Below are 72089 nucleotides of genomic sequence, written 5' to 3' on the forward strand. Positions count from 1 at the left end.
TCCGTCGCAGTGCCCCAGTACCAGATGCCCAGTCGGCACTACTCCTCAAAGAAAGGTGTGCCTGCGCTCCACCAGCATGTCGCACACAACATCACCGCTTCTTTGAGAAACTCTGTGTGTGACAGGGTGCATTTCACCACAGACACTTGGACGAGTAGGCATGGACAGGGGCGCTACATGTCCCTGACTGGGCACTGGGTAACTATGGTGACAGCAGGACAAGGGGCTGCTGTCCAAGTCTTGCCGTCCCCACGAGTTGTGCGTCAATCCTCTTTATGTCAAAGTTCCTCCACTGCTTCTGCCTCCTCAACCTCCTCTCGGTCTTCCACCTGCAACCAAAGCCTGTCTGGTCATGCCACAAGCTTTCTAACTGCGCAGAAGGGATCCTGCACACCTCCTTACTATGCTGGCAGTAGGGCTCAACGTCATCAGGCGGTTTTTACTTTGAAATGTCTGGGAAATGTGAATCACACAGCTGAGGAGTTGTGGTCAGCTCTGGAGAACCAATTTCATGAATGGCTGTCTCCACTGGACCTGAAACCAGGGAAGGCCGTGTGCGACAATGCTGCAAACCTGGGTGCGGCCCTTCGCCGGGGCAATGTCACACACGTGCCTTGTATGGCTCACGTGTTGAACCTGGTTGTCCAGCAATTTTTAGCCCACTATCCCAGACTAGATGGCCTTCTGCAGAGGGCACGGTCGCTGTGTGTTCACTTCCGCCGTTCGCATCCCGCAGCTCAGCGACTTACATCTCTACAGAAGTCGTTGGGCCTGCCACTTCACCGGCTAAAATGCGATGTGCCTACCCGGTGGAATTCAACTCTGCACATGTTGCAGCGACTGTGGCAGCACCGACAAGCCCTGGTGCAATACGTTCTGACATATAGCCTGGGCCAACGAGATCCAGAGGTGGGGCAAATCACGCTGGAGGAGTGGTCTCAGATCAGGGACCTATGCACCCTTCTGCACAGCTTTGAAATGGCGACGAAGATGTTTAGTGCTGATGATGCCATTATCAGCATGACTATTCCGGTGATTTAAATGCTGGAGCACATGTTAAACAGAATTCGGAGTCAGGTGGTGGCACAAGAGGAGGTAAAGGAAGTAGAGGAGGAGGAGTTGTATGCGGAAGGGCTAACATCTGCAAGGTCCAGACGGTCGGCAGCACCAAGGCGGCAGGCATGTGAGGGTGGGGGAGATGGTTTTACCAGGGCGCATGGTAGCAGCCAAACTAGTGAGGAAGGTGCAGGAGCCCAGGAAGAAGTGGAGGACGAACTGATGGAAGACTCATCAGATGAGGGAGACCTTGATCACATTTCTGTTGTGCGAGGTTGGGGGGAGAGGACAGAGGAAGGAAGCATGATTGTTACCTCGCCACCAACACAACAGGGACTTGGTGCTCCTGGATGCGCAACACACATGAGTGCCTTCTTGCTGCACTACCTGCAACATGACCCTCGAATTGTGAGAATTAGAAATAATCCTGACTACTGGGTTGCCACACTGTTAGATCCCCGGTACAAAAGTAAATTTGCCGAAATTATTCCTGCCATAGAAAGGGATGCACGCATGCAGGAGTATCAGCAGAGACTGTTGCAGAATCTTACATGTGCTTTTCCACAAAATACCAGTGGTGCACGTAGTGAATCTCACAGTTCCAACTTGCCAACCGTGGGACCGTCAAGTGTTCAGCACTCAAACCGTAACAGAACCACAGTATCTGCTGGTAACATCAATTTTGCGGAATCATTTCACCACTTTTTTAGCCCATCCTTTGCAAGGCCACAGGAGACAAGAAGTCTGACACATAGTCAACGCCTAGAGACGATGGTACAGGAGTATCTCCAAGTAAACATTGAAGCCACGACTGTGTCACTGGACCCTTGCTCTTTTTGGGCTTCCAATCTGGATAAATGGCCGGAGCTAGCCACTTACGCCTTGGAGATCTTGTCATGCCCCGCAGCCAGCGTTCTGTCTGAACGTGTGTTCAGCGCTGCTGGTGGTGTGCTGACAGATAAGCGCACGCGGCTCTCCACTGATAATGTAGACAGACTCACGTTCATAAAGATGAACAAATCATGGATCCGAAACGACTTTTCTACCCCTGTGTCATCCTGGGGAGAGTAAAAGCTTGATGATTGGTTAAAATCACCCTACCAACCGTTTTAAGCTTTCAAATTACTAATCATGTTTATCTGTATCTTGACTGGAAAATAATTTGGGCTTTGTAGCAGTGTGCAGCACTGATCCTATTAGGCCATCTATAATAAGCTCCAACAGATTTAAAATTAAAAATAATTTTTAGCTGCATCTAGCCCGGAATATAATTTTGGGGCTCCGAGATGCGCAAGACACATAAGTGCCTTCTTGCTGCACTACCTGCAGCATGACCCTCATATTGTCAGAATTCGAAGTAATCATGACTACTGGGTTGCCACACTCTTAGATCCCCCAAACTTTTCGATCAACCTTTTCATTTTAATAAAGACCAAAAAAATGGTCATTTTTGAAATTATAAGCATTAGCAGGTTGTTAGAAACTGAAATCAAACAGTTTTCAACTCAAAACTTTATTCTAGGTGATGTTACATTTTCACATAGGACCCCTTGTTCGAAAGGAGCTTCTGAACTCTCTCGTCCATTGAATTTGTCAGGTTTTGGATGGTTTCTGCTTCAATTGTTTTGCATGAGGACAGAATACCCTCCCAGAGCTGTTGCTTAGATGTGAACTGCCTCCCGCCATCATAGACACTCCTTTTAATGATGCTCCAAAGGTTCTGAATGGGGTAGAGGTCAGGGGAGCATGGGGGTCACACCATAAGTTTGTCCCCTTTTATGCCCATATCAGCCAGAGATGCAGATGTTTTATGTGCAGCATGAGATGGTGCATTATCATGCAGAAAAATGATCTTGCTGTGAAATACACGGTTCTTCTTCTTGAACCATGGCAGGAAGTGCTGTTTGAGAAAATCCACATACATTATGGAGTTCATCTTTAGCGCCTTCAGGGATCCTAAAGGGGCCGACAATCTCTCTCCCCATGATTCCAGCCCAAAACATTACTCCACCTCCTCCTTGTTGGCGCTGTAGCCGTGTTTGCGTGGGGTGTCCATCAACCAGCCATCCTCCACTCCATCCATCTGGACCATCGAGCGCTGCACGGCACTCATCCGTGAACAAAACAGTTTTGAAATCAGTCTTCATGTAATGTTTGGCCCACTGGAGCCGTTTCTGCTTGTGTGAAGTGGATAGAGGAGGTCGACAGGATGGCGTATGCACAGCTGCAAACCTCTGAAGGACCCTGCATCTTGTTGTTCGGGGGACGTTGGAGGCACAAGCAGCTTCAAAAACTTGTCTGCTGCTATGACAAGGCTTTTTTGCCGCTGCTCTTTCAACCTGACGTAATTGCCTGTAGGAAAGAGTCCTCAATTTGCCCTTATCAACACGCACACGTGTGTACTGTGAATCAGCTACATACTTCTTGATTGCCAAGACACTTCATCCTGATCATCGCACAATGTTGATTGTAGTCATGCCTTGACCTAAACACTCCACAATTTGTTGCTTCTCAGCAGCCGACACATCCTTTTTCTTTCCCATTTTGGCAGAAAATGTAGGCTGCTTAATAATGTGAGAGAGCCTTCTTAAGTAGTCTTGCCTTTCATTGGACACACCTGCCAAACTAATTAGCACAGGTGTCTGCAATTGCTTACAGTGATATAAAGAGCCCTGACACACATCACCATCAATGAGTTTAACTGACAAACAAACAAATTCTTCCCTTATCACTCCTAAACACTTTTTGCATAATAATTTGGATCGCAGTGTACATGTGCTTTTCCACAAAACACCAGTGGTTCACGTAGTGAATCTTACAGTTCTAACTTGCCAGCCGTGGTCTGTATGGAATTGTTCAATAAAGGGCCCAAAATTAAGATAACATAGATGGGAGAGGTCTCTATGAATAGGAATTCCTAAGTATTTGATACCCTGTGAGGGCCAGGCAAAGGGAAAGTTGGACTGGATGGAATCCTATATGGATTTGGGGAGGGAGACATCGAGGGCCTCAGACTTCGCTGCATTGATTTTAAAATTTTACCATGTAACAAAGTGATCTATTTCAGCCATAACAGCAGGGATGGATATATGTGATTGAGTGATATATACTAGGACATCATCAGCAAATAGAGAGCACTTGTACTCGGTGCCTCCCACCTCAATCCACCTAATATTCTGGTTATGGCGAATTGATGAGAGCAGGTGCTCCGTCACTAGGATGTATAAGAGAGGGGACAGAGGACATCCCTGCCTTGTCCCATTGGTGATTGTGAAAGGTGATGAAAATGTTCTGACGCACCCCCTGGGCCTTGGGACACCCGGAGCCGGACCCTTTTTGGTGGATGCTGGTGGTTGTAGTCTTCGTGGCGGCGACCCGGTTCCGTGGCTCAGGGCGGTCAAACCAGTGGCGGAACTATTTATGTGGTTTTGATGTTTAAATGTCCGACTACTCCACCCGTGGATTGCGGTCAGAGTGAACCGCCGCTACAGGGCAGACCGCTGAGGCTGGTGTTGTGGGTGCAGCAGAGCGTAGCATAACTCCCCACGAGAGGAGTATAGCCTCAGGGCAGTGTATGCGGAGGATGGGGGTGATGGTGCAGGGCAGCAGCAGTAACGACACGGAGTCAGTGATGCAGTCCAGGGCCTTTACTCACAGTTCTTATTATCCAGACCACGTCTGCAGGTAACAGCTGCTCACGTCGTACTGTGCTCACCAGGTGAGGGGCTCAGACAACTCCCAGATAACTTTGGAGCACTTCACAGGACCCCCTTTGTGTGTCCTTTGTCTGGCCTTTCTTACCAACACTTCTGTCCGGCTGCCTCGGGCCTCCTCTTGGTAAACTTGGCGCCAGTTTCCCTGACCCTATGTGGTGCCTTCCTAGCGGGTGTAGCGAGGGGCTGCGCCACATAAAATGTCAGAGCCTCCGGTTTCTAGCTGAGGGTCGTTTCCTGCCTCCTCTAGTTCGAGGACCGGTCTCCCCCTTTGGCCTGACCCCTCCACGCAGGTGGATTCGGGCGTGCGGTGGAGACTCGCCCGTCCGCACCCCTGGGATCCCTTCATTCCTCGTTCCTGGAGCCTTCTCCGCTCCTCTTCCTTCCTTCTCCCTCTTCCAGGCCTGGGCCTCTGTTACTAGGCCCGCCTCCGGAGCAGAGCTCATGCAGAGCCCCTGCTCCCTGCCACTTCTGCTCAGACTTCTCTGCACTGAACTAAGATGGTGCCCACCTTTTATACTCCCTTCTCAATGCACCCAGGAACTGCTTCCTCCCTGCTCCTGCACTACAGGGTTCCCCTTCCTCAGTGTTCCCTCCCCCCACTCCAGCCAGGGACAGGGACTGTCGTGCCCATCTCAGGGGCATATTGGTCGCCCTGCCCCACGGCAATGTGGTGTAATGCATGCAGGTGTCGGGTCCTGATCCACACTCCATCCTTACCTGAGAGTGCGATATCACACCTCTCGGTGAGGTGCATTACGTCTGTAGCAACCGAGCCCTCAGGGTGCTACAGTTCCATTTATCTTTAGCCTAGGTGACGTATTGCGATACAGGGCCGTGATTTTGGCTATAAAAGGGTCCCCTAGACCCCTACCCCAAGCTTTTTAAGAGAATCATATATGGCGTGCCAGGAGACTCTATGGAATGCTTTCTCAGCATCCAACGAGAGTATCTAATTACAAATTTTTAACTGCATCTAGCCCAGGAAATACTTTGTGCCTAGTAGCAGTGTCTGCTAGTCAGCGGATTATCCCGGCTGTTAAGCAAGCTACACCACCTGTAGTTTAGACACTTCATTTTTTCAAAGGAAATGCTTCGGGACCATGGGATACTTAGTGAAGAGCATCAGGAGGCACCCCAAGGCATAGGGGCTGGGACTGGCAGTAGGATGCCTTGCGGTGGACAGCCGAGCTCGATCCTTATAAAAGCTTTTTAACTGCAGCAGCTTTAGTGGACGCTACTGGAGCTGGAATTACCGCGGCTGCTGGCATGAGACTTGCCCTCCAATAGATCCTTGTAAATGGATTTAAAGTGTATTCATTCAAATTAGAGAGACAATTTAAATTAAAAAGCTTAGAGCTGCCTCCACCACAGGGGGGCTCGCTCGACCCACCAGCGGACAGGCACCAGTATTGGGAGAGGGGGGCTGGCCGTCAGGTTTCACCGCGGCTCTGGCACAAACCCGGCGACACGGAGGTGGCACGGGCAGGAGCGGACTGGCCATGTCGGCTTCTCACTTTTTGGATTTTAGAAGGGCATGACATGCCTATATCTGTGTCTCCCCCTCCTTTTACTCCTCCACCTCTTTTATTTTCGCATGACTATATGTACTTGTCACTTTTCCATGTGTTAGTTATGTCTTCTGAGCAGTTTGTCAGCTTTTGGACACCTTTGAAGGTGTTTTCTATGTGTTTCTATGTGTTTTTGTTTGCCTGCCATTGGTTTTAACGGTGTTCGAAGGTGTTCGACGAACAGTTCGACGAACAGTTCGGCGAACACACGGGTGTTCGACGAACTGAACCGAACTCGAACACTACGGGGGTGGCTCAACACTAGGTAGTAGTGGCCTCCCGATCCTGTGGCTCAGGGTGGTCAGACCAAATGCTGTGGCAGTCTATTTGTAGATTTAGGAATGTCCGACAAAGCCACCCGTGGATTGCGGTCAGGGATGACCGCCGCTGCAAGGCAGACCGCTGAGGCTGATGTTGATGTGCAGCACAGGGATAGGATAACTCCCCACGGGAAGAGTGTAGCCTCAGGGCAGTGTAATAGGATGCTGGGGGTGATGGTGAAGGCCGCAATAATAAGGGTTCAGAGTCTGCTTCAAACAGTCCAGGGTCTTTATTGTAGGTAGTACTAATGACCCAACTGGAGTACAGGGTAGGAATGGGCCTGGGTGTCTGAGAGCATTCGGGCGAGCCCCACTGGTCAGGGTGAGTGGGTAGGCCTACTATTCTCTCTCTGCCCTTGCTGACTATCCCCCTTTTCGTGGTGTGATAGCCCACGTCCCTGAGCTGGCCGTGTACTATGCCTGTATGGCTTGCGACTCGGCCCTTAGGTACTTGTTGCTTCTCCGTGCTGTACCGGTACCTCTGTGTGGCAGAGCCTCCAGGCTTCTTAGGCCAAGGGACCTGAAATCCCCCACGGGTTGGTTATCTGCTGCCGGGCTTGCAACCCTGACAGCCTCGGACCCCAGTGTCCGGTTGTGTAGTTCTCTCTCAGCCAGGACCGGCTCTCGTTGTCTCTGTCCCTGGCTTGCTCTTCCTCCTCTGCCTCCCGGACTCCTCAGCTGCTGCTGACCTGTCCCTTTCCTCTGGGAACCCTTCTGGATGCTTCAGAAGTGGGTCCTGGTCTCTCTAACCCTGCCCCAGTTCCAGCTTTTATAGGGGCTGCCTGCTCCCCCTACTGGCCTGGGACAGGAGGTGCTGCATGCTAATGGTCCCTGACCAGGGAACCTTCCTCCTGCTCTCAAACACAGCTTTTGATATTTGTGGCATCCAGGCCTGGGGTGACACACAGCCATCAAAGCAAAAGGTGGCTACTTTGAAGAACCTAGAATATAAGACATATTTTCAGTTGTTTCACACTTTTTTGTTAAGTATATAATTCCACATGTGTTAATTCATAGTTTTGATGCCTTCAGTGTGAATGTACAATTTTCATAGTCATGAAAATACAGAAAAATCTTTAAATGAGAAGGTGTGTCCAAACTTTTGGTCTGTACTGTATATTATGGCGTTATTAAGTTGGAGAGGTTGGAATGGCTTTATGGTAGTGTGAGTAAATGCGTTATGTTAATTTCTTTGCTATGACGCTGAAAATATATCTCGCATAAGTTTTGGATCGATGCAATCCCCAATATTCATCAATGACCACTGGTTTCAAAACGTCTCAGAGCCATGCTTTGATCAGAGGAAGTGTACGTCCCCATCTCTGTGTTAATGGATCCCAGTATTAGAGTCTGGCTCTCCGAACAAATCTATTATCATTTCCTGTTCACTGCAGGAGGCTCCTACTTCAATGGAAGTTGAAGTGTCAGCTCCCTCCTACTTCCCCAGTTATAATTAGTTTTTATCTTCCCCAGCTATAATTAATCTCATATGTTCAATATGAGGGTGATGCGTCCCCTATTCGGATATGTGTTATGGATTTAAATTTTTCTCTATAACAAAATTCAATTGCAAAAATGATTTTTAGCCCAAAATACATGCATCTAAGTAAAATTAAATGCTCCAAAAAGGTGGCCAACCTATTTTAAGTTATAACAATTTACGCATTTAACTTATGATTTTATATAATAGAACTAAAGACATTTAAAGTGCAAAAATATATTACAGCCAAAAATTATTGGCATAAAAGTGAGAATTCAGTGCACTCATGTAAAGCATTTTTTATTTTTTTCCAGGAATGAAAATGAGAAAAAAATTGTGGTTTGTTTTATCACTCGAATGCTGTATTAAATGGTATTCTCTTTCTCACCATAAAGTGTCACACATAATGTCTGTAAGTCCATATTTCAGAATTCAGAAGGTACATGCACATGGCATTTCTTTGTCATAAATTCATAATCTGTGATTTCAACACGTCATGATGCCACTTAAAACCAGTTCTGTAAATGAGGAGTTTGGTCACCATTCCTGCAATCTTTTGTTTATTAATTTCTATGTATACGGGTACACACAAATCACAGAAAGCATGAACAATAGTTTTCCTTTGTTTCAAGAATTTTGGATGGCAGAATTCATTCTTCAAGTTCATGGCATACCCTTGCAATACTGTGTACATAAATGGTACTTGATATTTACCTTGTAATTGACTGAAGTGTTTTTAATGTCAGGAGAATGTCACATGAAACATTTGTATAGAAAATTTTTGCAATGACCTGTCTTTTATTAAAAATGTTAAGAGTAAGAGTTTCTTGTCAATTGGATTTGTGGCAGGCTCGTGTTGTTTACTATCTCTATGATTTTAAATCAGAAAGTGGTGACCAATTTACTATGTTTTCAGACAAGAGAGAAGCAATGGGTGTTCTACTAGATTCATTATAGCTACCTGTTGTGTGCTCCTCACAGTGAGAATAAATCAGCACAATTCTTAGTGCCTGGATCAGGGAAATGTTGTCTTGCAGCAATGATGTTGTAATAACTATTTTAATGTTGAAAAATAATCTGAAGAATAAGAAGAATGCACTGGCAAAATGTTAATAATAAGCATACAATGGACACTTATAGTAATCAACCACATTTTTTTAACAGTTTTATTTTATTTCTAGTCACATTTCTTAGTACAATATTTTAGAAATATTTCAATATTTGCTCACATTCATTTATAATAAAATTTCTAGCAATATGGGAGTTTAAAAAAACAACATTTGCACAAATCCCACCAACATCTGCAAAGAGTTTGTATTTTCTCCCCATGTTTGAATGAGTTTCCTCTCTCCATACTGATAGGGAATTTAGATTGCTATGATGACAATGATGATAATGCCAGTAAAGCACTGAGGAATATGATGGTGTCATAAAAGTGAGTACAATAAATAAAATAAAATCGAAAAAGTATAATTGAATTGAAACGCTGAAAATAATAGAGTGTACTGGTTTTAACTTTCAGTTGTTTAAAATCTGTAAAAAATAGTATTGAGCTCTTCTCACAAGGAGATATTAGCCTTTATAATCTCCAAAGAGGTACAAAGCTTCATAGTTACTTTCACACTTAGTAGGCACAGTTTCTTGAGCATCAGAACAAATACAGCAACATATTACAGTCTTTGGTCAGACTTGGTGGTCAAACTGCACCACAAGATGGATGACGTCTAGAGATGAGAAAATCCTTTGAAATTTGATTGTGGAAGATTTGCATAATTCAAGGGGAACTTCTATTTGCATCGATTAACAGTTTATTAGTTGCTACTTTACGTGCCAGGGGATATAAGTTCTCAATAGGTACCATGACATAAGTAAATCAATATAGTATCAAATATTAACTATGACACTTAAAGACTGTAACATTTTCTAAATTGTGCACTGAATATATTAGAAAAGATTTGAGATTCAGCTCACTCATCATTAACTGGTCGCATGGCAACTTGATAGGCAAAACAATGAGACAAAAGCAGGAGGAGTCCAGTGCGCAGGATGAAGTTAAAATCTTTCAGTTTTATTTATTCAGATTAAAAATATATTAGTAATAATTCTTCATACAGGGAAACTGCAACATATCTCACGCATCTCAGGCACTTCTTGGCCTTATGTTATGCTATGACTAATGGTCAGATGTGCCGATTTGTGGAATTATAAATAATACGTTTTTAATGTGAAGCAGTAAAACTGATTTTTTTTTTATCTACAACTTGGATGCTGGCTTCATCCTACTTTTGCCTCAATCGTGAATTTTCACAGAGCATACCATTGTAACTTTTAAAACTGGTGTAAATGGGTGCTTGTATTTGCCCTCTCCTACACTTACAGATATGGAAGCCACAAATATGATAGCTGCCACACTACATTAATAGCACAGTGTATCATGGCACTCAATGGTATTTGCACAGAATGTTTAGTCTTATTTCACTTTGAATGAGTAGTGCTGTAAGTTATTAATGTAGCACCTCACAAATGTAATATTAACCACTAGCTACAATTGTATGCTGACATTTAAGAGGACGTCAATTACCCTAACTCAGTTACTAGTTTTTGCCATAAATGCTTAAGAATAATGCCCCATAAAGATCCACATAAAGCATTTCTGCCAATTTTCATGTTGTTCTATGCCTTTCTGCTTAACTTCCTGTGCTCTGCTATCACAGCCATCACTTCCGCTTTAGAATCTTCTGCTCTCTTTTGACAATATTTCCTATCACGGCAGCAGTGACCACACGCCCTGTAATTCAGCCTAAACTGTTCCCACTCTACCCCCAGCATAACACAAAGCATGGACATGATTTCCTGTACAGGACACTCTTGGGGTGTTTTCACATTGCGTTCTGTGTCCCCGTCGGGGCAGACGTCAGAAATTCCCTGCAAAACGGGGTGTGAATGTTGGCTACTGCATCTTAGTGTCTGCCTCCTGTAGGTGTACAGTCTCGAAAAAAGTGCATGTTCGGTCTGCCATCAACATTGCAGTCTATGGCCCTCATCAGCGCATACAGATCCCATTTTGCTGGGTATTTCAGATGTATGCCCGACGGGAACACAGAACGCAATGTGACAGTAGTCTTACAGAGAATATAAGTAGTGAACAAAGCACCAGAACAGAAACCCTGGCAATAAAGATTACCCCTTATTTTCCTTCATTGACTAATAGATAGATAGATAGGTAGGTAGATAGATATGTGGATGGGATGCATCATTTGGATGGAGAGAGATATATGAATGCATTCATATAATAGAGAGTATACAGCAGGGTGTATATGAATTACAAAGGGTATACAGCAGTGTGTGAACATGTACAGTACAGACCAAAAGTTTGGACACACCTTCTCATTTAAAGAATTTTCTGTATTTTCATGACTATGAAAATTGTACATTCACACTGAAGGCATCAAAACTATGAATTAACACATGTGGAACTATATACTTAACAAAAAAGTGTGAAACAACTGAAAATATGTCTTATATTCTAGGTTCTTCAAAGTAGCCACCTTTTGCTTTGATGACTGCTTTGCACACTCTTGGCATTCTCTTGATGAGCTTCAAGAGGTAGACACCGGAAATGGTCTTCCAACAATCTTGAAGGAGTTTCCAGAGATGCTTAGCACTTGTTGGCCATTTTGCCTTCACTCTGCGGTCCAGCTCACCCCAAACCATCTCGATTGGGTTCAGGTCAGGTGACTGTGGAGGCCAGGTCATCTGGCGTAGCACCTCATCACTTTCCTTCTTGGTCAAATAGCCCTTACACAGCCTGGAGGTGTGTTTGGGGTCATTGTCCTGATGAAAATTAAATGATGGTCCAACTAAACGCAAACCAGATGGAATAGCATGCCCCTGCAAGATGCTGTGGTAGCCATGCTGGTTCAGTATGCCTTCAATTTTGAATAAATCCCCAAGAGTGTCACCAGCAAAGCACCCCCACACCATCACACCTCCTCCTCCATGCTTCACGGTGGGAACCAGGCATGTAGAGTCCATCTGTTCACCTTTTCTGCGTCGCACAAAGACACGGTGGTTGGAACCAAAGATCTCAAATTTGAACTCATCAGACCAAAGCACAGATTTCCACTGGTCTAATGTCCATTCCTTGTGTTCTTTAGCCCAAACAAGTCTCTTCTGCTTGTTGCCTGTCCCTAGCAGTGGTTTCCTAGCAGCTATTTTACCATGAAGGCCTGCTGCACAAAGTCTCCTCTTAACAGTTGTTGTAGAGATGTGTCTGCTGCTAGAACTCTGTGTGGCATTGACCTGGTCTCTAATCTGAGCTGCTGTTAACCTGCGTTTTCTGAGGCTGGTGACTCGGATAAACTTATCCTCAGAAGCAGAGGTGACTCTTGGTCTTCCTTTCCTGGGGCAGTCCTCAGGTGAGCCAGTTTCTTTGTAGCACTTGATGGTTTTTGCAACTGCACTTGGGGACACTTTCAAAGTTTGCCCAATTTTTCGGACTGACTGACCCTCATTTCTTAAAGTAATGAAGGCCACTCATTTTTCTTTACTTAGCTGCTTTTTTCTTGCCATAATACAAATTCTAACAGTCTATTCAGTAGGACTATCAGCTGTGTATCCACCTGACTTCTGCACAACACAACTGATGGTCCTAACCCCATTTATAAGGCAAGAAATCCCACTTATTAAACCTGACAGTCCACACCTGTGAAGTGAAAGCAATTTCCGGTGACTACCTCTTGAAGCTCATCAAGAGAATGCCAAGAGTGTGCAAAGCAGTCATTAAAGCAAAAGGTGGCTACTTTGAAAAACCTGGAATATAAGACATATTTTCAGTTGTTTCACACTTTTTTGTTAAGTATATAATTCCACATGTGTTAATTCATAGTTTTGATGCCTTCAGTGTGAATGTACAATTTTCAAAGTCATGAAAATACAGAAAAATCTTTAAATGAGAAGGTGTCTCCAAACTTTTGGTCTGTACTGTATATACACCCTGCTATATACGAATATGGACAAAATTGTTGATACTTTTCTGGAAAACTCACAATGGTCACTGAAATAACTTAAAACTGACAAAAATTAGTTTTCAACTTAAATTTACTGAATAACAACTAATGAGAATCAGACTTTGCTTTTAAGTGTGGTTTAACAGAAAATTAAAAAAACTAAATAAATATTGAAAATGCCCTGGACAAAAATAATGGTACCCTTAACTGAATATTTTGAGGCAATCACTGCAAACAATATTTGTAACTCTCAATGAGAGATACTTCTGCCCCTCTCTATATTGCTCACCTGCAGTACACGGAGCCTGTATGGTGCCAATACACATGTAACATTACTGACTGCGGGAGAGATTCAGAATTCCCACTGCTAGTTGAAGTGGGAAACATGTTAGGAAAGAGAAACTGTTCGTGCAGTGATTTATCCATCTTCAAACTATATAAGAGTTTTAGTATGGTGAATTGGAAATAAGAGTGCTTTCACATTGCACTTTTCTCCATGGTCGTGGGTCCCGTCAGAGGATTAAAAACATCCCAATGGGCATCATTTTCAGAGGTATATGCCTACCGGAGGCAGATACGCAGAGAGACCTCAAGTGAGCTCTGATTGTCATTAAAAAAAGCCACTTAATCTGCTCTGTTTGATGCTTGTCTCTTATTCACTTGTTGCCAATGCTTCTGGCTCTGGCTAAGCCCTAACACCTCCCCATTTGACCAAATGAGGTGACACACAATATGATGTATCATACACAAGGAGGCGAAAGCTCCACAAAATATAGCATTGCACATCCACATATAGAAAAATGTAAATAATTTATTGACTTACAAATGAAAGAAACATCAAAAAAGACAAAGACTTCTTAAAAAAACAATAACAAATCTGTTATGGCTAAAATAATCTAACATAAATCCCATCAATAAGCAATGTCCTAATTCAATAGGTAAAATTATAAATATATACAATCCCCTATATAAATGATCAAAAATATGACATAGAGGCAGGCATTTAGGAGTCACCCTAGTAATCTCTGTATAAAAAAAGACAAGCAAACTATTGTGAAGCGTAAGCAACCAGATATGGTAATCTAAATGCAGAGAATGTAGCAAAAATAAGATAATCCCTTATTTGAGCAGCTAAAGAGAATTAAAAAATCCAGATGCAATATTCTGTATTTAATGTCACAAAAGGAAAAGTATGAAGATCAATATGCTCATTGGCTCGGATAATCATGCGTATTGCTGCCGCATGGCAGTTTCCTCAAAACTTGTTGGTGTTAGGTCAGACATATATACTGATATTTGAAATCAGTTCATATGTATAGTGTATGATTTCTTGATCAGGAAGTGAAAGTATATCATAGAGTACAAAGTGCAAAGATTAAAGGACCAAAGTGCATGCACCAGATGGTTAACCGAAAAATCACATATATGACTGACATATGGATGCTTGGTAAGGAAATGCAAATACAAGGTTAGAGATGAATGCACATGCGCAATAAATTATAACTGCATTGAAAAGTTCTATTTAGGGGTGAGCAAAGCCAAATGATAAAGTTCTGGGTCTGTACCAGACACCTAGTGTCCGATACCGAATCCTGAACACGGTCTTTACTGTATGCTCCGTTTCCTGTTTGGGTTCGCCAGTCTAACAAAGCTTGTTAAAAGGCTGCAGCACAGCCAATCAACAAGCTTTTAGACTGTGGGCAATTTAGGAGCCATCATAGCCATGCTAAGTATTGGTATGGGTCTGATTGGCCGGTGCACCATGTGACCCGGACTGTATAAAGGCCGGATCACGAGTGCTGCCGCCATTCTGCTCTTATTAGTGTAGGGATAGGACGCTGCTAAAGTGACAGACATATTCTGACTGCACACTCTGCAAAAAAGCTGTTGCAAGCTATATCTGTGGGAGTACTGTGCCAAAAGCCTGTCAAGGGAATACCGCAACAGAGAGGGGTCAGACGATTGCAGCATCTGGTTTCACAAACTCCTGCACTGGTTAGAAGTACTTCACCATCTTATTAACCCCTTTCTGACCCAGGGCGTATTAGTACGTATCTGTGCCCTGGGCCTTATGGGCCTGATAAGTATTAATACACCCTGGCGATTTCGCCCGCGCACAAGCAGTGTGGGCGAGATCACCGCCGGGTGTCAGCTGATTGTCACAGCTGACACCGTGTGATATGTGCAGGGAGCAGTCCTGCACCGCTCCCGGCACATTAACCCCCGAAATGCTTCGATCGAAATCGATCGCAGCATTCTGGTGGCAAGAGGGGTAAGCGCGATACTTACCTACTCTGCCGGCGTCCAGCGGCGTCTGCATCCGACTCCGGATGTTGCCATGGTGACCCGACATCATCATGACAACATCCGGGTCACCAGGAGGCAGGAAGTTGCTTTGGTCATGCGTAGTGCCCCACCAAAGTAACTTTCTCCCTGTGCAGCGTTGACAGGCTGCATGGCATAGGGAGCTGCTGCTCTCTATGCCATGCAGGCGATCAGGCTGCAAAAAGTGAAAGTCCCATAGTGGGACAATGTGAACAAGTAATAAAAATGTCAGAAAGTGAAAAAAAACATAAAATCTTTAAAAAAAAAATATAAAAAAAAATGAAAAAAAATAATAATAAATAAATATATATATTGTACCCATAAATAAACAATCTTATGAAAAAAAAAAATAAACCAATAAAAGTACACATATTTGGTATCGCCGCGTCCAGAACGACCTGACCTATAAAACTGTCCCACTAGTTAACCCCTTTAGTGAACACGGTAAAAAAAAAAAAAGACGAAACATAAAATGATGTTTTATCAAAATACCACCAAACAAAAAATGGAATAAAACGCGATAAAAAAGACAAATGTAAATAAAAATGGTACCGCTGAAAACATCATCTGGTCCCGCAAAAAACAAGCTCCAATAGAGTTCCAACAACAGAAAAATATAAAAGTTATAGCTCTCAGAATAAAGCGATGCAAAAACAATTCTTTTTTCTATAAAATAGTTTTTATTGTGTAAAAGCGCCAAAATATAACAAAAAAAAAAAAATATGTGTTACCACTGTAAACGTACTGACCCAAAGAATAAAGCAATCTTATCAATTTTACCACACGCAGAACGGCATAAAAGAAAAAAAAAAAAACAATTCCTGAATTGTTGGCTTTTGTTTATTCTGCCTCCCAAAAATTGGAATAGAAAGCGATAAAAAAATGTAATTTGCCCGAAAATGAAACCGATAAAAACGTCAACTTGTCCCGCAAAAAACAAGCCATCACATGACTCTGTCAGCCGAAATATGGAAAAATTATTTCTCTCAAAATATGGCGATGCAAAAGCTAGTTATTGCAAAAAAAATGCGTCTTTTAGTGTGTGACAGCTGTCTATCATAAAAATCCGATATGAATCTGGCATCACTGAAATTGCACCGACCCGAAGAATAACGTCGTCTAATCACTTATAATACATGAGGAACGGCGTAAAAAATAAACTTTAGGGTTAGGGTTGTGTAATGGTTAGGGTTGTGCTAGGGTTTGGGTTAACGTTGGGGTAGGGTTAGGGTTGGGCTAGGGTTGGGGTTGGGGTTAGGGTTGGGCTAGGGTTAGGCTAAGGTTAGGGTTAGGCTAGGGTTAGGGTTGGGCTAAGGTTCAGGTTGGGGTTGGGATTTTTTCAGAAGTAAAAAAAAAAAAATGATGACGATATGGCGACTAGTGAGCGCAAGTACTCGCTACTTGAGTTTGCATTGGGTGCTTGGGTATGCACCGAGTATGGTGGGTGCTCGAGTGACTTGCTCGAGTCTCCTCCCCAAATGTTTTGCAGCTAAAACCTTGCAGGGATTGCCTGCCATGCACGAGCGATCCCCGCATGTTTTTTTTGGGGTGTCTAATTAAAAAAACATGCGGGGCAGGGACTCGAGCATGTCACTTGAGCACCCGCGATACTTGGTGCATACCCTAGTACCTGATGCAAACACAAATAGCGAGCACTTGCACTCAAGACTAATGACAGCTTATTCAATATGGTGACCTAATGTTATCAAATTCTGTGTCGTACCTCTGGGTTCAAAATGTTCACTATACCCCTTGATAAAATCCTGGAGGGGTGTAGCTTTCAAAACAGAGTCACTGGGGGGAGGGTGGGGTGGTTTCCACTATTTAGGCACATCAGGGACTCCCCAAAGGCAACCTGTTACCCTTGTGAAAATGCAAAATTGGGGGCTGAAAAACATTTTTGTTGAAAAAATGTGAAAATGTTATTTTTACTGTTCAATGTTATAAACTTCTGTGAAGCAGCTGGGGGTTCAGGGTGCTCACCACATATCTAGATATGTTCCCTAAGGGGTCTAGTTTCCAAAATGGTGTCACTTGTGGGGGGTTTCCACTGTTTAGGCACATCAGGGGCACATCCGCTAATTATTCAAGCAAATTTTACTTTCAAAAAGTCAAATGGTGCTCCTACCCTTCCGAACTCTGCCATGCGTCCAAACAGTGGTTTTCCCCAACATATGGGGTATTGGCTTACTCAGAAGAAATAGCACAACAAACTGCATGGTGCAATTTCTCCTGTTACCATTATAAAAATGCCAAATTAGGGGCTGAAAAACATTTTTGTTGGAATAATGTGAAAATTTTATTTTTACGGCTCAATGTTATAAACTTCTGTGAAGCACCTGGGGGTTCAAGGTGCACACCACACATCTAGATAAGTTCCCTAAGGGGTCTAGTTTCCAAAATGGTGTCACTTGTGGGGGGTTTCCACTGTTTAGGCACATCAGGGGCTTCCCAAACGCAACATGGCGTCCGCTAATTATTTAAGCAAATTTTACATTCAAAAAGTCAAATGGCGCTCCTTCCCTTCCGAACCCTGCCATGCGCCCAAATAGTGGTTTTCCCCCACATATGGGGTATCGGCTTACTCAGGAGAAATTGCACAACAAACTGCATGGTGCAATTTCTCCTGTTACCCTTATGAAAATGCAAAATTGGGGGCTAAAAGACATTTTTGTTGGAAAAATGTGAAAATTGTACTTTTACGGCTCAATGTTATAAACTTCTGTGAAGCATCTGGGGGTTCAAGGTGCACACCACACATCTAGATAAGTTCCCTAAGGGGTCTAGTTTCCAAAATGGTGTCACTTATGGGGGGTTTCCACTGTTTAGGCACATCAGGGGCTCCCCAAATGCAACATGGCGTCCGCTAATTATTCAAGCAAACTTTACATTCAAAAAGACAATTGACGCTTCTTCCCTTCCGAACCCTGCCGTGCGCCCAAACAGTGGTTTTTCCTCACATATGGGGTATCTGCATGCTCAGGGGAAATTTCACAACAAATTATGGGGTCCATTTTTTCCTGTTAACCCTGCAAAAATAAAAAAAATTGGGTCTAAAGTAACATTTTTGTGAAAAAAGTTAAATGTTCATTTTTTTCTTCCACATTCCAAAAATTCCTGTGAAGCACCTGAAGGGTTAATAAACTTCTTGAATGTGGTTTTAAGCACCTTGAGGGGTGCAGTTTTTAGAATGGTGTCGCTTTTGGGTATTTCTGTCATAAAGGCCCCTCAAAGTCACATCAAATGTGATGTGGTCTCTAAAAAAAATGGTTTTGTAAAATTTGTTGTTAAAATGAGAAATCGCTGGTCAACTTTTAACCCTTATAGCTCCCTACTAAAAAAAATTTTGGTTCCAAAATTGTGCTGATGTAAAGTAGAAAGGTTATTTATTAACTATTTTGTGTGACATATCTCTTTGATTTAAGGGCATAAAAATTAAAATTTTGAAAATTGCAAAATTTTCAAAATTTTCGGCAAATTTTCAATTTTTTCTCAAATAAACGCAAGTGATATCGAAGAAATTTTACCACTATCATGAAGTACAATATGTCACGAAAAAACTTTCTCATAATCAGGGGGATCCGTTGAAGCATTCCAGAGTAATTACCTCATAAAGTGACAATGGTCAGAATTATAAAAATTGGCCTGGTCATTAACGTGCAAACCACCCTCGGGGGTAAAGGGGTTAAACCATGTAGGTTTTTTTCTTGCTAGCATTGCAATGGTTAATCTGGTCAGTTGAAGCTCCTGGAGCTTTCCTATTTGTAATGTCTCAGCTTTCAGTGTTGGCCACTCCCTTCTGCCATATATGCTCACCTCTGGCACTAGGAGTTGCTGTTATGATCTGCAACAAGAACTAAGCAAAGATAGGGGAAAGCTGTCCCTACAGTAAGACTAAGCTGAATCTCTACGATGTAGCGGGCTGCCTGTTCCTAGTGAACAGACCCGCCTTCGTCCTCGGCTAGTCTGAACGATGACATATAGAATTAAGGGAGGGGTCCCTAAAAGAACTAAGGACTGAGACAAAAATGGGACACCTCCTAAACAGAAATTGTTGTAGAACACAAAAGACAAACTGACAAAAAGTACTAGAGGTCCAAGAGGACCAAGAAAATTGACAGAGAAAGGCACCGAAGCACCAGGCTAGCAAAACAGTCAAACAACACTGAAGTCCAGCAAAGCCAGAAGGGCAGAGCTGGAATATATAGGCAGATGGTCACGTGACCGCAAAACACAAGATAGCAAAAACTAACAGGAGGGTTCTAACAGTTGCCAGTGTTAGTTCTTACTGATTGGTGTGGAATTGGAAGTGTTGTCTGTGGTTGAAGTTGGCATTTGGAGATTTGCTCAGGAGATTGTTGCTTGGAGTTTTGTCTGTGTGCACATCCTCATCCTCTCCTATTTGGTTTCTCCTTCCTTTATCTCCCCTGTGTTCCACTCTGTTTTTTGGTTCATGTATTTTGCATGATTGCTATTTTCATTTATCCCTGTGTGTCTCCCCCTTGTTTGTCTGGTTAGTGCATTCCTATTCATTTCAGCTTCCACCCTACCTGGGGGGGTAGATAAGGATTCATTTAAGAGCTTATTAAGGCATGTGAACCTGGCGTCTCCACCTTCAGGGGTAATCTGGAGAACAGGGATAGACTAGGGCACCCTAGGTTTTAGGGACCTGGATAGAGCGCACATTCCCCATATCTGTGGGAGTACTGTGCGAAAAGCCACTGTGTATACTCTGCAACCCATACTTGTGAGAGTACTTGTGCCTATGTACAGTAAAATCCTTTAACATTATAACTCCAAAATGAAAACATTCTTCTCTCAGTACAAATGCATAACATAAATAGTCCTTTCCTCAGGAAGAATGAATATAGTAAATGAAGGAGCCTCACCAATCAACAGTAGATATTCCAGGCAGTATCATTTCAAGCAGTTTTAAAATATGATCACCAAATAAACCGACCTTTGTTCAGTGTCAGAACAGCTCCACTCTGCTGAACTAACTCAGCTACCTGTTATTAGGTCTGTAAGTTCCGTGCTGGGTTATGGGAATGACCTTTCCCACCCAGGCTTTTTTGGTTGTGCCTAAACCCCGGATCCAAAATCCAGTTAAATTAAAACTCTCTCTGTAACCTAGTTTGACTGGTACAGACTTTACATTATTGTGCCCAACCACGTGGTTGACACATATCTGCCATTCAAGACCTTACATCCTGCTTTCTTACAATATATTGTAGGGATTCACTCCCTCTGGTAGTCGATAGCGTTCACACAGGCATTGCGGTCTGGTCCAAATATCTGAAGTTTTATTGCTTCATAAGACTCTAGTGGTTACAAAAACAAAACAGGCACAAAGGTTTAATAGTACAAGCAGACAAGTAATATCAGGACAGGCTCACCTTTTCAGATCACAGTCCTCTTGCTCTCAGCTCGTGGCTGAGGCTGCCAACACTAGAGGTCTTTTTCTTACTCCCACACACAGACAACAGTATCTCACCCATGTAGCAATCCAAGTACTTCCCCTGGCCCTGTTTGGTCAGAAACAAATGGTACTCTGCAGCTCCCAGCAGAATCCACATTCTGCTCTGTTCCCCAGCACACTGAAGACCAAGTGAACCAATTTCTTGGTTCTAGTAAAAAGCTAGGCAGGTGCCTCTAATCAAACCCTGCATGCACACATACACACCTCTATATACATACATATATTATGTTTTATATTTTGCTTTATTACGTATATAAGAATGTGTTTGTGTGTGTGTGTTTATAAACAGCTTTTATAACATTATTTGTTGTAACAATTGCCACCTTGCATCTAATAGGACACAGGTTATACTGAAAGTGCAATGTTTATATTATTCTACTGTTTTATAAATTTATTCTCATATGTTAATGCACCAGAGACCCATCCCGAAAATTGTTATTCCAGCTGTGAACAATGCACTATTTCTGCAGTTCTCTTAGTAACTTGCTGTGCTTATTTCACTCTAAATTACTCTTGATAGAAAATTTGCCATTTAGCATTATTCACATTAAGTAAAAATATGGGACTTTGTAAATAGATGAAGGAAATAAAAAATTGTTTAAAGGCCATCACTCACTGTTTTCTGAACACAATTGAAAACAGCGGACATTGTAATACATGAAAATACAAATGATGTTTTCTACTAACATGTTTAAAGTATTTATGCGGTAATAATACCCTATACTAATATAAGCATATTTTCATTAATCAGGGATCTGTGGGATAAGCTTAAGTTAATATTAATTTGTCAAGAAACAATTTTGGAGTTCAATGGCTAAGACATTCTTGAAGGTGATGGATGAGTAGTCGAGTAACAGTACAGAGGAAGGCTAAAGGCAAGAAGCACAATAATCATCAAGGAGAAAGTCGAAAGTACCAGGACTAAGCTTATATATAAAGTCCAAGTGCAGGGCCATTCAGGAAATAATGACTGAATGTAGAGAAGCAAGAACCTACACCAAAACTTCTCAAACAGTGAAAATGGTTCTGCTGGTAAGGTGCACTCTTGTTGTGAATGAGATGCTGCTAATGATGCAGTTTTCATATCTTTGTTTAGCAACATAAATGACAAGTTTTGTACTAATTTTAAAATAATATTGGTTTCAGGAGACAAAAAAGGAAACAGAAATACATATACAGTAATTGGCTTTCACTATATCTTGGTCTTTCTTGTGAGGCTACAGTAGAAAAAGTTTGAGAACCCATGACCTAGACTATGGCTCTGATATTGGAGCTGTTTGGACTCCCTATAAGCATAATGAAGAAGAACAGGACATGTAGGTTTGAATCCTGACATGAATGTATGACATTGCTAGGAATCCATCCTTGTACATCGAATTGGTCAGCATTGTGCAGATATATACACCAATTCTTAATTCTGCTGAGTCTTTTTCTGATTTTACGTACAGAAAAAAATTAGATACTTTCCCTTTTAACAAAAGGAGATTTCCTTTGTTTCATATGCGTCAGCCTTAGTATTGAAGGATCTATACTGACATCTCATTGGCTATGAAAGGCCTTCAGGCCTGTGTTTTAAGTAAATCTGTGAGCGCATATCTTGGGTTTTAATTTGGTGCAGGCAATATTGTTTTTATGGCAATTATATACCATTGGTGTTCCAACACATGACAGCTAAAAACAGTGATCAAAAGATTTTATTTTGGAATGAATAAGCGGAATAATAATACCGAGTTGTCCGTATTTCATACGTTTTAGAAGGCATGGAAAAATAACACAATGTATGGTTTTATGAAAAGATGGCCAAGGAATGTTACAGTATTCAGAATACAGGTATTTACCAACACAGATATGTCAGTATTGCTGACAGATCCTCTTCAATTTTTGTTCAGTCTCAGCAGAACACACAGTTTTGATTATAGTTTTTTACCTATATAAATCAGTACATTATTGTTTGAGAAAATTAAATGTACACCATCAATTAGGGAATACTGCACCAAGATCGGCCCCAACAGGTCTTCTCACAAGACTGCCCTTTGTTACTGGAGATTATAAGACTCTTTCATAAAGTTAACAAATTAACAAAAGTAAAAAAAATCTGAAAAGTTAACAAATTACATAGATATAACATTGCTAGAACTATAAAATCCTATAGTATAAATGCAACATATTTTTTTAGCATTCATTGAATGCCATCTCCTCAAAAATATTTTTTTTTCAAATGAAATGGTAAGTCATGTGTACTCTTCAATGGTCCTAAAAACACATTAAACAGCTATTTCAAGAAAAAAAAGTATAAAAAATGTTATTGCTTTATGACGGAGCCAATAGTGAAATAAATTGTTGCACTGTTGAGTATATGGTTTGACTGCGCTATGAAGGAGTTAAAAGAACATGGAAGTGAAACCAAATCAGAGTAAAAGAAAATAATATCTTTGTTTTATTTTTCTACTTGGATTTTGTAACAAACACAAAAGAGAATAGAGGTACAATGGATATGTCATAACAGCGCTTTCTTTACAGTTTATTAATAGTTAACATATAATGAGGGATATTAATATATGTAAGTAATTCAGAGATGTGTTTTAAAATCAAAACAGCAAAAACAAAGTACCAAACATGGAAGAAAACTAATAATTAATTTTGCAAGACTTTAGTTTTAACATTCATGCCCTACAAATAATAGCTTTATCATTTTCAGTAAGAGAAACAAAATAATAGTTGTTACACCAAAACACAATTTCAAATACCAAAGAGAGAGGTCTGGGAATACAAATGTATGGCAGTTTTTGACACATTTAACACAGAACTGAATTTCTCTTAAAGTTATATGTCTTGATACAATAACTAAGGAATCTGGCCCAGAGTGTTATGCCTGTGTAGTAACTTACTCGGGAAAATAGGTTATACGCTAAAAAGCTGAAATTGACCCTGCCAGCTCCTGTACAGGTTTGTACCAGACACCTAGTGCCAAACTCCGAACACAGACTTTGCCCCGGAATTCCACTTTTCTGTTCAGGTTTGGTGCTGAATAAAGTTTGCTGAAAGGCTGCAGCACAGCCAATTATCAAGCTTTTAGGCTGTGGTCACTTCCAGAGCCATCATAGCCATGCCAAGTATTGGCATGCCTGTGATTCGCTGGAGCAACACGTGACCTGGCCTGTATAAATTCCGGATCATGGGTTGCGCCACCATTTTACTCTGAGCCTGGTGTAGAGGGCCATAACAGCCTGGTGCAGCATGCTCTAACAGTCTGGTGCACAATGCCATAACAGCCTGGTGTAGAGTACCATAACAGTCTGGTGCCGCGTGCCCTAACAGCCTGGTGCAGTGTGCCCTAACAGCCTGGTGCAACGTGCCCTAACAGCCTGGTGCACAATGCCATAACAGCCTGGTGTAGAGTACCATAACAGTCTGGTGCAGCGTGCCCTAACAGCCTGGTGCAACGTGCCCTAACAGCCTGGTGCACAATGCCATAACAGCCTGGTGTAGAGTACCATAACAGTCTGGTGTAGCCTGCCCTAACATTATGGTGCAACGTGGCCTAACAGTCTGGGGCACAATGCCATAACAGCCTGGTGTAGAGTACCATAACAGTCTGGTGCAGCGTGCCCTAATAGCCTGGTGCACAATGCTATTACAGCCTGGTGTAGAGTACCATAACAGTCTGGTGCAGCGCGCCCTAACAGCCTGGTGCAACGTGCCCTAACAGCCTGGTGCACAATGTCATAACAGCCTTGTGTAGAGTACCAAAACACTCTGGTGCACAATGCCCTAACAGCCTGGTGCACATGACATAACAAAAAACAATTGAATCCGGCACTCTTTTTAGAGATTTTAATGAAAGAAATTTTAGTGTATATATTATATTTCATATGACAATTCGGTCTTTATGACCTTCATCAGATTTATACCCTGTAAAAGTAAAAAGAATAAAGGAATGTGTTCAAGTTTACACACTCTGACCAGTATAAATTAACAGTCAATATAGAAAATTAACATAGATACTTAACATTATGCAACAAATATTTTGACAAAGCCACAACGGGCAGCATAGGGATCAAAACATCTTGTAATGTCATAGGTACGAAGACCTAGATATATAAACATCAGCTAGACATAACAATTATCATAATTACCTATTGATATATATATATATATATATATATATATATATATATATATATATATATACACAGTTAGGTCCATATATATTTGGACAGAGACAACATTTTTCTAATTTCGGTTCTAGACATTACCACAATGAATTTTAAACAAAACAATTCAGATGCAGTTGAAGTGAAGACTTTTAGCTTTCATTTGAGGGTATCCACATTAAAATTGGATGAAGGGTTTAGGAGTTTCAGCTCCTTAACATGTGCCACCCTGTTTTTAAAGGGACCAAAAGTATTTGGACAATTGACTCCAAGGCTATTTCATGGATTGGTGTGGGCAATCCCTTCATTATGTCATTCTCAATTAAGCAGATAAAAGGCCTGGAGTTGATTTGAGGTGTGGTGCTTGCATTTGGAAGGTTTTGCTGTGAACTAAACATGCGGTCAAAGGAGCTCTCCATGCAGGTGAAACAAGCCATCCTTAAGCTGCAAAAACAGAAAAAACCCATCCGAGAAATTGCTACAATATTAGGAGTGGCAAAATCTACAGTTTGGTACATCCTGAGAATGAAAGAAAGCACTGTTGAACTCATCAATTCAAAAAGACCTGGGCGCCCACGGAAGACAACAGTGGTGGATGATCGCAGAATATTCTCCATGGTGAAGAGAAAGCCCTTCACAACAGCCAACCAAGTGAACAACATTCTCCAGGAGGTAGGCGTATCAATATTCAAATCTACCTTAAAGAGAAGACTGCATGAAAGTAAATACAGAGTGTTCACTGCACGGTGCAAGCCACTCATAAGCATGAAGAATAAAAAGGCTAGACTGGACTTTGCTAAAAAAGCCAGCACAGTTCTGGAAGAACATTCTTTGGACAGATGAAACCAAGATCAACCTCTACCAGAATGATGGAAAGAGAAAAGTATGGAGAAGGCGTGGTACAGCTCATGATCCAAAGCATACCACATCATCTGTAAAACACGGCGGAGGCAGTGTGATAGCTTGGGCATGCATGGCTGCCCGTGGCACTGGGTCACTAGTGTTTATTGATGATGTGACACAGGACAGAAGCAGCCGAATGAATTCTGATGTATTCAGAGCCATACTGAGTGCTCAAATCCAGCCAAATGCAGCCAAACTGATTGGTCGTCGTTTCATACTACAGATGGACAATGACCCAAAACATAAAGCCAAAGCAACCCAGGAGTTTATTAAAGCAAAGAAGTGGAATATTCTTGAATGGCCAAGTCAGTCACCTGATCTCAACCCAATTGAGCATGCATTTCACTTGTTAAAGACTATAAACTTCAGACAGGAAGGCCCACAAACAAACAGCAACTGAAAACCACCACAGTGAAGGCCTGGCAGAGCATCAAAAAGGAGGAAACCCAGCGTCTGGTGATGTCCATGAGTTCAAGACTTCAGGCAGTCATTGCTAACAAAGGGTTTTCAACCAAGTACTAGAAATGAACATTTTATTTACAATTATTTAATCTGTCCAATTAATTTTGGTCCCTTTAAAAACAGGTTGACACATGTTAAGGAGCTGAAACTCCTAAACCCTTCATCCAATTTTAATGTGGATACCCTCAAATGAAAGCTGAAAGTCTTCACTTCAACTGCATCTGAATTATTTTGTTTAAAATTCATTGTGGTAATGTCTAGAACCAAAATCAGAAAAATATTGTCTCTGTCCAAATATATATGGACCTAACTGTATACAGTACAGACCAAAAGTTTGGACACACCTCATTTAAAGATTTTTCTGCATTTTCATGACTTTGAAAATTGTACATTCACACTGAAGGCATCATAACTATGAATTAACACATGTGGAATTATATACTTAACAAAAAAGTGTGAAACAACTGAAAATATGCATTATATTCTGGTTCTTCAAAGTAGCCACCTCTTGCTTTGATGACTGCTTTGCACACTCTTGGCATTCTGTTGATGAGCTTCAAGAGGTAGTCATCGGAAATGGTCTTCCAACAATCTTGAAGGAGTTCCCAGAGATGCTTAGCACTTGTTGGCCCTTTTGCCTTCACTCTGCAGTCCAGCTCACCCCAAACCATCTCGATTGGGTTCAGGTCTGGTGACTGTGGAGGCCAGGTCATCTGGGGTAGCACCCCATCACTCTCCTTCTTGGTCATATAGCCCTTACACAGCCTGGAGGTGTGTTTGGGGTCATTGTCCTGTTGAAAAATAAATGATGGTCCAACTAAACGCAAACTGGATGGAATAGCATGCCGCTGCAAGATGCTGTGGTAGCCATGCTGGTTCAGTATGCCTTTAATTTTGAATAAATCACCAACAGTGTCACCAGCAAAGCACCCCCACACCATCATACCTCCTCCTCCATGCATCACGGTGGAAACCAGGCATGTAGAGTCCATCCGTTCACCTTTTCTGCGTCGCACAAAGACATGGTGATTGGAACCAAAGATCTCAAATTTGGACTCATCAGACCAAAGCACAGATTTCCACTGGTCTAATGTCCATTCCTTGTGTTATTTAGCCCAAACAAGTCTCTTCTGCTTGTTGCCTGTCCTTAGCAGTGGTTTCCTAGCAGCTATTTTACCATGAAGGCCTGCTGCACAAAGTCTCCTCTTAACAGTTGTTGTAGACATGTGTCTGCTGCTAGAACTCTGTGTGGCATTGACCTGGTCTCTAATCTGAGCTGCTGTTAACCTGCGATTTCTGAAGCTGGTGACTCGGATAAACTTATCCTCAGAAGCAGAGGTGACTCTTGGTCTTCCTTTCCTGAGGCGGTCCTCATGTGAGCCAGTTTCTTTGTAGCGCTTGATGGTTTTTGCAACTGCATTGGGGACACTTTCAAAGTTTGCCCAATTTTTTGGACTGACATAATGATGGCCACTCGTTTTTCTTTACTTAGCTGCTTTTTTCTTGCCATAATACAAATTCTAACAGTCTATTCAGTAGGACTATCAGCTGTGTATCCACATGACTTCTGCACAACACAACTGATGGTCCCAACCCCATTTATAAGGCAAGAAATCCCACTTATTATACCTGACAGGGCACACCTGTGTAGTGAAAACCATTTCCGGTGACTACCTCTTGAAGCTCATCAAGAGAATGCCAAGAGTGTGCAAAGCAGTCATCAAAGCAAAAGGTGGTTACTTTTAAGAACCAAGAATATAAGACATATTTTCAGTTGATTCACACTTTTTTGTTAAGTATATAATTCCACATGTGTTAATTCATAGTTTTGATGTCTTCAATGTGAATGTACAATTTTCGAAGTCATGAAAATATAGAAAAATCTTTAAATGAGAAGGTGTGTCCCAACTTTTGGTCTGTACTGTATATATATATCTGTAGACATTATGTGTAAAGGTAAATATCACTTAAGGGAGGTTTCCCAGGGGCAGACAAATTGCCGGTGCTGCTGCATCAAGGTGGAGGGGACCCTTGACACCAGCGAATATTTCAGCTAGATATGCATCTTCAGACGCACATTCAGCTGAAATATATTGCAGCGCAGGGGATCCGCCTGCTCCCTGCACTGTACTCCAATTTTCGGCCAGCAGCTGACTTTGGAGCAGTGACTTGGGGCAGTGTAGTCTATGGTGGGGACACCGAAGTCAGCTGGCGGCTCCAGCTCCTGGTCAGCTTGGTCGCCATGAAAGGAGGGGGCCCAAACACATTTCTTGCACAGGGGCCCAAAGCTGTCTATGTCCGCCGCTGAGGAGGGGGATCAGTTAATCCCACAAAATCTGTTCTTACCCATATATTCTTGAGCTCAGGGGTATCTATCAGGTAGGTCTGCACAGTAGCAAAAAATCCCGTGGACTGAGACTAATTCTGCTTGTAGGGGATCAGATAGGGGACCAAAGGTAAGTATAATTTAAGAACATATGGCACAATAGCAACCAAAATATCATTTTATTTTACATTTTTGCTTTTTGTTTTTTATTTTTTATTTTAATTGGTACATTTTATTTTTTATATTTTATTTTTCTTTAAAGGACACCTGTCATTTAGTTCATGCTGCCAAATCTATGAGCCAGAGTCTGGCTGCATAATTGCATACAGGTATATTTTTGTCTGAAATACTCTGCCATTTCACGGAAAATGGAGTTTGAAAAGTTGACTGGGGACTATAAATGAGATTAGTCCAGTGCCGCCCTGCTGACTTTTCCAAGCACCAATTTACTTAATTCACAGGTCTCTCCCATGTTTATACATAGGGGGAAACCTCTCAATCACCTGGTTTGGGCAACATGAATGGAGTGAGAGTTTACCAAGAAATTAGTTTAGATCTGAGACCAGATTCCTAAAATAATTCAAACTCATAAAGAGATTCCTAAATTAATCCAGAGTCCAAGACAATTTCCTAGAAAAATTATAAAAATGTATTTCAGAAATAGTGGGAATTAATTTTGCACTATCTGGTTCATCAGCCACGACAGTAATGTGTGGCTGCTAGAAGAGAGCTTTTAGAAACTACCCCTTTAATAATGTCCTTAGCATAGGTCATGAATATCAAGTGAATGGGTTTGCATTGTGACCCCAAGGGTACGGCAAAAGTAAAAAGCAAGTTACAAGTAGTCCAACCACGTCTGATTGTTTTCTCAATTACTTTGACCAATCACAGTACCATCGGGTCGTAATACAACCCCATTTACTTGTATTGTATGTAGCAATGTAACAACAACACTTGGCAAACTTTTGTTGCGCAAATGGTGTCACGGCCAAAGTTGGCTTGTAGCCACAGCCTTTATGTTATAATAACCAAATAAAAAAAATTTACTTATTCTTTCAGTTTCACTTAAAAACATATAGGAAAAAACATTTAACCATGTACATTTTATATATTGCAAGTTAAAAAAGTGTTGAAAAAGCCACTCCTTAAAGCATTGCATAAGAAAGGACCACCTTGAGAAAGCAACGTTATTCAATACACAAAACACTCGTTAGGGACTTCCTTTATTCTTCATGTGGAAACATTTGCAATATATCCTGGTAAGAATGTTTATTTTTACTTTTCCTATATTTGTTGAGAATTGGATATCAGTTGTTGGGGAATATGACCATTGTCTCTTTAGAAGATAATATTATATACCCACTTATGCATATATACTTATAGATGTATACACTGCTGGCGACTCTGTTACCTGTCTGTCTGTCTTTTTTTCTGTGAATTTTTCTAACGGTTCACGAATGTGTGTAATTAATAAATCTACTCTTTAGTCTTAAAAACATATGCTGCCTGCAACACAGAAACATTGTATTAAGCGTTGGAGCAGCTGACATGACTTCTGTAATGGCTGAAAAATCAGATACTAAGAAAGTCATAAATTTTGTCAAAATAGACTCTGGCAGAAAAATGGCTGGAGAACTGGTTAACTCAGAGGAAAATCAATCATTATATCATTCATATCATGAGAGCTCAATTATCAGAATTCAGCCACATGCAGAAAGAGATATCTACCAACCAGCTTTGGATAAATGGAGCACTCATCATTTAACATCTAAATTGGTCTCTGAGCTGGGCACTCACTAAGGTCTCATTCACATTCCAGTATTTTTCATATACACAAAATAATGATACAACCTCCATCACTGTTTTGAATTTGGTCATCAGTGTTCGGTCAGTGTGTCATGAGTATTTTTCACTTATGGATAAATAAATTACAAAGCTCTCCTATCCTTTGCAATTTTATATAAGGACTGATGCCATCCATGTACTATACGTGTTTTTCATGGACCTATAGACTTGTATTGACACTTTTCATCCATGTTACTGGGAAAAAAATGGCCATGTCTCCGTGAGTTTTGTTTGGACACATGGTTTATCTATTCTGTGAAAAAACACGAACATGTGAACAGCTCCATAGACTATAATGTGTATGTGTTGCATCCATGAAAATAAATGATAGAACACGTACGTGTAAAAAGAACATCTGGGCGAAGCCAAACTGACTCAGACCCAGAGAGCCAGTACTTAAATATTGCAGTCCACTCGTAGGTGAAGCCGGCTTGGTTCAGGCTTACAGAGTATTTTATCAGTGGGAGGAGAGAAATGCTGAAAATTATAGAGCAAGGTAACTCTGCCGTCCACACAGAACATACTGACACTGGCACCCAGTGTTATGCTTAAAGGGAATAGGTCAGCAAGTTTTTGCTAACTCATCTGAAAACAGCATAATGTAGGAATAGATTCCCTGAATCCAATGATGTATCACTTAGTTTACTGGGTGCAGCCATTCTAGCACAATCAAAGTTTTTAGATTTAGTAATGCAACAGAGCTGAGAAAGCTAACCCGCCCCCACCAGGCTCTTTGTGTACATAGCTTTAGACAGTGAGCTGCTTATCACAGAAGGGCGGAATAGGACTTGGAAGCGCCAGCTTGATAATCACAGCAATGTTAATCACCAGGTGATTAAAGCTTCTGTCTAAGTTAACACCACACAGCCGGACATGTGATACATTGTTAAATTCCTAAGCACTACCTCATGCTGTACTCAGATTACATAGCAAAAACTTGCTGACAGATTTCCTTTAATCCGATGTACAGTATACTGCTTCTAACTGCAAAAAATTAAAAGGGGCGGTTGTGACGGCGGCTGCTATACCATTGTGTAGTTCGGTCCAGATGTCCAGTCCATGCCTGATTGGTGAATATTAATATTTACACAGCCAGATTAACATTGATTATACATCTGATCAAATAGTATTGAAACAACTTCCATTTTCGTTTTCTAATCAACTCATGTATCTTTTAAATGCATAAGTAAACAATTTAATATCACTTCATGTTGAAAACTTGTATTGAAGTGCACCCATCCAAAAACCTGTATGACCTCAAACAAGAAATGGTCTCATTTTACCCTTCTAATAATGTGTAATAATAATAAGAAAAAAAATAGAACTCTCATTTGTTGCTATGAGCAACAAGACCTATTCTTTTACAACATATTTTTCACAATGTAACAAAATGATTTGGGATTTCAACTAGGTATTAATGTTTGCCTTCCTTTGGAGCAATGGAAGGCAGCGTCAGTGTCAAATTTAATTAGCTAGTGACAATGCTTGTCAGTTTCTGTTCAGGATTAGGAAGCCTGTTTCACATACTTCTGGATGGTTTTGATTGACTTTTTTTATGCCAAAGCCAAAATAGTGGAAGATAAGAAAAGGACGATCTTATACTTCTATTGGATTTGGGACTAATCTGATGATCTCATCAGCATCAATGCTGTAATGTGTGAACAAGACCTAGAGGGATAAATAGAGTATGTTTACTTTATATTCTAATGAGGATTTTATCAAATTCTCTATATTTATACATAAATTACAGTGAAAATTATTCTTTCTATTTAAGGAAAAACAAAAACTAAAGAAATCAATTTGGTTTTGAAAAATCTGTAATGTCCATTTAGAGCTTTATGTAGATCAGTAGAATCTATATAATTACAGTATATATAGTGTGCAGAATAAATGAATACATTTAAATTTGAATCCATCTCTCAACAAACACAAGGACAATTTCCACAATTTCATAGAACATTTTTTTTAACAAATAAAATGAAAGTAAGGTTAATAACTTTCATTACAAAAGTTTCAGTTTTTCTCAAATTAGTTGATGAAAAACTGAGTAAACCCCACTTAAAAAAACAACTATATCTAGTATTTTGCATGGCCTCTTTGATTTTCAAAGACAACACCAAGTCTTGCAGGCATAAAATGATCAAGTTGGCAACATATTGCAACATTTATCTTTTTCCATTCTTCAAGAACAACCTGTTTTAGAGCCTGGATGTTCGATGGACAGTAATGCTCAACTTGTCTCTTTAGAATTCCCCATAGGTGTTCGATTGGAATCAGATCAGGAGACATACTTGCCCACTTAATCACTTTCAGTGGCCTTAGATGTGTGTTTTAGATTATTGTCATGTTGGAGAAGTGCACGTTTACCAAAGATATGGAGTAACGGTAGTAGGTTTTCTTTCAATATTGAGCAGTACATCAGTGAATTCATGACACCATCAATGAAATGTAGCTCCCTGACACCAGCACCACACATGCAGTCCCACATAAGGACACTGGCCCTACCATTTTTCACTGTAGGTACCTTGCATTTTCTTTGTAATCCTCATCTTTGCAATGCCATACAATTTTGAAGCCATCAGTTCCAAAAACATTTATCTTGATCTAGTCACTTCACAATATAAACTTGCTTGGTGATTTTATTTAACCCTTCTTATCTGAAGATGCTTCTGTTTTGGTGTTAACCTCCATGGTTGATCTGGATGTGTCTCTGAGATTATTGCAGTTCTATCAGTGTTTCATTTTTGTATCACTTTTGATACAGTATTCTGACTGATGAGTAAAACTTTGCTGATTTTCTTGTAGCCTTCAACTTTCTTGAATAAAAAAAAAAAATTTTCTTTCTCTCTCTTTGTGACATTTCTCTTCCATGTGATGCCATTATTGACAGCTTGAGATGGGAAGGGGTTTTCTTTATTAAGTAACTCACTTTTATAGTCAACTGTCTTCTGGAAACCCGTTTACCCGTCTGGTGCTGAACTCCTAACATGGACTTCTTCTTCAAGTCCATTTTAGTGTTCAGAGTTCGAATGCTCAATAAAGCTTGTTGAAAGGCTCAAATGCAGCCAATCAACAAGCTTTTTGGCTGTGGGCACTTCTGCACTTCTGTGGGTGTACTCTTCAAAACAGCCTCTGTGAGTGTACTCTGCAAAACAGCCTGTGTGAGTGTACTCTGCAAAACAGCCTGTGTGAGTGTACTCTGCAAAACAGCCTGTGCGGGTGTACTCTTTAAAACAGCCTTGATGGGGGTTCTCGGAAAACAGCCTCTGTGGGTGTATTCTGCAAAACAGTCTCAGTGGGGGTACTCTGCAAAACAGAATAAACCTTTAGTCGAAATACCTAAAAGGGGACATTGTATATTCACCCTACCAAAGAACCATTTGAAAAACAACCTTTATTAGTAATCAATGAAAATAAGATAGCATATCTATCCCATACATAAAATGCAAAAAAAGGATCAAACAGTATCAACAGGTAAGACTGACCAAACAGGTAAAAATGAACAAATATAAGTTGGAGTATATTGACCCTTCCTGGCCACGGATGTTGGCACCATAATGTCAAGATGTGGCGTCCCCGCTCAACTTAGGCTGTCCCTTTAAGACCCTATGGCGACTTCCCTTGCAAAACCACCACCGTCACTCGAATAAATAAAGTGCTGAAGTGCTTGTAAGTATTAAAAAGTAAAGTTTTTGTCTGGCTACACGGCCCTGCTGTAATAAGCAAAATAAAATTTTATATGCACTCTAATACTTGTTAAGTCTCATTTAGTTAATCATTATAGGAATACATCTCATTCAGTTGACAACAGACATTAATAAAGACTAGTGTTGAGCGAATATGTTCTGTCCGAGTATGCTCGGGCCGAGCTCCGACTATTTATAGCTGCTCGGTGATATGGTTGAATCGCTCCCATGTGCATGATTTGCAACTGTTTGACAGCTTTATTACATGTGAGGAATGTGTAAGAAATAGACATTCCTCACATGTAATAAAACTGTCAAACAGTTGCAAATCATGCACACGGGAGCGATTCAACCATATCACCGAGCAGCTATAAATACTCGGAGCTCGGCCCGAGCATACTCGGCGAAAGGGTTAATAGAACATACTCGCTCAACACTAGTAAAGACTCAAATTTAAACCAAATAAGATGCTAAAATACATAAGAATGACATTTGTTCTTTGTCTGGTTATATAATAGTATAGAGTACAGTAATAGTGATATCTAGACAATAGATCCGTTCATATAAATAAGGCCGCCAGACAATAATAAACATTAATTTAGCCAAAGAAACATAATAGGATCCATATGTGGTCAGTATAATTCAGCAAACCAAATATAAATTCTGCAGATGAAAGTAGTAACTTATCTTGTAGATAACTTAAGCCCCATTCCGACGCATTTCCCAAAATGTAGAGTTGGGGGTTCATCAGGGGATCAATCGTAGTCCAGGGTGGAAAGAAGTGCTATGAGGAGTCTCCTGCTCTTCTGGCTGGAAAGCTGCATGGCAGCCTTACCTATTGATACTGTTTGATCCTTTTTTTCACTTTATATATGGGAGAGATGCAGATATCTTTATTTTAATTGATTACTAATAAATTATCTTTTTAAGGGGTTCTTTTGTAGGGCAAATACTCTGCAAAACAGCCTCTTTTTTTATTTGGAGAGGTCCCAAAACATTGAGAATGGCAAATAGAACTAACAAACTGCAGGGGAGTATAACAATGACTGGGTGTGGCTGATATACTTCTCTATTCAGTCAAAGGTATGGACAAGTCCTGTAGGATCCACACCTGGTTCATTTTAATGAATGTTAGCTTGCACACGTTGGCTGGGGACAGGCGGATGGGCCTGTCTGTGATCACACCCTCTGCTGTGCTAAACACACGGTCTGACAGCACACTTGTCGAAAGACAGGCCTGCACCTCCAAGACAGGCCTGCACCTTCAAGGTGTAAAGGGCCAGCTCAGGCCATGTGTACAATTTGGAGACCCAGAAGTTAAATGGGGCAGACCCATCACTCAATAAGTGGAGATGTGTGGACACATATTCTTCCACCATGCTGTTGAAACGCTGCCTCCTGCTAATACAGACAGTACCAGATAGTGGTGCTGGATGCTGTGGTGTGCGGAGTAGGCATGAGCGAACATTTCAATGTTCGGTTCAGAAAAGTTTGCCGAACAAATTGATATTCGCCGAATTTATTTACCGAATATTTGTCGAACATTTCCGAATCCCATAGGAGTCAATGGGGGGACCAAAAAAATGCATATACAACACCTAGAAATGGGACCAAAAGCTGCCAAAACACATCAAATTAGGTGTAGACACCAGGATAGTGCTATCAATTGACCCAGAGCACAAGTACTATAATCATTATTACTGTGACAGCGACATTTATTCTGTTGCGCTTTACATGTCAAAAGATGTCACCAACTGGTACAGCAGGAGAGAGGACCCTTCCTGCGAGGGCACACTGTCACGGACGTGGTTTGTGGAACCACTGTGTGACGGACCCTGGAGAGCCTGGAGGGGTGTGATTAAGCAAGCACTGGACTGCTCACTAGAGCCTCTGATGGTGAGTTTAGACTTGGCTCCCGATGAACGCCAGGTGCCACTCCAGGACAGACCAACGGACGTGCAGCAGCTGGACTCAGTAGGACAGACTAGATGGTGCAGCAGGCAGAGTCTGTATTAGAGTGCAGCAGGCAGAGTCTGTATCAGGAGTGCAGCAGGCAGAGTCTGTATCAGGAGTGCAGCAGGTAGAGTCTGTATTAGAGTGCAGCAGGCAGAGTCTGTATCAGAGTGCAGCAGATAGAGTCTATATCAGGAGTGCAGCAAGCAGAGCCTGTATTAGGAGTGCAGCAGGCAGAGTCTGTATCAGAGTGCAGCAGGCAGAGTCTGTATCAGAGTGCAGCAGGCAAAGTCTGTATCAGGAGTGGAGCAGGCAGAATCTGTATCAGGAGTGCAGCAGGCAGAGTTTGTATCAAAGTGCAGCAGGCAGAGTTTGTATAAGAGTGCAGCAAGCAGAGTATGTATCAGGAGTGCAGCAGGCAGAGTCTGTATCAGAGTGCAGCTGGCAGAGTCTGTATCAGAGTGCAGCAGGCAGAGTCTGGATCAGGAGTGCAGCAGGCAGAGTCTGTATTAGAAGTGCAGCAGGCAGAGTCTGTATCAGGAGTGCCGCAGGCAGAGTCTGTATCAGGAGTGCAGCAGGCAGAGTCTGTATGAGGAGTGCAGCAAGGACTGGTACGCAACCTTACACAACTTAGACTGCAGAACAGAAAGGTTCCACTACAGCCAACCCAATAGATGGAGACTCAATCAGGATTCCCCACATGTAAAAAAAATAGTGGCAGAAGCCAGCAAAGTGGCATCAATTTCACTAATGTGCAAATAGTGTAAATAAGACCCACACCTCTTCCAGTACAGCCAACCTAGGAGATGGAGACCTAATCAGGAGTGTTCACATTGCCCTTAATGAGGGCCTAACACCACCGAAGTGGTCATCAGACTACAAGTAGTTTAATGCACACCCATACCTGTCCCACTACAGTCAACCCAGGAGATGCAGACTCAATCAGAAGTGTTTACATTTAAAAAAATAGAGCCTAAGACCACCATTTCCGTGGCCAATAGATTGGAGATGGTGGAGTTCAACCTCTTAGCTTTGTCATGTGGAGGATGAAACAATCTTTGACGTGACCACAACAGCAGGATTGAGGGCTGGCTGCAGTGCTGAGAGAGGGCAGAGTATGGTGAAACGGACAAACCAATAGACCGTGAGTGAGGTGGAGGCGGAGATGTTACAGTGGATTGAGAAACATGTGGTGTGAGTGGAGAAATAAACACAGCAGGCATGTCTGCTTCACTTACAGCTGACGGGCTGTCACTCAGCCTAACTGCAGCGGGTATACAGCTGGTTCTGTCGGACACTTGTGTAGCACCCTGAGGATTCGGCTGCTACAGGGGTATTGCACCTCAATCCAGAGGTGTGATATTCCACTCCCGGGTAAGGATGGAGTGTGGACCTGAGCTCGGTAGGCTGCATGCACTACACACATCCCATTTCCGAGGAGCAGGCCGACGGTACTCCCACTTAGAAATGTGCAGGTACGACCGAGTCTGTTCCTGGCTGGAGTGGGAGGGGGGTGGAACATCCCAAGTAGTGTAGGGGCAGATAGGGGGAGCAGCCTGGGTAAAGATAGGAGCTCATTGGGTGCTGGTCACCTGAGCTCACACATAGAGGGAGTATATAAGGTGGGCACCATCTTAGATCAGGGTCGGTCAGTCAGTCTGTCAACCTTTGCAGAGGAGTCACAGGAAGAGGAGCAGAGCAGATCCAGAGAGAGAGAGGAGAAAGAAAGAGAGACCCAGAGGGGGAAGCAGAAGAGAGGACTCTAAGACCCCAAATTCAAGCTACGGGTGAAGAGTCGGCATCAGGGTACCGGAACCCAAGCTGGTGGGGGCAAAAACACACCCCAGCCAGAGACCGGAGGCCGTGGGCAGCGTCTGCCACGGCCACCCACCACATCCACCACGAAGGCATACCACGTGGAGGGTCAGGGAACCCAAGGCCAAGGGTCACCCAACAGAAGGCCCGAGGGAGCTGGACCTGGGTGGATCAATAGTGGGGACGGCCAGAGAAAGGACAGAAGGAGAGCTCAGGGTCACGCTCCGGACTCGCTTGGGGGTTGGCTGGATCCAGGACCTGGTGGACGCAGCACGGCTCGGGAGGTCACTTGAAGCTGGAGTGACCGGAACATCAGCAGTGAGTAAATACCCTAAACTGCACAACCCGACTCTGTCTTCCTTTAACACCTATGCTGCACCACCACAACCCCCATCCTCTGCACCTGACCCCCTGAGGCTATACCCCACCCGTTGGGGGTTATACCATCACAAGCTGCACCTACACCATCAGCCTCAGCGGACCCTGCTGCAGCGGCGGCCATAGTGACCGCAACACAACGGGTGGCGTAGTCGACAATAAAGAACTTATAACATCTGTAGGACTGCCACATACAACTGAGTTTGACACCCTGGGCACGGACCGGGTCACAGCCACTCGGAAGACTACAACCCCCATCTGATCCGGCTCCGGATATTCCCACTAACGAATATGGCCCAGGGGGCGCGTCAACTTTGGCGTAGTCGGCAGGATTACGTGCCCGCAACACCCGGGTACTGCGTGCCTGAAGAAAAGTGCGAGTTTACCTCAAAAAGAAGTCTCCTGCCGGTTCCGGAGGGTCCCCGCCATCGGACTCCGTCACAGATCGATTCCCGCCGGTTGTCCGCCATTAACAGCTTTTTCCCGCCATCTGCAGAGTTTCCCGCCACTGGGAAGCGATTCCCGCCATTTCCAAAGGTTTCCCGCCTTGGAAGAGCGGACGCCATTATGGGCATGCCAGAGGGTGGCGAGAGGCCACCTCCCATCGTGGGCCAGGACCGAAAATGGCGCCAAAAGTGGAAACCGCCCCCACCAACAGAGACTGTGATGCTAGAGGTGTCTGTCAGCGTGAAAGAACAGCCCCTGGAGCTGACAGTCACCAAGTGGCCCCGGGACCGCCCTCGAAGGGGGAGGAGACGAAAGGAGAGAACAAAGATGGGTGCCGCCTGGAGCAGTCTAGAGCGAGCGCACCCGGAGGCAAGAAGCCTGGAGAAGAATATCGGAGGAGCTTACCCGGAGATGGCGAGAAAGCAGAGCAGCACCGGCCCGTTGGCCAGGAGCCTGCTAGAAACAGGAGAGAGAGAGCAGAGCAGCACCGGCCCGCTGGCCAGGAGCCTGCTAGAGACAACTGAAGGAGAGCAGAGCAGCACCGACCCGTTGGTCAGGAGCCTGCTGGAAACAACGACCCCACTAGGCCTAGTGGAGGTCCTAGCACAGCTCCCCCGAGACCGGGAGTGTGCGCAGACCGCTCTGGAGGGCCTCGCAAGGAGGATGGCCCGGGTGCAGCGAGAGACGTTGGCGGAGTGGAGCCGAGAGATGGCCCAGCAGACCGAGACCTGTCAGCGGAGCACGCCACCCGAGATGAGGAAACAGACCGCCTCTGAGGATGGCGCGGGAGGATTGAAGGCCGGAGACGGCGCCGAGAAGGGAGCCGAACGAGTGGAGGCAGGTAAAGGGGACGTCTATACCCCAAACCGGGAAACCGCGAACCTGCCCCAGCTCCCCGTCGCAGAGCCCGAAGTCTATCCTGCCGTGCCCGTCGCTGCAACGTCACCGCCGCAGACTAGGCCTCAAACGGGAGCCGCGACCCCTGTGACGTCACACGCCTCGACCCCGGGCATGACCAAGCAGGAAGTACCACCAGCCTGGTCGCAAGGCCTAGTACCCCCGGGCGCCGCAATACCAACAGCGCCCCCTACCTCCGCGGAGCCCCCGGCCTGGTCGCAGGGCCAAGTAGCCCAGGGCGCCGCCGTCCTTACGGTGCCCTTCACCTTCCAGATACCCCAGGCCTGGCCGCAAGGCCCGGGCAACCCGGGCGCTAACACCACCGCGCCCATAAGACCTAAAGTGCCGCATCTGGGAGAGGACCTGTTCGCCCAGCATATGTGCCCGGACGGGTCTGAAACTAGAGCCAAAGGTAACAATAAAGAAAGAGCAGGAGGACGCCGTCGTTAAGTACAGCGAAGCAGGAGCTGTATATAGTTGCCCGTCGGGGCATCATAAACTGAAACTGAAACTGAAACTGTTACTGTTGCTAAATATAGTCCCCGTTGGGACCAGCATCTGTGAACTGTTTACCCGTTTATTCCTTTAATCCCACTGACCGAGGACTGAGAGCGGTCATCCCTATTCCCATTACCTGGCCGAGGACTGAGAGCGGCCACTATCCCTGTATATAGTTGCGCGTCCTAAAGCGCCCCCTACCGGTTTTATAGGAAAACCAGTTTTCCAGAGAGACTGTCGCACTTTACCCGGTCACACGTTGCACAGTGACCGGAGGAGGAGCCAGAGGCGACGAGAATGTTTTATATATATATATATAATGTTGTTTTATATGTTTTATGTTGTTTATGAAAAAAAAATTGTATGTTTTGTGGTGTTATGTCTTACAGCCCGAGGACGTGCTGTGATTTACTAGGGGGGAATGTAGCACCCTGAGGATTCGGCTGCTACAGGGGTATTGCACCTCAATCCAGAGGTGTGATATTCCACTCCCGGGTAAGGATGGAGTGTGGACCTGAGCTCGGTAGGCTGCATGCACTACACACATCCCATTTCCGAGGAGCAGGCCGACGGTACTCCCACTTAGAAATGTGCAGGTACGACCGAGTCTGTTCCTGGCTGGAGTGGGAGGGGGGTGGAACATCCCAAGTAGTGTAGGGGCAGATAGGGGGAGCAGCCTGGGTAAAGATAGGAGCTCATTGGGTGCTGGTCACCTGAGCTCACACATAGAGGGAGTATATAAGGTGGGCACCATCTTAGATCAGGGTCGGTCAGTCAGTCTGTCAACCTTTGCAGAGGAGTCACAGGAAGAGGAGCAGAGCAGATCCAGAGAGAGAGAGAAGAAAGAAAGAGAGACCCAGAGGGGGAAGCAGAAGAGAGGACTCTAAGACCCCAAATTCAAGCTACGGGTGAAGAGTCGGCATCAGGGTACCGGAACCCAAGCTGGTGGGGGCAAAAACACACCCCAGCCAGAGACCGGAGGCCGTGGGCAGCGTCTGCCACGGCCACCCACCACATCCACCACGAAGGCATACCACGTGGAGGGTCAGGGAACCCAAGGCCAAGGGTCACCCAACAGAAGGCCCGAGGGAGCTGGACCTGGGTGGATCAATAGTGGGGACGGCCAGAGAAAGGACAGAAGGAGAGCTCAGGGTCACGCTCCGGACTCGCTTGGGGGTTGGCTGGATCCAGGACCTGGTGGACGCAGCACGGCTCGGGAGGTCACTTGAAGCTGGAGTGACCGGAACATCAGCAGTGAGTAAATACCCTAAACTGCACAACCCGACTCTGTCTTCCTTTAACACCTATGCTGCACCACCACAACCCCCATCCTCTGCACCTGACCCCCTGAGGCTATACCCCACCCGTTGGGGGTTATACCATCACAAGCTGCACCTACACCATCAGCCTCAGCGGACCCTGCTGCAGCGGCGGCCATAGTGACCGCAACACAACGGGTGGCGTAGTCGACAATAAAGAACTTATAACATCTGTAGGACTGCCACATACAACTGAGTTTGACACCCTGGGCACGGACCGGGTCACAGCCACTCGGAAGACTACAACCCCCATCTGATCCGGCTCCGGATATTCCCACTAACGAATATGGCCCAGGGGGCGCGTCACTTGGGTGACACAACTTGGCATGGTAACAGAGGAGGAGGAAGAAGCAGCAGAGGTGTTTGATGGGGCGGCTGATGGTTGTTTATTGAAAATCAATTTAGAGTTTATCATGTTTGTGTACCCATGTTACGGGGCCGGGTGGTGGAACCTCTGTGCTTCGGTGCAAGGAGGGACCAGAGGGGCGTGACTAAGTGCCTACTCGGCCTGACCCAGGTCGCATGGCGGCTTAGTCGACTCCGTGAACCAGGGAGGGACCAGGCAGGTGAACCAGGCGCCACTCTGGGACCGACCTTGTGTGAGAGCAGGTGACTCCCACGGGTCAGATGACAGGAGCTGACCGGTACAGCGGATGAGCACGGCAGGCAGGCAGGCGGGTGGTCCGGGTAGATAAGCAGGCAGGTATGGCTGATAGCCAGACAGGCGCTTTGGGTAGGCAAGCAGGCTGGCACGACAGGTCACTTGGCAGGTGCTCTGGGTAGGCAAGCTGGTCGGCACGACAGGTAAGTGGCAGGTGCTCCAGGTAGGCAGGCTGGCGGGCATGGCAGGTAACTGGCAGGTGCTCCAGGTAGTCAGGCTGGCGGGCATGGCAGGTAACTGGCAGGTGCTCCAGGTAGACAGGCTGGCAGGCACGGCAGGTACCTGGCAGGCAGAACTATTAGACAGACTGGTGGGCTGGACTGAAGACAGACTGGCAGGCTGGACTGTTAGACAGACTGGCGGGCAGGACTGACAGGCAGCGGGACCTGAGGGCTGAAGCAAGTGTTAGCACACGGAACAACAACCTTGCACAGGCACCTCCATCCTTGCGCAGGGAAGGCCACCAGTAATGTCGGGCGACGAGCAAAAAGGTCTTCCTCTGGCCAGCATGACCGGCAAGTTTGGATGAATAATCCCAGAGTAGAACCTTCTTTCGATCCGGAACCGCTACAAAGGTCTTACCGGGTGGAAGAGGAGACAGGTCCAATGGAGCAACAGTCATCACTTTGAAGGGGTCAATGATATGTAGAGGCTCCTCCTCTTGGTTGAAAGACAGGAATGAGCGGGAGAGAGCGTCAGCTTTAATGTTCTTATCCACTGGGCAGTAGTGCAGAGTGAAACAGAATCAGACAAAGAATAGAGACCACCTGGCCTGACGCGGATTTAGTCTTTGGGTGTTCTGCAAATAAGCAAAGTTTTTGTGGTCATTGTAGATGACCACTGGGTGTAGAGCCCCCTCTAGCAAGTAGTGCCATTCTTCCAGCGCTAATTTGATGGCAAGCAGCTCACGATCACCTATGGAGTAGTTGTGCTCGGACGAGGAGAAGAGCTTGGAGAAGAAGCCACAGGTTAAAATTTTCCTGGATGAGGATTTCTGGGTAAGCACCGATACATCAACCTCCAGGAAGAACTGCTTGTTGCAATCCGGACGGTGCAGCACAGGAGTGGAAGAGAAGGCTTGTTTGACCCCTTTACAACCCAAGGTGGTTTGCACGTTAATGACCAGGCCAATTTTTACAATTCTGACCACTGTCACTTTATGAGGTAATTACTCTGGAACGCTTCAACGGATCCCCCTGATTCTGAGACTGTTTTTTCATGACATATTGTACTTTATGATAGTGGTAAAATTTATTCGATATCACTTGCGTTTATTTGTGAAAAAAATGGAAATTTGGCGAAAATTTAGCAATTTTCAAAATTTGAATTTTTATGCCCTTAAATCAGAGAGATATGTCACACAAAATAGTTAATAAATAACATTTCCCACATGTCTACTTTACATCAGCACAATTTTGGAACCAATTTTTTTTTATTGGGGAGCTATAAGGGTTAAAAGATGACCAGCGATTTCTCATTTTTCCAACAAAATTTACAAAACCATTTTTTTAGGGACCACATCATATTTAAAGTCACTTTGAGGGGTCTTTATGACAGAAAATACCGAAAAGTGACACCATTCTAATAACTGCACCCCTCAAGGTGCTCAAAACCACATTCAAGAAGTTTATTAACCCTTCAGGTGCTTCACAGGAATTTTTGGAATGTGGAAGAAAAAAATTAGCATTTAACTTTTTCACAAAAATGTTACTTTAGACCCAATTTTTTTTATTTTCGCAAGGGTAACAGGAAAAAATGGACCCCAAAATTTGTTGTGCACGGCAGGGTTTGGAAGGGAAGGAGCACCATTTGACTTTTTGAATGTAAAATTAGCTTGAATAATTAGCGGACGCCATGTTGCATTTGGGGAGCACCTGATGTGCCTAAACAGTGGAAACCCCCCACAAGTGACACCATTTTTGAAACTAGACCCCTCAGGGAACTTATCTAGATGTGTGGTGAGCACCTTGAACCCCCAGGTGCTTCACAGAAGTTTATAACATTGAGCCATAAAAATCAAATGTTCACATTTTTCCCACAAAAATGTTTTTCAGCCCCCACTTTTGCATTTTTATAAGGGCAACAGGAAAAATTTCACTATGCAGTTTGTTGTGCAATTTCTCCTGAGTTAGCAGATACCCCATATGTGGGGGAAAACCACTGTTTGGGCGCACGGCATGGTTCAGAAAGGAAGGAGCGCCATTTGACATTTTGATTGCAAAATTTGCTTGAATAATTAACGGATGTGCCCTTGATGTGCCTAAACAGTGGAAACCCCCCACAAGTGACACCATTTTGGAAAATAGACCCCTCAGGGAACTTATCTAGATGTGTGAACCCCCAGGTCCCTTACAGAAGTTTATAACATGGAGCCGTGAAAATAAAAAAATCAAACTTTTTCCACAAAAATGATGTTTTAGCCCCAATTTTTTTATTTTCACAAGGGTAAGAGGAGAAAATGGACCCCAAAAACTTCTGTGTAATTTCTCCTGAGTACGCCAATACCCCATATGTGGGGAAAATACAGTGTTTGGGCGCACGGCAAATTTCAGAAGGGAAGGAGCACTGTGTGACTTTTTGAACGCAAAATCGGCTGGAATCGAGAGCGGATGCCATGTCGCGTTTGGAAAGCCCCTGATGTGCCTAAATAGTAGAAACCCCCCACAAGTGACCCCATTTTGGAAACTACACTCCTCAAGGATTTTATCAAGGCGTATAGTGAACATTCTGAACCCAGAGGTACGACACAGAATTTGATGACATTAAGTCATCATATTGAATAAGTTGTCATTAGTCTTGAGCGCAAGTGCTCGCTTCTTGAGTTTGCATCGGGTACTCAGGTATGCACCATGTATCACGGGTGCTCAAGTTAAATGCTCGAGTCCTCCCCGCATGTTTCACGGTTATTAGACACCTACTTTTGAAAAAAAAAGCAACCCTAACCCCAACCCTAACATTAGCACAACCCTAACCCCAACCCTAACATTAGCACAACCCCAACCCCAACCCCAGCCCTAGCGTTTATTTTTTACGCTGTTCCTAGTGCAGTATAAGTGATTAGACAACCTTATTCTTCGGGTCGGTGCGACTACAGAGATACCAGAATGATATTGGGTTTTTATGATTGACAGCTGTCACACACTAAAAGACACATATTTTGTAAAATCTAGTTTTTGCATCGCCATATTTTGAGAGCTATAATTTTTCCACATTTTGGCCGACAGAGTCATGTGATGGCTTGTTTTTTGCGGGATGAGTTGACGTTTTTATTGGTGCCATTGTCAGGCATGTGACATTTTTTGATCGCTTTCTATTCCAGCTTTTGGGAGGCAGAATAAACAAAAACCAACAATTCAGGAATTGTTTTTTTTTTTTTTTTTATTCTACTCCGCGTGTGGTAAAATTGATAAGGTAGCTTTATTCCTCGGGTCAGTACGTTTACAGCGGTACCACATTTATATAGTTTTTCTATGTTTTGGCGCTTTTACACACTAAAAGCTATTTTATAGAAAAAATTTTTTTTTTGCATCGCTTTATTCTGAGAGCTATAACTTTTTGATTTTTCAGATGATGGAGCTGTGTGGTGGCTTGTTTTTTGCGGGACAAGATTACTTTTTCAGTGGTACCATTTTTATTTATATTCGTCTTTTTGGTCGCGTGTTATTCCATTTTTTGCTTGGCGGTATGATGATAAAGCATTGTTTTTTGCTTTTTTTTTTTTTTTTTTTACTGTGTTCACTAAAGGGGTTAACTAGTGGGACAGTTTTATAAGTCAGGTCGTTACAGACGCGGCGATACCAAATATGTGTACTTTTATTGTTTTTTTTTTTCCATAATAATATTTATTGATGGGTACATTATATTTTTATTTTTGGTGGATTATTTTTTTATTTTTTTTTTATATTTTTACAATTTTTTTTTAATTTTTTCTTTCACTTTCTGAAAGTTTTTTTACTTTTTTACTTTGTCCCACTCTGGGACTTTCACTTTTTTTATTCTGATCGCCTGCATAGCATAGGGATGGACACCATCCCTGTGCCATGCAGGCAGTCAGCGCTGCACAGTGAGAAGATTGTTTGGTCATGCACTGCGCATGACCAAACAATCTTCCTGCTGTCTGGTGACCTGGATGTTGTCATGACGACATCGGGTCATCATGGCAACACCCGGGAAGCCGCGGCAGACAGCCCTGGAGGCTGGAAGAGGAGGTGAGTATTGCGATCACCTTCCCTTAGTCACCGCAATGCTGCGATCGACTTCGATCGCAGCATTGTGGGGGTTAATGTGTCGGGAGCGGTGCAGGACCGCTCCCTGCACATAGTACCGGTTATCAGCTGTGACAATCAGCTGACACCCGGCGGCGATCGCTCCCGCACAGCCTGTGTGCGCGCGCGATCGCGATGACGTACTAATACGTGTCAGGCTCTTAAGTCCCAGGGCACAGACGCGTATCAGTGCGTCACGGGCTTTAAAGGGGTTAAGGGAGATGAAGGTCTTCTCCACTTCGGAAGTCCATTCCCTTGGATTTTCTCCTTTACGGGTGAGCGCGGAGATGAGGTCAGTCCGGGAGGAGAAATGAGGAATGAAGAGGCGGTAATAGTTTGCGATGCCTAGGAATCGCTGAATCGCCTTCAACCGCCCGGTCGGGCCCACTTTGAGACGGCCGACACCTTCTTGGGATCCATCCGCAGACCAGTCTCGGAGATAATATAGCCCAGGAACGGTAGGTAGGGAGGTCTGCTCAAAGAGGCATTTCTCGAATTTAGCGTATAGGCGATTCTTCCGGAGCCTTAGCAGAACCTGACGAACATCCCTCCGGTGTGAGGGCAGATCCGGAGAGAAAACCAAGATATTGTCTAGGTACACCACCACACAAGAGATCACAGAAGATCACGGAAGATTTCGTTAACCTGCTCCTGGAAGATGGGTGGAGCATTACAGAGACCAAAGGGCATCACGCGGTATTCGTAGTGACCATCCCGGGTGTTGAATGCCATCTTCCACTCGTCTCCCTGCCGGATCCGGACCAAATTGTATGCCCCACGAAGATCGGGCTTGGTGAAGATGTTCGCGCCTTTAAGGTGGTCAAACAGCTCTGACATGAGAGGCAGAGGGTACTTATTTTTGATGATAATCTGGTTAAGGCCCCTGTAATCAATACAGGGACGTAGGGAGCCATCTTTCTTCTTGACAAAGAAGAATCCTGCTCCAGCCGGAGAGGTGGATTTCTGGATAAATCCCCTAGCAAGATTCTCTTCTATGTACTCAGACATGGTCCGGGTCTCAGCCAGCGACAAGGGGTAGATTCGCCCACGGGGAGGAGAAGCACCAGGTACAAGGTCGATGGGGCAATCATATGGCCTGCGAGGTGGTAGTGTCTCAGACTCCTTTTTGTCAAAGACGTCAGCATAGGACCAGTAGGATGCCGTCAGACAAGGTAGATTAGCCGGAGTAGACTGGGGTCAAGCAGGACGAACCGGAACCAGACAGGACTCATGGCATTCCTGACCCCAATGAAGCACTTCACCAGATCTCAAATTCAGGACGGGCTCATGTCTTTGTAACCAGGGTAGACCAAGCAAGAGGGGGTGAGAGAGACCGGACAGCACATGAAAGAAGATCTTCTACGATTGCAGCATTCCCACCTGAAGGGTTACAGGCTCTGTGATGAGCAAGATGGTCTCCGGAAGAAGCCTACCATCCACGGAGGCAACCGCCAATGGTTCAGCCAGATGTACGGTGGGAATCAGATACCGCTCCACAACAGCCTGTTGAATGAGATTCACAGCGGCTCCGGAATCCAGATTGGCAGTCTCAAAGAAGCGGGTCTCACCACTGGAAATAGAAACAGACAGAGTCAAGGACGGAGAAGATTTACTCTTGCCTAGGACAACCTCTCAAGCAGTCCTAGACACTGGAGTTTCCCGGCCTCACCGGGCAGGAACAGATCGGATACTCTATACTGCCATAGTAGAAGCAACTCCCCTCGACTCAGCGCGTCTCCAGGCGAGGCTTGACCATCTTGGTTTGGTCAATTTGCATAGGCTCAGGCGAACACGCCCGGGAAATTGCTGGTTGCAAGGCTGGCCTTTGGAATGTTGGAGCGAGACGCGGAAATCTTCTCTCCCGGGTAGGCTCCTTAGCACATTCCAGAAAACAGATGTCAATCCTGGTAGCTAATGACACCATGTCATCCAGGTTGGAAGGGATGTCACGACTGGATAGCTCATCCTTGATCCGTCTGGAAAGACCCTCCCAAAAGGTGGACACCAGAGCCTCATTATTCCAGGCAAGTTCAGATGCGAGGGATCGGAAACGTATGGCATACTGGCACACAGTGAGACTCCCTTAGCGGAGACGGAGAAGTGAGGAGGTAGTTGAAGATTTTTGTCCGGGCTCATCAAAGACCTTCCGGAAGGCAGCGAGGAAAGCCAGAAGATCGGACACCAGGGGATCCCCTCTTTCCCACAGAAGGTTTAGCCATGCCAATGCCTCCCCGGTGAGGTGAGACATGATGAATGCCTCCTTTGCCCTCTCGGAGGTAAACTGGTTTGCCAGGAGTTCTAAGTGCAGCATTAACTGATTTATGAAGCCCCGACATAAGGCGGGATCACCATCAAAATGTAGAGGCGCTGAGAGCCGGGGTCCAAAGCCAGGTGCCACAGCGCCACTGGGTTGAGGTGCCGCCGGAGTGGGTGCCGCTCGGCTAGAAACGGACACAGACGGGGTAAACAGCGTGTTCAGGCGGGAGTTGACAGTCCGCAGATAGGACAGGGTAGTTTCCTGTTGGGTTCTCTGACGTGAGACCTCCTGGTACAGGTCAGAGAGCGAAGAAGCCTGGGGGCCACCGGGTTCCATGGCCTGTGCAAACTGTTACGGGTTCAGGTGGTGGAACCTCTGTGCTTCGGTGCAAGGAGGGACCAGAGGGGCATGACTAAGTGCCTTCTCAGCCTGACCCAGGTCACACGGCGGCTTAGTCGACTCCGTGAACCAGGGAGGGACCAGGAAGGTGAACCAGGTGCCACTCTGGGACCAACCTTGTATGAGAGCAGGCGACTCCCACGGGTCAGATGACAGGAGTTGACCGGTACAGCGGATGAGCACGGCAGGCAGACTGGCGGGTGGTCTGGGTAGATAAGAAGGCAGGTATCGCTGATAGCCAGACAGGCGCTCTGGGTAGGCAAGCAGGCGGGCACGACAGGTCACTTGGCAGGTTCTCCGGCTAGGCAAGCTGTCGGGCACAACAGGTAACTGGCAGGTGCTCCGGGTAGGCAGGCTGGCGGGCACGGCAGGTAACTGGCAGGTGCTCCAGGTAGACAGGCTGGCGGGCACGGCATGTAACTGGCAGGTGCTCCAGGTAGACAGGCTGGAGGGCACGGCTGGAAACTGGCAGGTAACTGGCGGGCAGAACTAATAGACAGAATGGCGGGCTGGACTGAAGACAGACTGGCGGGCTGGACTGTTAGACAGACTGGCGGGCAGGACTGGCAGGCAGCGGGACCTGAGGGCTGAAGCAAGTGTTAGCACATGGAACAACAACCTTGCACAGGCACCTCCATTTTGGAAGAGGTGCCTTATAAAGGGGAAGTCCTCCGGCCATTGGCCAGGGACTCTTTAGGACAGCGCGCACGGCCCCTTTAAGAGAGAGGGAGTGCGCGAGCGCCCTAAGCACAGTGTCTGGGAAGCGGCGCTCAGTGCACGCCGCAGCAGCAGCAGGACAGGAGCAGGAAGACGCCGGTCCAGGACCGCGGCGGTGAGGAAAACGGCGTCTCTGCCCGGCAGGAGGCAGAGATTCCGATACTACAACCCATTTGGGGAGAATAATATCTGCACCAAATGCTCAATTTCACTACAATGTAACTATAGAAATGCATGGAGACCAAAACCTCTTCCACTACAGTCAACCCAATGGATGGAGACCCATTCAGGATTCCCCACATTTCCAAAAATTAGCTGCAGATGCCAGCAAAGTGTAATCAATTTCACTACAGTGGAAATAGTGTAAATGAGACCCTCATCTCTTCCAGTACAGACAATCCAAGAGATGGAGACTTAACCAGGAGTGTTCACATTGCCCTAAATGAGGGCCTAACACCACCGAAGTGGCATCAATGTCTTCAGACTACAAATAGTTTAACGCAGACCCAAACCTGTCCCACTACAGCCAACCCAATGGATGGAGACACAATCAGAATTCTCCCCTTTTCCCAAAATTAGGGCCTAAAACCTGCAGCAACAGCAAGAGCACATATGGGTACAGAAGCCATATCACAGACTGCAATTTCAAGATATCAATGCAACACACTCAAAACAACAACATCGCCTACTCTGTACAGTCTACAATTGGGGTGCAAAAGTCCTTGGAGATCCATGACTTGTTCATCTTGATTAAAGTTAGGTAGTCTACACTTTCAGGGGACAGCCGGGTGCGCTTATCCGTCAAGACACTACCAGCAGCGCTGAAGACACGTTCACAGAGAACGCTGGCTGCCGGGCATGATAAAACCTCCAAGGCATGAGAGGCGAGCTTAGGTCATTCATCCATTTTTGAAGACGAAAATGTAAAAGGGTCCAAACCCTCCCTGATGGTATTGATATTGAACTGAAGATACTCCTGCACCATCCTCTCCAGTCATTCACCACTTGTCAGACTTGTACTCTGTTGTGCTGGTGCACGAGCAGATGCAAAAAATATGTGAAAGGACTCCCAGAAATTGCTTCTGCCACTTACTCTGCTGCTGATGCTAATGATTTGGCATTGACGAACTGAAGTGCCAGAGGTTGAAAGACTACAGCTGCGATGCACACTGTGTGCCTCACTGTTATCTTCGGGAAAACCTCTATTAAGGTTGCTTAAAATCTTGTCCCTTTGCAGGGCGGGAAGCATCAGGCAAAATTGACTCTTATAACGTGGATCTAACAGAGTGGCAACCCAGTAGTCAGCATTATTTTGCATCCTAACTATACGGGGATCATGTTGCAGATAGTGCATCAAGAAGCGACTCATATGTCGGGCTCTTCCAGGAGGTCCAAAGCCAGGCTGTATTGTGGGCTGCGTAACACTGATGATTGTTTCCTTCATCCCCTCCTGCCAACCACGTTCAAATGAGAGGGAATGATTATCCTCTTCATCCTCTGACAGCTGCTCAACACCTCTTCTTCCTCCATTAGTTCCTCGGCTCCTGCACCTTCACTAACAGTTTGCCTGGTATCACTAAACCCCCTCAATCGCTGTAATCTACTGGCACTTGGCATCCCGCCTGTGTGATGACAGTCTGGAAATTTGAGACATTGGTATCCCTTCCACATCCTCCTCTTTTTCTGGGGCTACCACCTCCTGCCGCAGGTTATTCAAAGTTTGCTCCAGCATGTATATGACCGGAATGGTGATGCTGATGATAACATCGTCAATGCTAACCAGTTTAGTAGCCATTTCAAAACCATGCAGAAGGGTGCAGAGGTCCTTAATCTGTTCCCAGTCTGCAAACATGATATGCCCCAAGTCTGTACAGCATTGCCCCAAGCTATATGTCATGACATACTGCGTCAGAGCTCGATACTGCTGGCACAGTCTCTGCAACATGTGCAGAGTGGAATTCCACCACGTCGGCATATCGCAGATCAACCTGTTAACTGGCACGGACAAAGACCTCTGTATCGAAGCAAGTCGATGACATGAAGGGTGTGAATGGCAGAAGTGACCACACAGCTTCTGTACTTTGTAAAGCAGCTCATCCAGGCCAGGATAGTGGCAGAGAAATCGCTGTACCACCAGGTTGAGGACGTGAGCCATGCAAGGCACGTGTGCGAGCTTAGGGCCACTAACAGGTTTGCAACGTTATCGCACATGGCCTTCCCTGGCTCTAGGTTCAGCGGAGACTGCCATTGCTCAAACTGAGCCTGGAGAGCTGCCCACAACTCTTCACCTGTATGACTGCGATCTCCAAGGCATATTAATTTGAAGACTGCCTGATTACGGTGAGCCCTGACTGCGCAGCACGGAGGTGGTGTGTATTCGCTCCGCACCCCTGGAACGCGTGTCTCGTTAAGGCAGAGGTTGAGTGCGCAGGTGGAGGCCCTAGAGGAGGTGGAGGACGCAAAAGCAGCGGAGGAAGTGGGAAATACAGAGGTTTCTTCTGCAAGCCTTGGGGATTCCAAGATTTGTGGAGTAGCCCCTTCCCCGCCTGCCCCCACAGCCACCAGAGTCACCCATTGCCCAGTCAGCGAGATGTAATACCCTTGGCCATGCTTACTCGTCCAGATGTCTGTGGTGAAATGCACACTGGCACACGTAGATTTAGACAAGAAATGGGTGATGATGTCTGCCAACAGATTGGAGATGGTGGAGTTCAACCTCTTAGCTTTGTCATGCGTATTATGAAACCATCTTTTACGTGACCACAACTGCGGGACCGAGGGTTGGCTAAGGTGCTGAGAGAAGGCGGAGTATGGTGAACTGGAAAAAATGATGGAGTGTGAGTGAGGTGCAAATGTTACGGTGGATTGAGAGACATGCGGTGTGCTCGGTGAAACAAACACAGAAGGTGTGTCCGTTTCCGTTGCAGCTGATGGGCTGTCACTCAGCCTGACTGGAGCAGGTAAAAAAACGGAGTTTCAGCAATGGGAGACCTGCATGACAATACATGGCACGGTAACAGAGGAGGAGGAATAAGCAGCGGATGTGTTTGATGGGGCAGCTGATGGTTGTTGAGGTGCGCTGGTCCGCATTTCAGCGTGGTAAGATTCCCAGTGTAAAGAATGTTGTTTGAGCATGTGAACATTCATGCATGTAGTAGTCAAATTAATGCAGTTTTTCCCTCTATTGAGTCTTTTATTGCAAAGTTTGCAGATAACGTGAGTTGGTTCATCTTTTGCAGTGACAAAAAAGGCCCATGCTAGGCAACCCTTGCTGCCCCTGCGAGCTGTAGACCCGTGACCGCTGCTGGTCACAGGCATGGTTGTGGCTAAGCATGCCGTGCTCCTCGTGCTTGCATCACTCTATGTCTGCGCAGTAGGGCGAAATGTAACCTCCTTGTCTTCCTCCTCCACCTCCTCAGATGAGCTACTAGGCTGCGTGATTCTGGGTTCACAGCAAGTAGGATCTTCACCTCGTCATCATCCAATGTGTTATCCCATTTCTCACCCTCAGAGTGACCCCTCTCGTCTTGTTGCCCTGACAGCATAGGGCAGTCTGCATGAGCCTCAGGTATCTGAGTCTAATCGGGATCACCTCCCTCCCCTGCTGTTAACGTCTGGTGACAAGGGTCAGGAACATGCTCGGACCCTACTTCATCCTGCCCAGAATCCAAGCTAAAAAAGTTTTGGGCATCGGTGCAGATGCTTTCATCCCCTTGACTCTGTCACTGTTTGGAGTACAATTCTGATGCCCATGGTGTAGAATGGGTGAAGAGTTCTACAGGCTTGCCCAGCTGTGGTTTGCTACAGTCAGTTGGGCAGTTGGCCAGTTGTGATATGGGGGGAAGCATGGGTAATTCGGGTGCCACCTCTGTGGACTGTACTGCGTGTGATGTTGAGGTAGAGGAAGAAGAGGAGAGGCCACTGGAAGCACAGCTTGCCAGCTTGCCATCCACTGGAGCACCTGCTCTTTCTGGGCCTTATCAACAAGGCGTATCGCTGTGCGGCTGCCAAAGTAAGGGAGTGCAGTAGGCTGTCCACTAACATACGTTATCAGTTGTCTTTGGATAGGACCTGTTTGTGTTGGTTCACTAGTGCTTTCACTAACATTACACAAACCCCACGTACACCTTGAACACCAAGCCTATTCCCCCTTCCACCATGCCCTCTCTTTTTCCCACTCATGTTGGTCAGATATAGTGGTAGGAGCACGCAATTAACTAAAGAAAAATAAGTTTTTTCCTGTGCAATAGCTCAGCACACACCTGAATTTCAGCGACACTAAATGACAAGGTAAGATATAGCCTGCCATATAATGTTACTAGTGTTGAGCGAGCACTAAACTGCTTGGGTGCTCGAAGCTAGGGCTGAGCTCGCCGTGATACTCGGGTGCTCGACCCGAGCAAGGAGCCCAATGTTAGTCTATGGGAGACTCGAGCATTTTTGCGGTGGCACCCCCGGCAGTCTTTTAAAAGCCTAACAAGTGCCCAAAACGATAGTGACAGTGCTCAAATGACATGGGGACAGCATGGGGATCGCCCCAGGAAGCATTTCTCACCCCCAGGTCACTGCTGTCAACAACGTGGTCAGAGGTATTAAGCCACTTTTACAGGCTCACAATAAAACGTTCAAAAACGAAAGTGAAACTTTTTTCCTGTGAAATATGTTAAGGAACATCCTTTCCAGGGTAAAGACTTGTGTATAAGTTAAAATAAATGACCAAAAATAAAAATACTCCTCCACACCTTCGGCTATGTTCACAAGTAGCATTTTTTATGCGTTTTTGCACTTTTGTATTGCTTTCAACTATGACAAATGCATTCACCGTGAAATGTAATTTTAACATTTTACAACCTTATCTGGCCATGTGCTGTGTGACACATGCATAAAGTGCTGAAAAGACTAGGGAACAGCATGGGGAAGACCCCTGGAAGCATCTCTGACTCCCAGGTCACTGTCTAAAAGTGTGCACATCATAAGTGATCCTTACCGCATCATAAGATGCAGACTTGCAACTATCCCCATGCAAGTTCTAGTCCCAGGGCAGTGTTCAATTGTACCTCCCCCATTCCTTGCAATACAAGCTCAAGTATGCAGCCTGCCACCCACCCACCCCCAGGCTGCAATACCATACTGCTTGCTTGCTTGAACTTGAAATTGGGTCTTTTAGGCATGTGGAGGCGGAATCTGGCCACCAAGTCATGGCTGTGTTGGCGGCCTGGAATCCATACTCAGTCCCCAGCCGCCCGGCTGCCAGGTGTCCATACTCGGTCACCAGCCGCCCTGCGGCCGGGTGTCCACACACGGTCCCCAGCCGCCTGGGGGCAGCCGGGTGTCCATAAACGGTCCCCAGCCGCCCCTATTTCTCCTTGGAACATCCCCCCACACACTTTTCTTAGCCCGGCCTGCTTTAGGCAGCATTGGACGAGCCCACCAGAGAACCAGACTCCTCCGGTGGGCCCTGACTTCTCCATCGGTGGAGTTGAGAGTACCAAGGTGAGGAGCATGATGATGATGACAGAAGTTAGCATCTGCTATGTTTTCTTTTAATGCAAGTGTAAGTGTGCAGCCTGCCACCCACCCACCCCCAGACTGCAATTCCATACTGCTAGCTTGCACTTGAAATGGGGCCTTTTAGTTTGGAGGAGGCCGAAGCTCGCCACTACCTCATGGCTGCTTCGGCAGCGAGGTATCCATACTCAGTCCCCAGCCGCCCATATTTGTCCTGGTGTGTCTTATACATAAGATTAAGCGCGTATACCAAAACATTACCTGTGCCCTCCCCAGTGCATTTAGTGGGAAGGAGAGCCTATTCCGCTGTAGTGTGTGCATGCCAAACCCCTGTTTATGGTACATGCGAAGATGCCTCCCACCTTGCACCTGTCGTTGCAGACTTGCAACTATCCCCATTCAAGTCCTTGTCCCAGGGCAGTGTTCAATTGTACCTCTCCCATTCCTTGCAATGCAAGCGCAAGTATGCAGCCTGCCACCCACCCACCCCCAGGCTGCAATACCATACTGCTTGCTTGCTTGCACTTTAAATTGGGCCTTTTAGGCATGTGGAGGCGGAATCTGGCCACCACGTCATGGCTGTGTCGGCGGCCTGGTATCCATACTCAGTCCCCAGCCGCCTGGTGGCCGGGTGTCCCCGCTTGCTCCCCAGCCTCCAGGGGGTGGCCGGGTGTCCATACTCGGTCCCCAGCCACCCCTATTTGTCCCGGTAATCTTTCCCACACTTTTCTTAGCCTGGCCTGCTTTAGGGCAGCATTGGCCGAGCCCACCGGACTATCAGACTCCTCCTTTGGGCCCTGGCTTCTCCATCAGGGGAGTTGAGAGTGCCAAGGTGAGGAGCATGATGAGGATGATAGAAGTTAGCATCTGCTTTGTTTTGTTGTAATGCAAGCGCATGTATGTAGTAGCGGCTAGGCCTGAGGTGGTCAGCGTTTTGGCGCATATCCTACCTCCTCCGAGGATTGCTGGATGTTTTCCTGCTACTATCCAAGTTCTATGACTCCCGTTAAAACAAAGCTTCAGGTAATAAATCATGGATGAGGTAGTGGCAAAGGAGAAAGAGCAGGAGGAACAGGGACCATTCACATCAATATCAGGCCAGTCAACCAGATATGTCTTGTAGGATATGTTTCTGTAACAAAAGGAGCGGTTTGGCTACACAGTTATAGGGCATACAGTGAGTGCAATGCCTACCAAAAATTTCGAGCCACTCCAATGCCCCTTGGAAATGACATGGAGGTCAGAGGGCGTTAACTAAACCTTTTTTTCCTTTTATAGCAACTGGGTCTCCCGTGCACTGTTGGTCTAAGCAGTGAATGGAAGGCTTTCCAAAAATTATGAGGAACTGAAATGCACCTTACAAGAGCCATGTGTGGCACCCCAGGGGTCTGGTCACCACAGTAATAGAGATATTACGTCGGAGAGCAAGTGGGAGGTTTCCTGGTCAGGATCCCTTAAACATGCAACATCCTCCTGCCCCAATCCTGGGAGGGGAGAATTCTGCCCTTATAAACTGGATCTGGGGCGGGGTTGAGTGAGTCAGAGAACAGTCAGAGTCAGAGTGAGAGCAAGGGAAAGTAACAGCAAGGAGCTCTGTAGGAGCTAGGAGCTAAAGACCAGGGGCTGGAAGCTGAGCAGAGCTCGCCCTGGCAGAAGACAATAGGAACCGGACACAAGAGTCCGAAGCTGTGAGGACTTATATATCCAGCAGCAGAAACCAGCCGGCAGGTCCTCTGGCCATAGAAGACCGGAGGCTCAGTCACAAGCAAGGGACCAGCACCGCCGTCGTGGAGCGGAGGCTAACAGAAGGCCCCAAGTCACCAGCCATACGGTTGAGCACTACACGATACACTCAGGGACGTGGGCTACTTCTGCCCGCTTACAGCAAGGTAGCCAGGAAGAGTGCAGACAGACGGGGAGGCCTACAACTCCACCTGGCCAGGGGAACTCCTGCTTGCTCACAGACTGACCAGGCCTCTTATGCTAGCCAGTACTCCCGGGAGGGTCTACCTTATAATCATCAGTAAAGACCCTGAACTGCACTGCAAAGACTCTGAGTCATTCCTGCTGCGCTCGTGCACCATCACCCCCATCATCCACACTCACTGCCCTGAGGCTATACTCCTCCCGAGGGGAGTTATCCCATTCTATGCTGTGCACACAACACCAGCCTCAGCGGTCTGCCTCGCAGCGGTGGTACTCCCTGACCGCAATCCACGGGTGGCGCAGTCGGACAATTAACCTCAAAACCTAAGAAAGACTGCCACTGGTTTGACCAGCGTGAGCCACGGGACCGGGTCACCGCCACGGAGACTACAGACCCCAGAGACGCAGCACCGGGTATCCCACACACGTGTACACACGGCCCAGGGGGCGCGTCACATGCAGTACAGCATATTACAAACATAAGTCCCATTATTGGGGAGTGGGTTTCCCATGGTATTTGCTTATGCTTTCCAAGCAAAAGCTGCCAAAAATTAGGAGAGAGCAACTTGCAATGCCTCTTACAAGAGCCATGCAGTACAGCATATTACAAACATAAGTCCCATTATTGGGGAGTGGGTGTCCCATAGTAATTGCTTATGCTTTCCCAGCAAAAGCTGCCAAAAATTAGGATGGAGCAACTTGCAATGCCCCTTACAAGAGCCATGCAGTACAGCATATTACAAACATAAGTCCCATTATTGGGGAGTGGGTGTCCCATAGTATTTGCTTATGCTTTCCCAGCAAAAGCTGCCAAAAATTAGGACGGAGCAACTTGCAATGCCGCTTACAAGAGCCATGCAGTACAGCATATTACAAACATAAGTCCCATTATTGGGGAGTGGGTGTCCCATAGTATTTGCTTATGCTTTCCCAGCAAAAGCTGCCCAAAATTAGGACGGAGCAACTTGCAATGCCCCTTACAAGAGCCATGCAGTACAGCATATTACACACATAAGTCCCATTATTGGGGAGTGGGTGTCCCATAGTATTTGCTTATGCTTTCCCAGCAAAAGCTGCCAAAAATTAGGACAGAGCAACTTGCAATGCCCCTTACAAGAGCCATGCAGTACAGCATATTACAAACATAAGTCCCATTATTGGGGAGTGGGTGTCCCTTGGTATTTGCTTATGCTTTCCCAGTAAAAGCTGCCAAAAATTAGGACAGAGCAACTTGCAATGCCCCTTACAAGAGCCATGCAGTACAGCATATTACAAACATAAGTCCCATTATTGGGGAGTGGGTGTCCCATAGTATTTGCTTATGCTTTCCCAGCAAAAGCTGCCCAAAATTAGGACGGAGCAACTTGCAATGCCCCTTACAAGAGCCATGCAGTACAGCATATTACACACATAAGTCCCATTATTGGGGAGTGGGTGTCCCATAGTATTTGCTTATGCTTTCCCAGCAAAAGCTGCCAAAAATTAGGACGGAGCAACTTGCAATGCCCCTTACAAGAGCCATGCAGTACAGCATATTACAAACATAAGTCCCATTATTGGGGAGTGGGTGTCCCATAGTATTTGCTTATGCTTTCCAAGAAAAAGCTGCCAAAAATTAGGACAGAGCAACTTGCAATGCCCCATACAAGCGCCATGCAGTACAGCATATTACAAACATAAGTCCCATTATTGGGGAGTGGGTGTCCCATAGTATTTGCTTATGCTTTCCCAGCAAAAGCTGCCAAAAATTAGGATGGAGCAACTTGCAATGCCCCTTACAAGAGCCATGCAGTACAGCATATTTCAAACATAAGTCCCATTATTGGGGAGTGGGTGTCCCATAGTATTTGCTTATGCTTTCCCAGCAAAAGCTGCCAAAAATTAGGACGGAGCAAGTTGCAATGCCCCTTACAAGAGCCATGCAGTACAGCATATTACAAACATAAGTCCCATTATTGGGGAGTGGGTGTCCCATGGTATTTGCTTATGCTTTCCCAGCAAAAGCTGCCAAAAATTAGGACGGAGCAACTTGCAATGCCCCTTACAAGAGCCATGCAGTACAGCATATTACAAACATAAGTCCCATTATTGGGGAGTGGGTGTCCCATAGTATTTGCTTATGCTTTCCCAGCAAAAGCTGCCAAAAATTAGGACGGAGCAACTTGCAATGCCCCTTACAAGAGCCATGCAGTACAGCATATTACAAACATAAGTCCCATTATTGGGGAGTGGGTGTCCCATAGTATTTGCTTATGCTTTCCCAGCAAAAGCTGCCAAAAATTAGGATGGAGCAACTTGCAATACCCCTTACAAGAGCCATGCAGTACAGCATATTACAAACATAAGTCCCATTATTGGGGAATGCGTGTCCCATAGTATTTGCTTATGCCTTGCAAGCAAAAGCTGAAATAAGGACGGAGGAACTTGCAATGCTGGCACCCTGGTGGTATAGTGGTGGTGGAGGCTGAGAATAAGGAGAAGATTAAACAGCCAAAACGAGGAAGCGTATACCCATGTGTGGGTGTGAAGCGGTGCATGTGAATACACCTCCCGAAATAACACAGTGGATTTGACTTTATGTTACTCTGCTGTCATTTGGTGGTGATGAGAAGTCTGGCCCAATCCAGCCCTTGTTCATTTTGATAAGGGTCAGCTTGTCAGCATTGTCAGTTGACAGGCGAGTGCGCTTATCAGTTATAATTCCCCCAGCGGCACTAAAAACACGCTCCGATAACACGCTAGCGGCAGGGCAGGCCAGGACCTCCAAGGCGTACATAGCGAGTTCATTCCAAGTGTCCAGCTTGGATACCCAATAATTAAAAGGCACAGAGGAATCACAGAGGACGCTGGTACGATCGGCAAGGTACTCCCTCACCATCTTTTGAAACTTTCCACTTCTTGTGAGAGTACCCCGCGCGTCAGGGCCTGTAAGCTGGACGGGTGTCAGAAAACTGTCCCAGAACGTTGACAATGTTCCCCTGCCTCTGCTGGATTGGAGTTGCATCTCTCTCGCCTGTACGCCTTGGTTGGGCAACGAACTGTGACCTCTGCCGCTAGCGTGTTCAGATGGAAATTTTTTTAAGAGTTCGGCAGCAAGGACCTTCCGGTATTGCCCCATTTTTGTAGACCTCTCCACCTCAGGAATAAGAGAGTGAAAGTTCTCCTTGTAGCGGGGGTCTACAAGTGTCACCAACCAGTAATGACTGTCACCCAACATTTTGACAACGCGAGGGTCACGGTTAAGGCAGCGTAACATAAAGTCAGCCATGTGTGCCAGACTGGTAACGGGCAAGATTTCCGTGTCCTCACCAAGATGATGACTGACCATGCTCTCCTCCTCCTCCTCATCCTCCTCCTCTTCCTCCTCCCCCCTGTCCTCAGGCCACCCACGCTGAACCGACGGTATGACACTTGTACAGGCACTACCGTCTACAACGCATGATAGCAGCTCCTGTTCTTCCTCCTCCTCCTCCTCCTCTCCCTCATTGTCCCCCAATGCACGTTGGGATGAGATGAGGCTGGGCTGTGTGTAATCGCCCGCTACGGCTTCTTGATCCATCTCATCATACTCTGGCTGCAATCCCTCCTCTTTAATTCTCTGCAGAGAGCGTTGCAAAAGACAGACAAGTGGGATGCTGACACTAATGATGGCGTCATCGCCACTCACCATCTTGGTGGCCTCCTCAAAGTTTGTCAGGATGGTACATATGTCAGACATCCAGGTCCACTCCTGAGGTCTTATGTGTGGAGTCTGACCTGAATATCGACGGCCGTATTGCAGCTGGTACTCCACAACTGCTCTCTTCTGCTCACAAATCCTTTGCAACATGAGGAGGGTTGAGTTCCAACGTGTGGGGACATCACACACCAGTCGGTGTGCCGGAAGCTGCAAACGCTGCTGCAACACAGCAAGGGCGGCAGAAGCTGTAGCCGACTTGTGAAAATGAGCTGACAGGCGGCGTACTTTCACGAGCAGATCTGGCAACTCGGGGTACGATTTAAGAAACCGCTGAACCACGAGGTTAAGCACATGAGCCAGGCATGGTACGTGTGTGATCTCACCTCGCCTCAGAGCCGCCACCAGGTTACGGCCATTGTTACACACGACCATGCCTGGATGTAGGTTCAGCGGTCTCAGCCACAGATCTGCCTGCTCTTTCACAGCTGTCCACAACTCACAAGCAGTGTGAGGTTTATCACCTAAGCTTATGAGTTTCAGCACAGCCTGTTGCCGCTTGGCGGAGGCAGTACTGCAATGCTTCCAGCTTGTAACTGATGTGGTGATATCTGAGATGGAGGCTGAACATGAGGAGGAGGAGGAGGAGGAGGATGCGCAGGAGCTGTACACTCTGGGGGCAACTCTGACTAACATAGGGCCCGAAATCCTCGGTGTGGGGAGGATGTGTTCCATCCCAAGGTCCGACTGGGTCCCGGCTTCCACTATGTTTACCCAGTGTGCCGTCAGAGAGATGTACCGTCCCTGGCCACAAGCACTTGTCCATGTGTCCGTTGACAGGTGGACTCTCCCAGTAACTGCGTTGTTGAGGGCACGGCAGATGCTTTGGGACACGTGCTTGTGTAGTGCGGGGATGGCACACCGGGCAAAATAGTGTCGGCTGGGGATCGAGTACCGAGGGACGGCCACTGCCATAAGATTGCGGAAGGATTCCGTCTCCACCAGCCTAAAAGGCAGTATTTCCAATGCAAGCAGTCGTGAAATGTGCGAATTTAGGACTGTGGCCTGTGGGGCTTTAGCTGCGAATTTCCGCTTTCATTCAATGGTCTGGGATATGGACAATTGAACGCTGCGGTGGGACGTGGACGTGGACGTTGATGCTGTTTCTTGAGAAACTGCCATAACAAGTGAAGACTGAGAGGAGGGGGCATCTTTACATTCAGTATGGACAGGGGATTGCCTTGCACATACAGCAGGGGGTTCTATTGCATGCACAACAGTGGAAGAAGCAGTGGTGACACCCGCTGACACTGGTCGTGGACTCTGGTTTTCGCCCCACAAAGTCGGGTGCTTTGCTGCCATGTGCCTGATCATGCTGGTGGTGGTCAGGCTGGTAGTTTTGTCACCCCTGCTGATGCTGGCATGGCAGGTGGAACATATGGCCTTTTTGGGGTTATCAGCAGAGTCTTTAAAAAAATTCCAGACTCTGGAAGACCTACCGCTTGTACTGGCAACTTCCCTCGTATTAGTATTACGGGGAACGGTTGCCTGCCTTCTGTCTGCGGCCACCACACTGCTTCTTCCTGCCTGTTGGTGTACTCTGCCTCCCTCCCCCTGTGTGCTGCTGGCCTCACTCTGCAAGTCCTCCTTCCACGTTGGGTCAGTTACTAGATCATCCACCACCTCCTCCTCTTCCACTTGCGCACCACGATCCTCCTCCTCACTTCCTGGCAATTGCGTCTCGTCATCGTCCACCTCTTGTGACAGATTGCCAACGTCGACTTCCTGTGGCCGTGGCTGTTCAAATATTTGGGCATCGCAACATGGGATCTCCTCTTCCACCACTTCAAGCATATCAGGCGAGGGGCCCAAATATGGAAATGGACCAGTGAACAGCTCTTCAGAGTGTCCAAGTGTGGGATCACTTGCTGTCTGACGACACTCGGCATGGTGGGAGGAAGGAGCATCAGGGTGAGGAGGAGTATGAAGTCGAGACTCACAGCTACTAAGAGTTGACTGTGTGGAAGACAGACCGGAGGTGGTGGTGCCCAGGTAACTGGAAGTATTATCTGCTATCCAATTAATAACCTGTTCACACTGATCAGTTCTTAATACTGGTGTTGTTCTGTGCTTCCCTAGTAATTCGGTCAAGTAGTGGGAGCGAGAAGATGTGGCTGTTGGTTGTGGCACATTTTCACCTTGGCCACGGCCCCGTCCTCTACACGAACCATCACCAGAACGTCCACTTCCACGTCCCTTGCCACGCGCCTTGCCCATTGTAAATGAAGTAAAATAGCTTAAACTTGCACTATCAATGGAAAAAGGGTAACAAAGAGTAGATTAGAACCGTGGAAGAGGAAAACCACAGTTATTGTTTACTGGGGTATACCACACTTTTTTAAATAGAGATATTTGCGGCTGAACAGTGAGCGACACACTCAAACTGCTTTTTTTTTAGATACCAAAGGCCCAAAACTGGATAGTACAGCGATTTGACCAGTGGAACTGCGAAACCACACTGGGATGTCGGGCCTACACAAGACTATTTTCAACAGATATATTTTTGTGTCACAACAGTCAGGAGACACTACTGTTTTTCTTTACGGAAAAAACTACCAAAAGCTGAATAATAGAGATTTTTTACCGTGGGATGGCAAAACCACAGTTATTGTTTACTGGGGTATACCACACTTTTTTAAATAGAGATATTTGCGGCTGAACAGTGAGCGACACACTCAAACTGCTTTTTTTTTAGATACCAAAGGCCCAAAACTGGATAGTACAGCGATTTGACCCGTGGAACTGCGAAACCACACTGGGATGTCGAGCCTACACAAGACTATTTTCAACAGATATATTTTTGTGTCACAACAGTCAGGAGACACTACTGTTTTTCTTTACGGAAAAAACTACCAAAAGCTGAATAATAGAGATTTTTTACCGTGGGGTGGCAAAACCACAGTTATTGTTTACTGGGGTATACCACACTTTTTTAAATAGAGATATTTGCGGCTGAACAGTGAGCGACACACTCAAACTGCTTTTTTTTTAGATACCAAAGGCCCAAAACTGGATAGTACAGTGATTTGACCCGTGGAACTGCGAAACCACACTGGGATGTCGGGCCTACACAAGACTATTTTCAACAGATATATTTTTGTGTCACAACAGTCAGGAGACACTACTGTTTTCTTTCCGGAAAAAACTACCAAAACCAGAATAAAGATTTTTTACTGTGGGATGGCAAAACCACAGTTATTGTTTACTGGGGTATACCACACTTTTTTAAATAGAGATATTTGCGGCTGAACAGTGAGCGACACACTCAAACTGCTTTTTTTTTAGATACCAAAGGCCCAAAACTGGATAGTACAGCGATTTGACCCGTGGAACTGTGAAACCACACTGGGATGTCGGGCCTACACAAGACAATTTTCAACAGATATATTTTTGTTTCACAACAGTCAGGAGACACTACTGTTTTTGTTTACGGAAAAAACTACCAAAACCTGAATAATAGTGTTGAGCCACCCCCGTAGTGTTCGGGTTCGGTTCGGTTCGTCGAACACCGGGATGTTCGAGGAACTGTTCGTCGAACTGTTCGTCGAACACCTTAGAACACCGTCGAACACCGTTAAAACCAATGGCAGGCAAACAAAAACACATAGAAACACATAGAAAACACCTTCAAAGGTGTCCAAAAGCTGACAAACTGCTCAGAAGACACTCTCTTTAAAAAAGCCGGCCGGCAAATTCAGCAGCGGCATACACCGGTACCCGACAATTTAGACAAGAAGGAATAGAGCATCACACATAGATTAGATAGATAGAAACATGTCAGTCACATATATATGAAGTACTGTGACAGTGTTGCTTACTGTACTTGTCATTTAGTGTAAAGGATTTATTAAAAAAAATATTAGTGTTTTCATGCACCGTCTCTTTAAAAAAGCCGGCCGGCAATTCAGCATCTGTACCCGACAATTTAGAACAGAAAGAATAGAGCTTCACACATAGATTAGATAGATAGAAACATGTCAGTCACATATATAATAAGTACAGTGATAGTGTTGCTTACTGTACTTGTCATTTAGTGTAAAGGATTTATTTAAAAAAATAATAGTGTTTTCATGCACTGTCTCTTTAAAAAAGCCGGCCGGCAATTCAGCAGCGGTACCCGACAATTTAGAACAGAAAGATAGAGCATCACACATAGATTAGATAGATAGAAACATGTCAGTCACATATATATGAAGTACAGTGATAGTGTTGGTTACTGTACTTGTCATTTAGTATTAAAATAAAGGATTTATTATTAAAAAAAATTGGCGTGGGGTTCCCCTTAATTTTAGGCTCTAGCGGAGGTTAAGCAGACGGCTGGGGCAGATGTTTGAAGCCTGGGAAGGGGGTAATACCCACGGAGCTTCCCAGGCTACTAATATCAGCCCCCAGCTGAATACATAGCCTTTACTAGCTATTAAAATGGGGGACCCCCCCAAAAAATGACGTGGGGTCCCCCCTAATTTAATAGCTAGCAAAGGCTAGGCAGACAGCTGGGGGCTGATATTAATAGCCCAGGAAGGGAGCCATGAATATTGGCCTCCTCCCAGGCTAGAAACACCAGCCGTCAGCCGCCCCAGAAATGGCGCATCCATAGGATGCGCCAATTCTGGCACTTAGCCTCGCTCTTCCACACTGCCCTGGTGCGGTGGCAGGGGGTTATAGGGTTGGGGTTGATGTCAGCTTATAATGCCAGCTGACATCAAGCCCAGGTTAGTAATGGAGAGGCGTCTATAAGACATCCCCATTACTAACCCCATAGTCAAAGTTAAAAAAAACACAAACACCCAGAATAAAGTCCTTTAATTGAAATAAAGACACAATCCTTTATTGTTCTAAATTAAACCATACTTACCATCACGCCCATTCCAGCTGAAGCCAACGATCTCCTGCAATAAAAGAAAAATAATAAAGCAACCTCATCCTTACCTTTCCATGGTTCCCACGACAGCTTCAGCTCTGCTACATCGAGATGACAGGCTGGACCGCAGCAGAACGCCGCCATCCAGCCTGTCATCCCGCAGACACTGAGAAGCGCAGGCTTGCTTGCGCTGCTCAGCGTCTTTCTGTGACGACATCCAGATGAGCCGAGTTCATGTCCAATGAACTCGGCTCACCTCATGCACGTCACTGACAGCATGGGAAAATTCTCACGCTGAAGCGCTGATTGCAGGAGAATTTTCCCACGCTGTCAGTGACGTGCAGGAGGTGAGCTGAGTTCATTGGACATGAGCTCACCTCATGCACATCACTGACAGCGTGGGAGAATTCTCCTGCACTCAGCACTTCAGCGTGAGAATTTTCCCACGCTGTCAGTGACGTGCATGAGGTGAGCCGAGTTCATTGGACATGACCTTGGCTCATCTGGATGCCGTCACAGCGAGACAGTGAGGAGCGCAAGCATGCCTGCGCTTCTCAGTGTCTGCGGGATGACAGACTGGATGGCAGCGTTCTGCTGCGGTCCAGCCAGTCATCTCGATGTAGCAGAGCTGAAGCTGTCGTGGGAACCATGGAAAGGTAAGGATGAGGTTGGTTTATTATTTTTCTTTTATTGCAGGAGATCGTTGGCTTCAGCTGGAATGGGTGTGATGGTAAGTATGGTTTAATTTAGAACAATAAAGAATTGTGTCTTTATTTCAATTAAAGGACTTTATTCTGGGTGTTGTGTTTTTTTTAAATACTTTACTAGAAATTCATGGCGGTCATGTCTAATACTGGCGTGACCCCATGAATTTCGGGCTTAGGGCCAGCTGATAATACCAAGCTGGCCCTAACCCCTTTATTACCCAGTGAGCCACCGTACCAGGGCCCTGGATGAGTTGGGTACAGCGCCAGAAGATGGCGCTTCTATGAACGCGCCATTTTCCGGGGTGGCTGCGGACTGCAATTTGTAGCGGGGGGGGCCCAGAAAGCTTGGGCCTCCCTGCGCTGCAGATTCCAGCCCCCAGCTGCCTAGTTGTACCTGGCTGGACACAAAAATAGGGCGAAGCCCCACTTCAATTTTTTTTAATTATTTCATGAAATTCATGAAATAATTAAGAAAAAAAGGGCTTCCCTATATTGTTGTGTCCGGCCAGGTACAAATAGGCAGCTGGTGGTTGGGGGCAGCCCGTTCCTGACTGCTGTACCTGGCTGGACACAAATATAGTGCGAAGCCCCACTTCAATTTTTTTTAATTATTTCATGAAATTCATGAAATAATTAAGAAAAAAAGGCCTTCCCTATATTGTTGTGTCCGGCCAGGTACAAATAGTCAGCTGGTGGTTGGGGGCAGCCCGTTCCTGCCTGTTGTACCTGGCTTGACACAAATATAGTGCGAAGCCCCACTTCAATTTTTTTTAATTATTTCATGAAATTCATGAAATAATTAAGAAAAAAAGGGCTTCCCTATATTTTTGTGTCCGGCCAGGTACAAATAGGCAGCTGGTGGATGGGGCCAGCCCGTTCCTGCCTGCTGTACCTGGCTGGACACAAATATAGTGCGAAGCCCCACTTCAATTTTTTTAAATTATTTCAGGAAATTCATGAAATAATTTAAAAAAAATTGACGTGGGGCTTCGCACTATATTTGTGTCCAGCCAGGTACAGAAGGCAGGAACGGGCTGCCCCCAACCACCAGCTGCCTATTTGTACCTGGCCGGACACAACAATATAGGGAAGCCCTTTTTTTCTTAATTATTTCATGAAATAATTTAAAGAAAATTGACGTGGGACTTCGCCCTGTTTTTGTGTCCAGCCAGGTACAACTAGGCAGCTGGGGGCTGGAATCCGCAGCGCAGGGAGGCCCAAGCTTTCTGGGCCACCCCCGCTGCAAATTGCAGTCCGCAGCCACCCCGGAAAATGGCGCATTCATAGAAGCGCCATCTTCTGGCGCTGTACCCAACTCATCCAGGGCCCTGGTGCGGTGGCTCACTGGGTAATAAAGGGGTTAGGGCCAGCTTGGCATCAGCTGGCCCTAAGCCCGAAATTCATGGGGTCACGCCAATATTAGACATGACCACCATGAATTTCTAGTAAAGTATTTAAAAAAAACACAACACCCAGAATAAAGTCCTTTAATTGAAATAAACACACAATTCTTTATTGTTCTAAATTAAACCATACTTACCATCACGCCCATTCCAGCTGAAGCCAACGATCTCCTGAAATAAAAGAAAAATAATAAAGCAACATCATCCTTACCTTTCCATGGTTCCCATGACAGCTTCAGCTCTGCTACATCGAGATGACAGGCTGGACCGCAGCAGAACGCTGCCATCCAGCCTGTCATCCCGCAGACACTGAGAAGCGCAGGCTTGCTTGCGCTCCACAGTGTCTCTCTGTGAGGGCATCCAGATGAGCCGAGTTAATGTCCAATGAACTCGGCTCACCTCATGCACGTCACTGACAGCGTGGGAAAATTCTCCTGCACTCAGCGCTTCAGCGTGGGAGAATTCTCACACTGAAGCGCTGAGTGCAGGAGAATTCTCCCACGCTGTCAGTGACGTGCAGGAGGTGAGCTGAGTTCATTGGACATGAGCTCACCTTATGCACGTCACTGACAGCGTGGGAAAATTCTCCTGCACTCAGCGCTTCAGCTGGGAGAATTCTCACGCTGAAGCGCTGAGTGCAGGAGAATTCTCCCACGCTGTCAGTGACGTGCAGGAGGTGAGCTGAGTTCATTGGACATGAGCTCACCTTATGCACGTCACTGACGCGTGGGAGAATTCTCCTGCACTCACCGCTTCAGCGTGAGAATTTTCCCACGCTGTCAGTGACGTGCATGAGGTGAGCCGAGTTCATTGGACATGAACTCGGCTCATCTGGATGTCGTCACAGAGAGACGCTGAGCAGCGCAAGCAAGCCTGCGCTTCTCAGTGTCTGCGGGATGACAGGCTGGATGGCAGCGTTCTGCTGCGGTCCAGCCTGTCATCTCGATGTAGCAGAGCTGAAGCTGTCGTGGGAACCATGGAAAGGTAAGGATGAGGTTGCTTTATTATTTTTCTTTTATTGCAGGAGATCGTTGGCTTCAGCTGGAATGGGCGTGACGGTAAGTATGGTTTAATTTAGAACAATAAAGGATTGTGTCTTTATTTCAATTAAAGGACTTTATTCTGGGTGTTTGTGTTTTTTTTTAACTTTGACTATGGGGTTAGTAATGGGGGTGTCTTATAGACGCCTCTCCATTACTAACCTGGGCTTGATGTCAGCTGGCATTATAAGCTGACATCAACCCCAGCCCTATTACCCCCTGCCACCGCACCAGGGCAGCGTGGAAGAGCGAGGCTAAGTGCCAGAATTGGCGCATCCTATGAATGCGCCATTTCTGGGGCGGCTGACGGCTGGTGTTTCTAGCCTGGGAGGAGGCCAATATTCATGGCTCCCTTCCTGGGCTATTAATATCAGCCCCCAGCTGTCTGCCTAGCCTTTGCTAGCTATTAAATTAGGGGGGACCCCACGTCATTTTTTTTGGGGGGTCCCCCATTTTAATAGCTAGTAAAGGCTATGTATTCAGCTGGGGGCTGATATTAGTAGCCTGGGAAGCTCCGTGGGTATTACCCCCTTCCCAGGCTTCAAACATCTGCCCCAGCCATCTGCTTAACCTCCGCTAGAGCCTAAAATTAAGGGGAACCTCACGCCAATTTTTTTAATAATAAATCCTTTATTTTAATACTAAATGACAAGTACAGTAACCAACACTATCACTGTACTTCATATATATGTGACTGACATGTTTCTATCTATCTAATCTATGTGTGAAGCTCTATTCTGTCTGTTATAAATTGTCGGGTACCGCTGCTGAATTGCCGGCCGGCTTTTTTAAAGAGACGGTGCATGAAAACACTATTATTTTTTTTGATAAATCCTTTACGCTAAATGACAAGTACAGTAAGCAACACTGTCACTGTACTTCGTATATATGTGGCTGACATGTTTCTATCTATCTAATCTATGTGTGATGCTCTATTCTGTCTGTTATAAATTGTCGGGTACCGCTGCTGAATTGCCGGCCGGCTTTTTTAAAGAGACGGTGCATGAAAACACTATTATTTTTTTTGATAAATCCTTTACGCTAAATGACAAGTACAGTAAGCAGCACTTTCACTGTACTTCGTATATATGTGGCTGACATGTTTATATCTATCTAATCTATGTGTGAAGCTCTATTCTTTCGGTTCTAAATTGTCGGGTACCGGTGTATGCCGCTGCTGAATTGCCGGCTTTTCATGTTTCACTGTTGGCACTGTTCCCATCGAATTGGGCAATCACTGTAATGCCACAACCACCATGGCTGTGGCATTACAGTGAGTGGCAGACAATCCCTGCATGATTGGTGCTCTAAATAGCACCAGACATGCAGGACACGCTTTTGGTGCACGAACAGTTATCGAACATAACCTCGAACAGCCGAATTTTTTGCAAATCGTTCGGGTTAGTCGAACAACTCGAACACCGCCCAAAACAGCTCGAATTTGAGATTGGCGAACAGTTCTAGTCGAACACCGCTCATCTCTACTGAATAATAGAGATTTTTTACTGTGGGATGGCAAAACCACAGTTATTGTTTACTGGGGTATACCACACTTTTTTAAATAGAGATATTTGCGGCTGAACAGTGAATGACACACTCAAACTGCTTTTTTTTTTAGATACCAAAGGCCCAAAACTGGATAGTACAGCGATTTGACCCGTGGAACTGCGAAACCACACTGGGATGTCGGGCCTACACAGGACTATTTTCAACAGATATATTTTTGTGTCACAACAGTCAGGAGACACTACTGTTTTTCTATACGGAAAAAACTACCAAAAGCTGAATAATAGAGATTTTTTACCGTGGGATGGCAAAACCACAGTTATTGTTTACTGGGGTATACCACACTTTTTTAAATAGAGATATTTGCGGCTGAACAGTGAGCGACACACTCAAACTGCTTTTTTTTTAGATACCAAAGGCCCAAAACTGGATAGTACAGCGATTTGACCCGTGGAACTGCGAAACCACACTGGAATGTCGGGCCTACACAAGACTATTTTCAACAGATATATTTTTGTGTCACAACAGTCAGGAGACACTACTGTTATTCTTTACGGAAAAAACTACCAAAACCTTAATAATAGAGATTTATTACCGTGGAATGGCAAAACCACAGTTATTGTTTACTGGGGTATACCACACTTTTTTAAATAGAGATATTTGCGGCTGAACAGTGAGCGACACACTCAAACTGCTTTTTTTTTAGATACCAAAGGCCCAAAACTGGATAGTACAGCGATTTGACCCGTGGAACTGCAAAACCACACTGGGATGTTGGGCCTACACAAGACTATTTTCAACAGATATATTTTTGTGTCACAACAGTCAGGAGACACTACTGTTTTTCTTCACGGAAAAAACTACCAAAAGCTGAATAATAGAGATTTTTTACCGTGGGATGGCAAAACCACAGTTATTGTTTACTGGGGTATACCACACTTTTTTAAATAGAGATATTTGCGGCTGAACAGCGAGCGACACACTCAAACTGCTTTTTTTTTAGATACCAAAGGCCCAAAACTGGATAGTACAGCGATTTGACCCATGGAACTGCGAAACCACACTGGGATGTTGGGCCTACACAAGACTATTTTCAACAGATATATTTTTGTGTCACAACAGTCAGGAGACACTACTGTTTTTCTATACGGAAAAAACTACCAAAAGCTGAATAATAGAGATTTTTTACCGTGGGATGGCAAAACCACAGTTATTGTTTGCTGGGGTATACCACACTTTTTTAAATAGAGATATTTGCGGCTGAACAGTGAGCGACACACTCAAACTGCTTTTTTTTTAGATACCAAAGGCCCAAAACTGGATAGTACAGTGATTTGACCCGTGGAACTGCGAAACCACACTGGGATGTCGGGCCTACACAAGACTATTTTCAACAGATATATTTTTGTGTCACAACAGTCAGGAGACACTACTGTTTTCTTTCCGGAAAAAACTACCAAAACCAGA

The sequence above is a fragment of the Phyllobates terribilis genome, unplaced genomic scaffold, assembly GCF_046119375.1.
Source record: "Phyllobates terribilis strain yellow unplaced genomic scaffold, ASM4611937v1 Scaffold_1__5_contigs__length_1240528914, whole genome shotgun sequence".
NCBI lineage: Eukaryota > Metazoa > Chordata > Amphibia > Anura > Dendrobatidae > Phyllobates > Phyllobates terribilis.